General features: G+C 36.4%; 2 pseudogenes; one reads left to right on the top strand and one right to left on the bottom strand.

The window, feature by feature from the left end:
- Positions 1-25,086: 25,086 nt before the first annotated feature.
- Positions 25,087-25,599, bottom strand: LOC149171696 (2S seed storage-like protein pseudogene; annotated as a pseudogene).
- A 5,921-nt stretch (positions 25,600-31,520) lies between these two features.
- On the top strand, positions 31,521-32,695 carry LOC149171695 (uncharacterized; annotated as a pseudogene).
- The last annotated feature ends 39,394 nt before the right edge of the window (positions 32,696-72,089 follow it).

Here is a 72,089-nt window from a genome sequence, read left to right as displayed (position 1 = left end):
TGTGTCTTTAAATCTTTATGATTTTTCATTAAAAAATGGTATTGTGCTAAAACACTCATCCAACTACTACCCACAAGGAAATAGTCTAGTAGAATCCATGAATAAAAACCTCATCTGCATAATAGAAAATATTGTTTTCTCTGAGCAGTGCAACTGGCATATTGCTCTGATGAATGCACTATGGGCTGACTGCGTAACACCCAAATCCTCTCCGAATACCTCATCGTACTTCCTGGTCCATGGTAAAGAAGCCATCCTTCTACCTAATATCTAATTGCCTACACTTTAGCTATTTAAAGAATCCCAAGACAAGCCTTTCCAGCTAGTTTAGTGTAGGATGGATACCCTTCGCAAGCTTCCGGAAGAAAGGATGAAAGAAAAAGAAAAATTTACACTCCACCAAAACCGTATCAAGAGATGGTTCGATAAAAAGTCTATAGGGAAAGCTAACTTCAATGTTGGTGATCGGGTTCTGAAATGGGATAAGTCCCATGAAGACAAAGTCAAGCATATGAAGTTTCAGTCTCTATGGATTGGTCCGTACACAATCCATGATAAGCTTGGCCCACACACATACCGTCTGCAACCACTTCACAAGAGTATTGAAAACCTTCCCGTGAATGACCAAGATCTCAAGCACTACTTCCAGTAGGTTGGGCCGCACCCCATGCAATGTACATAGTCTGCTTGATGCTTGTTGTTTTCATTTTGTTTTCCTTGCTTACTATCTTTGTTTTCATTTGGTTGCTTCTATTACTATTTTTGTTTTCGTTTGTTTGAGTTGCATAATACCTTAATATTCTTATTTTAAAAAATAAGTGTTGCCATCTACTACGTTTTGGCTTTTGAATGAGTATGTGGTTTAGATAAGAATAGACTTGTGACACTACAGCACTTGGCCAGTCTTGTGTTCATCTTCTACGTGCTTGGTTATAAACTTTGCCCGATGAAGTCTTGACGGAAAGTAAAAGTCATCTGCAAGGGGCGTTTTGGTCCAACCATGAACATGTGTCCACACTAGGAAGCCTCATGCCTATACTCAGCCTTTTTCTATGTGTGTTCAATCTCATCCAACTAGTAGAAATGGAGAAAGGGAAAATCTAAACAAGCAAAATTATGTTAGAGGTCTTACATGCTTCTCTAAAGGAACAACCTCTTTTGCTCTCAATAAGTCGGGATCCCTCTTCCGCCCCAAAGAATAAATAAGTGCCTATTCACAGTCGTCTTAAAAAATAAAAAGATGAAAGAAGAGAAAGGCTTCCTGTGTAGAGAGGTGAAGCATGCAACTCCACTAGGGTACTCACCAGGCTTGCTGGCAATGGAGCAATGTGTGTGTTCCCGCGTGACTCCACTGAGGTATTGTCTAGGCTTGCTAGTAGTGGAGCAACACTAGAGATGAAAACTTATTTGAAAACTTGTACTCTAAAATTCTTCAACTTGCCATCTAAACTACCCTTCCCGATTTTGAAGCACTGTGATCAAGCTAAACTTTTGATTGTGTTTGACGGATTTGGAAAAAGGTGAACCATGTATGTCCGTGGGTTAAGTGGGGAAGTCGAAGAAACCCGCACAATGATTCAATACTCCCCAAAAGACCAAGGCATTATGCTGAAAATGAACAAGAACAGAGAAGTTAGAGTTCTACTAGCGTGTCAACAAGTGTTATAGTGGTTGCAGCACTCTCCAAAATTTTGGCCCACATCCAATTTTGGAGCCTCCTTTGAGAGTTTTACTTGATGAATGCACACACTCGGGTTGACTCCATGAGCTCATGTGAATCTTTGCACCCACCTTGCTTGATCATTCCATTGACAACTTTTGCATGTTGATGTCAATGTCATCCTTGTGACCATGCTTTGGTAATATACAAGGTCTTTGCTTCGCGTGTACCTGTTTTGTTCTCTATGTAAACATTCATCGCACTCACACGTGGAGTCACATACACTGTCATGCAAGCATCATCATGGTCATCCAACGGTCAACCACAAGTGTCGTGCGTGTCACACACACCATCAGTCAGTCATGTTAATCATGTGCGTCTGGATTATTTGAGTCGTTTAGTTGTCAAGTCATGTCATTGTGTGTTTGCAAGATCATGTATGCACCTTTTCACTCTTTCACACACTTAGTCATTTTGTTGATGTTCTGAAGACCAGAATCTCCTCTAACATCCAGACCTTCACCCCGCCATCGACTCAATCGACTGCTGCCCAGAATAGAGTAGAAGCACCAAGAAATCCATTTCAAGCTATGTTGCCCACAAACAGATCAATCAACCTTCCTGCTGCTCAACTGGAGAATTTTACCCGACAGTCACCCCAGGACTGATTCCCCTAAAAAATTCCATAGAGGCTATAGACCTTTTCTGCTCTGTTGACTGAGATAATTATGTAGACAGGTCAAACAGATACCTAGTGCTCATCCATGTCTCCCTCAGGAAATTGCACAGTTTTTCTAGCCACCCTCCAGTCAATCGACCGGTTCCTCACTCGGAAAACTACGTAATTTTTGTGAGCAAGTTCTCTTCTTCCCAGTAGAACGCTTAGCTTAGAAACTATGGAGAGGTGATGAGCAGGCTAGCCTCCTTGCATCATCATTGTTTTCCCTGCTAGTTACCTCTAGGAATTGCGCAGTTTTTGCTACCAAGCTCCAACAACGGACTGCCGATTCCCTCCAGGAATTGCGCAATTTTTGCTGCCAAGGTCCCAGTAGCCAGCTACCAGTTCCCTTCACGAATTGCATAGTTTTGGCTACCATGATCTTGCTGCCCGCTCCTTCCAAAAATTGCATAGATTTTGTCTTCCCAGCTTTCCCACAGCCCGAATTGCTCCTCTAAAAAACTATGCATTTTTTCCCTCTAGCTGAGCCAGAATCTACGGACATTAATTGTCGATAGAATTGTGCGACACCATGACCCAGTGATTTCTGCACATTTTTCACCAGCAATGCTTGGAGCCTCCATCCCAACTCACAACTCGCAACCTTCTCTCCTCTCCCGGTCACCTGGATCTGAAACGATCATGCATCATGGTAGACTAGGAGGTTTATGGATTTGATGTTGTCTTGTCATGAGTGACTTCAGATATAGATACACAAAAAAATATGTCGCAAAGAAGGATTGGATGAACAAAGGGAGTACATGTAGAAGGACATGTTTGCCAATGAACTAATAAACGATGCATGCAAAGAGATGTGCTCGCGAACAGATGATCATGCAAAGATATGTTTGCGGGCAGACGGACGGAAAAACATGCAAGGATGTGTGTTAGGTCCCTATACTACTAGCTTAAACCCTTATTGTTATTATTACAACCCCCTTATTAAAGTATTGTGCCCATGTAGTCCCCATATTAATATTATTATGCCCCATAAAAGCCCACTATTGTTATTATTGTGCCCTTACATTATTATTTTTATATCGTCACTGATTATATTATGACCCCTTAGACTCCTATATTGATCCAAATGGATCCTAGAAAGCCCTCTAAGTCTTCTAAAGATCAAAACCATCACAAAATAAGAACTCTTAGGAATAGCAGATAACACTATCGGGAGTGAAAAACGTGAAGAAATAGTGGAAAAACAGAGTATCAGCGGTTTAAACAACTTTGCATAGGAGCTGTTGGATTTGGACAATCAACGATCCAGATCCGATTGGCATATTGCAATCGGCGGAGGCTATCAGAGGTTACCAAAAAATTATTGCAATAACGATCAGCAAGATCAACGAGGACCATGGATCAAGCGTGTAGATCGACAGCCCATGTTGAATCACTATATCGCAATTGGTGATTACAGAAGAGCGCTTGCAAACAACACGGGGTCTATGCAACATGCGATTGCGATCAATTGCATCACAATATCGCATTGGAGCATTTCAATAGAGTGGGGCTGATATAAATATGATTCGCGATAGCCGGACCCGATGGAATTATAGATGATATTATATATATTTTGAGATCCAGAAAACAATGTTTTCCTGTGTATTTCGCATTTCCACTAAAATGAATGAAATACAAAGGAAATGCACCGATGTGATGAAACTGGACCCGAAAGGGTTTATTAATGTTGTTGTATATTATTTTAAGTCTGATATGAGCCATTTTTTGCGGGATTTTCATGTTTTAATGTATTTTTTTAATACAAAGGGAAATCATGAAAAGAACAGGATTTCAAGTGGGCCGTATGTGGTAAGTGGTTTTCGTCAGGCTCTGCTCGAGCGCATACACTGGATACCACGTGGCTAGGCTTCGGAGAGGGAAAACCACCCTTTTCGGGCGGTTAACCCCCGTACGCATGGGCCGCCCGAAATGGATCTCAACCGTTGGATCTAGATCTCTCAAATCAATGATGGAGATGTGATAAGGGATATAAAGGCATACCTGATAGGAGTTATAAGGCAGAATTTATCGTATTTCAAATCTGATAAATGATAGGTTGGCGGATTTTCATAGTTTTACGTGTATTTCTCTTTGCAAACAAAGAATGACCATTTTTGGGATTTCAAAGGCAGCGATGGTCCATTCCGTTACAGAACAAGTGATCACCATCCCTGAAGGCATTTAGCAATGATTGCTAATGCTTAGAGGGGGATTCGAGTGGACAGAGGCTAGGAGCCAGAGAGCTCAAGAAGGGGAAACAAACAGACAGCACCGATTGGCTTTAAAGCCACAGAAGACAGAAGACAGAGACAAGCAGTGTTGAGATAGAGAGTCAGTGAGGAGATCCTATGTACTTGAAAGACTTGGGGGATCCAAGTAAAGCCTAGTTGTTTTATATCTGTTGAGTGAGACTCAAATTGAGCCCCGTTCCATAAAAATATGTTTTCAAAGACATAGTAGAGAGGTCACCACTAAAGGCTGGACCTGGAGACGTAGCCCAGGAGTGTTGGGTGAACTCCATATTAAACTTGCTATGTTTATGTGTGTTGTCTATTATGTTTCTTTAACTACTTCATTGTCTATGTATTTCGCAATATTATCGATCCATTGCACAAATAAACATAGGAAAATCCATGTACATGAGTCTATAATACCTTAATAATTGTCTAAGATCTCATTATCAGATCAAGTGGTATCAGAGCTTTAGGTTTGCTAAGGTTAGACAAGCTTGTGCTAGATTGTTGAATGCTAACTAGGTCAAAGCTCAAATTAGGAGAAGGAGAACTGGTTGAGGCTAACCCATAAATTGGAAGAGTCTTTCCTAGAAGTAAAATGGCCAAAGAAATTCCCTTGGAATTAAACTCTCAGTTCATGGACAGTTTCATGACCATGAGAGCCATGGTAGAAGAGATGTATCATTAATTTAAGAAAGGTCGAGGTCAAAGTACTTTAACCTCCAAAGAAGACAAAGGAATAGAGGAACCTCTTCTAGATGGCCATTCAGAAGGAAAAGGGAAAAGAGAATAGCCTCCTCCATCAACACCTCCTTCTAGCCCTAAAAATAAAAAGAAGAAAACATCTTTGATTAAATTAGATGCAAAATTTGATTCGCCAATATATGATGGAGAATTAAATGCAGAAAAGCTAGATAACTCGATTAGATAGATTGATGTATATTGCAAGTTGAAGAACATCAATTCAAAAAGAAGAAAGATTTAGTTGGCCAGCCTTCACCTTGGAGGAACTGCCCTAGTGTGGTGGGAATGCATGACAGAAGCTGATTTGAAGAAGCATGGTAAAATTCTTTCTACCTGGAGTGAATTTGTTTTTGCCATTAAAAAAAAATTCTATCCACTAGCTTATATGTAGGCAAGAAATGATGAGTTGGCAAACTCTTCGCCAATTAAAGGGGCAAAGTGTACAAAGCTATACCGAGGAATTTAGAAAAAGAGATTTAATTCTAGGAAATTCTCTAGAATCACCTGAAACTTTGCTGAAGTATATAGGTCGTCTGCATAGCTATTTGGGGCACACGATTCTCATGTTTAACCGTACAAGAATAGATAAGGTATCAGTTCAGGCTACACATCTAGAGGCTAGAGGCAAGAATGTGAACCAATAGATTGGGGGATCATCAAAACCCACTACAAGCAAGAACATGGAAAAGAAGAAGCAAAAATAGAAGGAGAGGAAGACAAACCTTCATGCACTCACTACAATAAGGATGGACATGATGATGAACATTGTTGGTCTTTGCATTCAGAGCTGAAACCCAAGAAGTTTTGTGGTAAGAAGAAGAAGACTGCTGCTGTTATTCAGAGAGATTTGGGGTTAGACTCAGGTGATGAAACAATAGTCACAACCACAGGTATAAATTGTAAAAATTCTGAAGCATATACTAGTAATTCTACACAATCTATTGATAATGAAGAAAATGAGAGGAAAAGACATGAGCTTTTTCATATTAGAGTTATTTCCAAGCATCAAAAGGTTGATACTTTATTTGATAGTGGATTACAAGTAAGCTTCATTTCTGAAGCAATTGTAAAGAAGTTGGGACTACTAACCACACCTCACAAGAATCCATATCCATTAAGTTGGGTATGTGATAAAGCAAAGCTACAAGTGACTAGATAATGTAAACTTAGGTATGCTTTTGGGTCAACATTTCTAGATGAGGTTGAGTTAGACATAGTTCCCCTGGATATATGTGGTATTGTTTTAGGAAGTCCTTACTTGTATGATAGAAAAGCCATTTTCTATAGAACTGAAAATAAGTATCAACTCACAAAAGATGGAATAGGATATATTGTAAGAGCTCATCAGCTCAAAAATAACTACACTCTCATAAACTCAGGGCAGATGAAAAGAATTGTGAATTCATGCAAGCAATTTTTACTAATGGTTGTAAAGGAAGAGACCCCTGATAAAACCAATGCATTTGAAGGCTGTGATGCTAAACATAAAGTTGATTTAGAAAAATTTGTTTCAGAATATGATATCCTATTTCAAGAAGCTAAAGGTCTACCACCCAAAAGGGAAATAGTACATGATATTCATTTTCAGCAAGATGCTCCATTGCCTAACATCGGAATGTACAGGTTATCTGCTTTAGAGAATGCAAAGATCAAGAAGCAGGTACAGGAGCTGCTCGATAAAGGGTTCATCAGACCAAGCACATCACCATGTGGATCTCCAATTGTGTTGTTGAGAAAGAACGATGGTTCGTGGAGGATGTGCATTGATTATAGAGCACTGAATAAAATAACGATCAAGAATCATTATCCTCTTCCTTGCATAGATGATCTATGAGATCAGTTGAAAGAAGCTGTTTACTTTTCCAAGTTGGACTTGCATAGTGGCTACCATCAGGTCAGAGTTGCAAAACAAGATGCATGGAAGACTGCTTCCAAAACAAAGCAAGGGCTGTATGAATGGCTAGTTATGCCTTTTGGCTTAGCTAATGCTCCTGCCACTTTCATGAGAGTTATGAATGATGTACTCCGACCATTTATTGATGATTTTGCAATTGTATATTTAGATGACATTCTTGTTTTCAGTAAAACATGGTAAGAACATTTGAAGCATGTAAAGCAGACTCTAGATGTTTTGAAAAGAGAAAATCTATATGTTAAATTATCAAAATGTGAATTCGGAAAAACATCTTTAAATTATTTGGGTCATATTGTAGGGGGTAGTGTATTGAAGATAGATCCCTCCAAGGTTGAAGTCATTATGAACTAGCCTAAACCCAAATCTGGAGCTTCCTAGGAGCAGCACAATATTTGAGAAAGTTTATTGCTAACCTTTCCTTGATTGCAGCTCCCTTACATGCTTTGATAGGATTGAACAAGGTGTTTCAGTGGGGAGGAAAATAACAGAAATCCTTCGACAACTTGAAAGAAAAAATTAGTACAACACCAGTACTAGCATTGCCAAATCTTCAAAGACAATTTGAGATTGAAACAGATGCCAGTGACTATGCCATGGGAGCAGTGTTGATGCAACACGGTAAACCCATATGTTATCATTCTGAGACATTTAATTCTACAGTAGTTAATTATCGCACATATGAGAAAGAATTGTATGCATTAGTATAGAGTGTGAAAAAGTGGAAACATTACCTATTGGGCAAGTAAACAATTATACATACAGATCATCAACCACGTCAATATTTTCACTCACAAGCTAAATTGCAGCAATCAAGACACTATAGGTGGATGGGTTTTCTACAGCAGTTTCATCTTGTCATCAGATATAAGAAGGGCATACACAATAAAGTTGCAGATATGTTATCAAGACCAGTCATAGATGCATCTACTATACTTAAGCATAACTCAGTATTGCATGAAAGCTACATTGAACAATATGCTAAAGATGTAGATTTTAAAGATGTATATGCAACTTTAAGTCATGGAAAAAAAGTAGAAGAATTGAATTATCATGTTAAGGACCAACTCTTGTATCATTTGGGAAAGTTATGAATTCCTCAAACTGAAAGAGTTAACATAATCCGAGAATCACATACTTCTCTAATATCAGGTCATTGTGGTGTAAGTAAAACAGTTGCACAACTGCAAAGGTTCTGTTGTTGGCCAAGAATGCATGAAACAGTTTCTAGATATATTAAAGGGTGTACCATCTATGCCAAAAGAAAGCCTAGCAATAGAAAAATAGGCTTGTACACTCCACTTCCAGTTCCTTCCCATCCTTGGGAAAGTGTGTCCATGGACTTTTTTGGGGGATTGCCAAAATCTAGAAAAGGTCATGATTATTTATATGTTATTGTGGGCAGGTTCAGCAAAATGTGTATTTTAATACCTTGTAACAAGCATATTACAGCTGAACAAACAACAAAGTTGTTCTTTCAGCATGTATGGGTTCATTTTGGGTTACCCACTTCTATTGTATCTGATTGAGATTCTCGATTTGTTGGGAAATTTTGGTCAAGTATATGGGATTTGATGGGCACTAGACTAAAAAAGAGCACAACCTTTCATCCAAAAACAAATGGCCAAATAGAGGTGGTCAACAAGACAATGATCTAGTTGCTCAAAGGCTATTACAGCAAGCATCCCAAGCTTTGGGATGAACATTTGTGTTATGTGAAACATTCTTACAACCATGCCAAGCACTCTTCTACACAAAGATCTCCTTTTGAGACTTGTTTTGGTTTTACACCAAGGTCTCCCTTGGATTTTGTCTTTAGTAAAGACATAGCAGTTGATGGATACAGTGATGTGGACAAAGCAACCAAGTTCATTGAACAGATCCAAGGAATTCACCAAGCACTGCAGGAACAGCTGGAAAATAGCCAGGCCAAGTACAAGGCAAGGCATGATAAGCATCAAGTTGAGCATAACTTCCAAGTTGGTGATCAAGTCTGGCGATACATCAGCAAAGACAGAATGCAAGGTGAAGGAAAGAAGCTGAAGCCAATAAGGTATGGGCCTTTCAAGATACTTGAGAAAATTGGTGAGAATGCTTTTTGCCTTGATTTTCTAGCTTACATGCACATCTATTAAGTAGTTAATGCAGAGAACTTGAGACTGTTTGAACCTTCATTGATTGAAGATCCCGAAGAGCAAAGTCAGTTTCCTTCTATTGATGATCTGTTGCATGAATATCTCAATGAGTTGTAGGAAGATATAGTTCTGGATAGGAAGGTGAGAACTATGCACAGAGGGGCTATTGATTACCTAAGAATCAGACTCAAGGGTTCAAAACCAAGCAGTGCAAGATGGAAAGAGATTAGACAAGTGAGGAAGTTGTATCCTCACTTGATTGATGCTTAAAAACTAACTTTTGGTGGTCCAAAAGCTTTTTTAGTGGGAAGGCATGATCCAAATGGATCCTAGAAAGCCCTCTAAGTCTTCCAAAGATCAAAACTATCACAAAAGAAGAATTCTTAGGAATAGTGGATAACTCTATCGGGAGTGAAAAACATGAAGAAATAGTGGAAAAATAGAGTATCGACGGTTTAAACAACTTTGCACAGGAGCCGTCGGATTTGGCCAATCAACGATCCAGATCTGATCGGCATATCGCAATTGGCGGAGGCTATCAGAGGCTACCACAGATTTTTTGTGATAGAAGTTAGTGCGGTCAACGAGGACCATCGATCAAGCGTGCAGATCGACGGTCCAGGTTGAATCGTGATATCGCAATCGACGATTATAGAAGAGCCTTGCAAATGGCCGGAGGTCTATGTGATATGTGATTGCGATCAATTACATCGCAATATCGCGTCGGAGCATTTCAACGGAGCAGGGCCGATATAAATATGATTCGCGATAGCCAGACCCGATGGAATTATAGATGATATTATATATATTTTGAGTTCCAGAAAACAACATTTTCCTATGTATTTCGCATTTCCACTAAAATGAATGAAATACAAAGGAAATGCGCCGATGTGATGAAATCGGACCCGAAATGGTTTATTAATGTTGTCGTATATTATTTCAAGTCTGATATGAGCCATTTTGCAGGATTTTCATGTTTTAATGTATTTTTTTAATACAAAGGGAAATCACGAAAAGAGCGGGATTTCGGGCGGGCCATAGGTAGTAACTGGTTTTGGCCGGGCTCCGTCTAAGCCCATACATTGGCTGCCATGTGGCTAGGCTCTAGAGAGGGAAAACCACCCTTTTCAAGTAGTTAACCCCCGTACGCATGGGCCGCCCAAAATGGATCTTAGCCGTTGGATCTAGATCTCTCGTATCAATGGTGGAGATGCGCTAAGAGATATAAAGGTAGACCCGATAGTAGTTAAAAATCAGAATTTATCACATCTCAAATATGATAAATGACAAATTGGCGGATTTTCATAGTTTTAGGTGTATTTCTCTGTGTAAACACAAAACGACCATTTTTGGGACTTCAAAGGCAGCAATGGACCATTCCGTTACAGAACAGGTGGCCACCATCCATGAAGGCATTTAGCAACGATTGCTAATGCTTAGAGGGGGATTCGAGCGGACAGAGGTAGGGAGCCAGAGAGCCCAAGAAGCAGAAACAAATAGAAAGCGTCGATTGGCTTTAAAGCCATAGAAGACAAAAGACAGAGACAAGCAGTGCTGAGACAGAGTGCAAACAGAGACAGAGAGTCAGTGAGGAGAGTCTGTGTACTCAGAAAGACTTAGGGGATCCAAGTAAAACCTTGTTGTTTTGTATCTATTGTGTGAGACTCAAATTGAGCTCCCTTCTGTAAAACTCTATTTTCAAAGACATAATAGAGAGGTCACCACTAAAGACTGGACTAGGAGACATCGCCCAGGAGTGTTGGGTGAACTCCATATTAAACTTGTTGTGTTTATGTGTGTTGTCTATTATGTTTCTTTAACTGTTTCATTGTCTATGTATTTCACAATCTTATCAATCCATTGAACAAAGTAACATAGGAAAATCCATGCACATGAGTCTGTAATACCTTAAAAATTGTTTAAGATCTCATTATTAGATCATATATATAGAAAGGAGGTCTTGTCATTTGTATCATCCAAGAATTGTTAATTTTTGTAATTTAAAGGATGTTGCCCTCTCAAAGAGGCTTATTTATAAGGTGTTTATCTATATTTTCTATCCTTTTGTGAGCTGGTTTCATAACATTTGGTATCAGAGCTTTGGATTCTAGGGTTTCGCTATTCCAAACAAGTCATCATGGCATTGTCTCTATAACATTTTGTTGTGACGTTTCAGAAGCTACCAAAAAACCCATTTGAGATGAAATCATGTTCAACCTTGCATCTAAATTTCAGATCTTGTTTCACTATATTGTTGGAGATACTGTATGAGGAAGTTATGGTTTTTGAAAGCTCTAGAATTTCATCTAAAAGAGGTCATTGTGCAATTTTATCTATAACGTTTTTTCTACAAAGTTTCAGAAGCTAAAAATAAAACCAATTTGAGAAGAAATTGGTGTGAACCTCGGGTCTGAATTTCAGATCTTGTCTCGCAATGTTTTAGGAGATATAATCTGAGGAAGTTAGGGTTATTTCAGAATCCCGAATTACATTATAGACGGTGACCTTGGGAAAATTGTCATAACTTTCTCTCTGAGCATCAAATTGACATTTCGTAAGATGTTACAGAAAGAGGACGAAATGTAGTTTTTTGTGTATGTTTTCTAGATCCTAAGGTTGAAACAGTGACACATGGAACTTCAGACATGTTTGCTCTACTGAACCAGTCTATAATTAGGTCATCCTGGGATCTTTGACATAACTCTTCCTTGCAGACTCCAATCTTGATTAGACTTGTGGGATTAGAAAGAGAACACAGAGGGCTACTATAGGACGCAATTTCAAAACTCGTGGATCTGAAATTACAGAGTGACAATCATTGCAAGATCGAGCTACTAAAATCGAGAAAAGGCGATATGAGGAAGTTTGATGGCAAGGATTTGGTAAATTGGATACTACAGTTGGAGCAATATTTTGACCTACTCGAAGTGAAACTATCACAATAGGTACGTATTGCATCTTCATATTTAGAACCAGATCAATTTTTATGGTATAAATGGATTCGTTCTTGTAAACCACTTATTACCTGGTCAATTTTCACAGAGGAAATGATAGCACATTATGAGGATACAAAAAGAAACACCTTCTTTAGCGAATTGATAAATCTCAAACAAAAGTGTTCAACAAAGCAATTGAGGACTTTCAAAAATTGAATATAAGGGAAAATGATATTCCAAAGAAGCAGAGGAATGATGTCTCCATAAGGACTTTAAAGGATAACATTCAATATGAGGTTCGTCTTTGGGAACCTGATTCATTGGAGAATGCATTCAGGTTGGAAAGAAAAGTGGAAAGCAAAATTATGGAAACAAGGAAGTCTACCCCTCACAGTTCTATAAATATGGAAGTGTTGTTTCTCCTAGCCTTCCACAACCTACAAGGTTGACACCACAACAATTGGAAGAAAAAGGAGCAAAAGGGCTTTGTTACAATTGTGATAATAAATACATTAAAGGTCATAAGTGTGCTGAGAAGAAATTATTTTACATTGATTGTAAAAAGGAGGAATAAAAGGATCAAGAAACGTCAAGAGAAGAGGATATACACCAGGAACCAACTCCAGAGAAAGAATAAATGAATCCGACCATATCTTGTAAAGCATTAGAAAGAATTACCACTACTCAAAATCTCAAGATAGAAGGACATATCATGAAGAAAAAGGTTCAAGAAGTGAAAGATCACATCGAGAAAGAAGAAATGAATCTAACCATATATTGTAATGCATTCGTTAGAATTACCACTCCTTAAACTATCAAGATAGAAGGACATATAAAGAAGAAAATATTTCAAGAATTGAAAGATCACATCGAGCATCAAGAAATGAATCTGACCATATCTTGTAATGCATTGGAAGAAATTACCACTCATCAAACTCTCAGGATAGAAGGACATATCAAGAAGAAAAATGTTCAAGAAGTGAAACATCACATCGAGCATCAAGGAATGAATCCGGCCATATCTTGTAATGCATTGGAAGAAATTACCACTCCTCAAACTCTCAAGATAGAAGGCCATATCAAGAAGAAAATGATTCAAGCAGTGAAATATCACATTGAGCATCAACAACAAGTTCTCCAACTTTTAAAAGATAATGCCACTTTGGTGTAGAATCGAATGAAACAAGAGGCAGATCGACATCACAGTGAAAGAAGTTTTGATGTATGCAATTGGGTATTTTATGGCTACATTTCAAGCAGACTATTTATGAGAAATGTTGGCAATACTACATGGACTTAACAAATGGTGACCTTACCTAATGGGAAGACACTTCAAGGTAAAAATGGATCATGATAGCCTTAAATACTTTGTAGAACAAAGATTATCTTTAAAAGAACATAAAAAATGGGTCACAAATATGTTGGGTTATGACTTTGAAATCATCTACAAAAAAGGGAAGAAAAATGTTGTTGTAGATGCACTCTCAAGAAAGGATGAGGATGTGGAAGCATTGTTTTGTGCTATTTCTATTATCCAACTAGATTGGATAAATGAAGCAAGGGATGAATGTAAGAAGGATGAAGACATGTGTCCACTCATTCAAAAGTTGTAGAAGATCCCAGTTCAAACAATATTGCCAGAACTTGACGAGGAAGGAAAATTTATATTAGAACCTGGAGCAGTCAGGGAAACAAGAATCCGATAGCTATGAAATCGATAAATTTCAGAGTATCTCGTCAAGTGGAAGAACTTACCCACTGAAGATTCCACATGGGAGGACAAGAATTTTATACAGAAGCATCAAGAACTACTCATGCATTGAGGACAACACTTTTTGAAGCAGAGGGGAATGTGAGGTCCCTATACTAGTAGTGTAAACCATTATTGTTATTATTACAATCCCCTTATTAAATTTTTGTTCCCATGTAGTCCTCATATTGTTATTATTGTGCCCCATAGAAGCCCACTATTTTTATTATTGGACCCTTACATTATTATTGTTATGTTAGCTCTGATTATATTATGACCCCTTAGACTCCTATACATAGAAAGGAGGGCTTGTCATTTGTATCATCCAAGAATTGTTCATTTGTGTAATGTAAAGGAGGTTCCCCCCCTCGAAGAGACTTATTTCTAAGGCATTTATCTATCTTTTCTATCTTTTTGTGAGCTAGTTTCATAACATTGTGTTCACAGATGGACAGAGGGACGAGCATGCAATTTTCGTGAACGGGTGAACCTGTCAAGTATGCCAACATGTACGCAAGGAGAAACATGCAAATGCAACATCAAGCGAACCCAATGACCATCAAAGACTCCACGTACTTTTCCATGTGGAGGTGAAGTTGTGAGACACCATGAGGACATCCATCACCCAGCAACACTGCATCTCAAGATGCACACCAACAGTAGCCCGAATGTACCAACACTGTCATGTCAGGTCTTATCATGAGTCATGTCATCCACATCTCTATTGCGGGCCATATTGTCAATCAATGTAATGTAACGTGGAAGTTCAAGAGACCCACTTTTCATATGAAGATTCATGTAAAGTCAAAAGGTCATGGAAGTAAAACAATCATGAGGGAAGTCGAACAACCACAACGGTTAGTTTCACTCTTGGCTATAAATACCCCCTCATTTGTACATGCAAAGGACTTTTTCACCTCAACACCTCCCACATAGCCATGAGATTCTGTAATCTTCTCTTTGAGGAGTAAGTAGTGGGTCCAATGCCCCACCCACGGAGTTAGTGATGTATGTTCTAATGATGTATTGTGGAACTTTCTCTTAATGCAGAATCCTGCTAACAGGCCAACACGTTTTCACACATGTATTGTAACTGTTGTAAGATTGATCTTAAATACCTTTAATGCATGTTTCTTTAACCTGCGTTTAACACTCAAACTCACTCAATTGTTGTAATACATATATATATTAATGAAAATGTGTTGTATGAGTTGTTAACACTATTGTGCTCGTGTTGGTTACCTCCCCATACATCAGACATACCTTTCACATAAATTTTCTATAACAATCATCACATTCACGTGAACTCCTCCACTGTGTGTTCTAGTGTTATCTTTCCTTGTGTGTTGTGACTTCTGCATTCGTGTGGACTGCTCTTTCGGAAGCTGTGCACGTCTTGTTGTGTTGTGTGCTCCTAATAGAGTTGGGAATTCCTCCCATCCGACTTGGGACTCACTCCCACCCTATCCCTCTATAGTGAAAGAATCATGGACACAAGTAACACTAGCAATCACTAGGCACGCGAACCTCACTACTCAAAGACAAAGTAGACCACTCTCCTGTGCTAACAAGCAAGAGCTATGGAAAATATTTAACATAATGGAAACTGGGCCATCACAACGGATGAGAATCCGACACTAGACGGTGTCAGGTCTAGTTGAGACTTCATATCAGGGTGATCCCTTGAATGTTGGCAGGTCCAGTATCATCAACACGCAGTTTTGGCAGTAATTCTGCCAACCTCTCGGTGAAAATTGTGTAATCTTCACAGTCAGTCACACAGGTATGTTACATGTTAGTCCTCTAGTTTGTTTTGGTTTTCACCTAACATATTGTTTGCCATGAGTGTTGTTATGTCTCCAGGTATCACGGGATTTTGTCGGCCTCTCAACAAGATAGATATAATGGCTTTTAGGAGAGCAGAGTCAAAGACACCATTGAGAGTGCAATTAGGGATGTAGTCAATCAATTGTCTATGATATTTCCTATCTATGAAGACATAAATTTGTTCATAGACAAGGATATCAAGATGAAGTGGCAGCATCTTCATAGGGAGTAGCACCATCAGTAGCAGCAGAAGGTAGCACCCCTGTGTGCAACAAATGCAAGAGGAAGGTTGTTGACAGCGCAAAGGTAGAGCAAAGCTGTAAGTTCAAGCAAATCCACTTGTGATGAGAGAAACTTTAGAGATTGAGGTTGTGAGGTGACAACACAACAAGAGGATCGTGCGAAGGAAGAGAGAGAAATAGAGAAGGAGTTGCAGGGGCTGAAGTGACAACCCAAGGAATAATAGGAGTTGCACAGATGAGATACGAAGTTGCAGCAGGAATAGGTACAGGAGGAGGTGCAACATCCACAGACTGATGAAACTACACCCATACAAGTTATAGACCTAGCCCAGTAGCTGACATGGAGTAGACAGGGTGAGAAATGTCATCGATCACATGCAAGAGTGTTCAGGAGCATGGGTGTCGTTATGTGCATGCATGCGATCCCACCCATTGGCACACTCACCAAGGCAAAGAAAATAAGCAAGTCTTACTGGAGTTGAACATGTATTTCAACAAGTTGACAAGCATGGTCACCAACACATACTTGGAGATCAGAATAGACACTATGCATCAGTGTGTTGTTGGTCCAACTGCACTGAAGATGATGATGCGCATGTTATCCGATGAGTTGGATAGAGGAGCCATATCGGTGTACTCGGATGCAACCTAGGCAAGATTTTGCTTTTAGTAGGATGTCACCATTGAGTGAGCGGACAACATGAACCATCACGGACACCATCGACCATTGCAGGGATGTCAAAAGGTTGGCCTTCCCACAACTGCCTGAGTCTTAGTGATGTCTTGCATGGCTTGATTAAGCCTATTTTGTCTGACATGTGTACATGTGCAGATTGTATGTAACATATTGTAAAGTGGAAGTTTGTCGATAGTTGAATGTAACAATCATAGAGTAGTTGAGAGTCATGAGGGTAGGTGAACAATCACAAAGGGGAATGTCAAGGGTCACCCCACCCTTTGCTATTTATAGTACCTCATAACTCATTGTAGAGGCTTTTGGTCAGCCAAGCTTCCGATAGGAGTATCTTAGAGAAATATTGGAGAGTATTGTAACGAGCCTTGGCTTCTCCACAGTGCAAAGTTAGTATATCTCTTTGGAGGAGGAGGCAACAGTGACTTTAACATTCCAATTTCGGGACTAGTGGTTGGTCTTGGTTGTACTGTATGATTGTAACTTTCACTTCTTAATATAAAAGAGTCAGCACGTTTCATGCATATGTTGTTATAACTTGGTTACTATAATGATATATGTATATGTTTCCTTACGCATGTATGTATAGACTCTTTTTGTATATGTATGTATGAATCTTACTGAAATGTGTTGTTAGTTTAACCATCACTTTGGATTGTTGGTTCACCTTCCTTCGAGCTTGTGATGCATATTTCCTCTTATGTTCCCTTCCAAGTTGTGTGTTTACACAGGTTTCCAAAGGGTGCACTCATTCCACCTTCCGTGTGTTAGAGCCATTAATGAACCTTCCTTGGCTTGCTGCACATGTCACAACCTTGCTACAAACAAGGACTTCTCACTTACCTCTGTGCACAACTGCGGCGAAGGTGATAATGTGCGACCCATTGCTGGGACTCCTACACCAAATGGTCTAAGGTCTAGTTGGGACTTCTTATCGAGGAGATTCCCTAACATGTTGGTGGGTCCAACACTGTCAAAAATTTGGCATTATAGGGAGGGACAAATGACAAGCGGAGTCGTCACAATATATTTTGAATCTTCACACATCAATCATTGATACTATCGAACTCATCCCTCCGTGATTTTTTTCGCATGTCGAACCTCTCGACATCATGAGGGAGTTTCGTGATCTCTTGTTTGATTTCATGTATGATGGTGAAGTTGAAGTAGCCCATCCTGGGTACTTAGAATAATTCTACGCATTCCTTGCAGACAAGTTCTATGTAGAAGAGGCCAGCATGCTTCTTACATACACACTTCGTGAATCCCCACTATGGTGGTCCTGAAGTCTGCCACCTGCCAGCATGCACTCACTTGAGTAGTTCTATGATCTCATCGAATTTAATTTCCATCATTTTGATCCAGAACCTCTTGATAAAAACTTGTTGAAACAATGGAAGACCCCACAAGAATCACCTATGGATTTTTGGGATGGCTTCCGTGTATTGCAGTTTCAAGCTTCGAAAAGTCAAATGAAATTCTAGTATCTCATGGACAGATTTGAATATTGTCTTACCAAATCTGTCAATCCTAAAAATAAGTTCAAGCTCAAGCCCCGCTCAGCATACCTCGGTGATGGAGCTACATAATCACAGACAGACATGGTCATTGTCACAAGTGAGTGTCTGTTGTCACCTCATCAAACAACTCCACCACTGCAGAATGATGTGGGAGAACATGCACACACATTCGTTTAATTGCCACATCCTCCCAACATCACTTCTCTCAATTTTCATGCAAACTTAGTTTTGAAGCACATGGGTTGTCATATGCATGTCTTACCTCAACCTCCATCTTCATGTTCTGTTGATCCTCTAGATTGCACTGTCTTTTGTTCTTCCATTCCAAATCTACACCTGTTGTGAATGAGGATCAAGCTATCGAAGGAGTTGGTGTTGCACAACCAACCTGCGTTGGCATTCATGAAGAGTATGGTTGGGAGCTCGAACATCAACCTTCGGCGAATGATGGTTCCCTTCTTTCTGCACCTCTTCCATCTTTCCTTGACATCTTTGGTGATTCTTCCATCCCTGATTTAGAATGTGTATCTCCGTCTACGGATGGACGAATTGTTGATCATTCACAGAACATACTAGATGTCAGTCCATCATCCAACAATGGAGAGGAGAAACCATTCCTTGAAAATCCACTTGATTCTTCATCTGCTTTTTTCGGAAACTGAGAGGGTGAACATTCCTTCTTCTCATCTACCCATCTGTGTGATTCATCAAATCATGAGAATGTCGAAAAACATCCTAAATTTTGTGATCTTGTTTGTCATGATCTCTCTACTTCTTTGATCACCATGTTGATTCAATCATTGTTAATCTGTCTAAGACAATGGTCTATGATGGTTTATCTATCGACAAAGTTGAAACCCCACAGACTGTCAAGGCACTTCAGCCTGAGCTGATGGTTATGTTAGGCCTTCGCTGTCCTGAGGTTGGTTTCACTTCCGATCAGGAAATTGTTCAAACACCCAAGGCTGCTCATCACTCATCTGTATGCACTGAAGATCAATCTAACACTCAGATTTCGCTTCCTCCACTCGAACTACATGATCCCATCGCTCATTCATTGGAGGAATCTTACACAACAAGCACACTTGCGCAACGTAAGTGGCATACCTTTCTCATGTTTTCTTTCATGTCACAGTCACGAGAATGTGTACACTTAACATATGTATGAAGTGTTGGACAACATCATGGTAAGTCCATGGTTTGCATGTCATGCACTTGCACTCACTTATTTTCTATGGACGCATTTAAACTCGGACTGTGTTTTTCTTCATTATTATATCTTTTTGTTTTTTTGGTTCGCAAAACTGTGTTGCTCATGAACCATTCCTTCACCAACATGGGTCGACTAATGTGTTAGTGGCTGCATTGTAAGAGTATCACTTTAATTAAGTAAACCCATGCACCGTTAGCTTAGGAGTAGGAATAGTTTTTGATCTAAAGATGATCTGAGGTTGTCATTGATGTCAACCCAAGCATCACCAAGGGATACCTTGACCTTGCAAGTGAGTTTTGACTTGAAAAATTACTCTATTTTGAGTCAAGGATCCTCTATATGGATTCTTCTTGTCGAGATGTTTCCGCTGATATACGACACACTAAGTAATTCTTCACAGTTTGAGAGATATTCATGTTTGACGTTAGTAACCCCAGTTAGTGGGCTAAAACCCTATGGGGTCGTGGCATGGAACTCATAATTGGTTTTGGTCATTGAATAGTCAATAATTAATAATTTCTTAAGCTCCTAAAATCCCTCCAACATTCTCTATAGAAGCCCCTCTCAACTCTATAAAAACAAATATCATATATCCTCTAAATGAAGTGATCATGAAATTTTGACTATAACTTCATTTCTGTGGAGTCTTAGATTCTAAAATGCAAACCCATTTGATTCACAATCCCGATGAACGTCGTGACCAAATTGAAGATATTGGTTCAATATAGTTTTGGAGATATGATTTGTGGAATTCAGGGTTTTTGCAGGCTCCCGAATTTCATCTCAAAGAAGTGACCTTGGGAGAATCGTCATAACTCTCCCTCTGAGAAGAGGATTGGAATTCTATAAAAAGTGATGGGTAGTGCACAAACTGTAGCTTTCTGTGTATCAATTTTAGAGAATGAGGAAACAGTGACATTGTGGCGCGTCGTACAAGTTCGCTCTACTGAAGTAGTCCATAATTAGGTCATTGTGAGAGATTGGGCATAACTTTGACTTGAAGAGTCCAAATCATGTTAGACCTGTGGCACTTGAAATAAGACTCGGAGGGATTCTACATGGCCAAAGATCACATGTTGGGGATCTGAAATCGAATAGATACATTATATTAAATATCGTGCTCCTAGAAGTAAAGAAAAACTAGATCAAGTGTTGTCAAGGAGTACAAAGGACCAGACTTTCTAGGACAGCAAAGAGCAAGGTCTAGCAAAATGATGCAGCAGAGGTAATCTACAGGTAAGTATCTTATGTATATGCATGTTCATGTCTTAATTGCATTAGGTTCTTTGTATTCTAATTTGTTTTTTTTGTTTAGTACTGACATATGCTCTATAGGATGAGGCAAGTTTTTCTATTATCATATCATGGGTATTTCCTTGAAGACTTTTTGTAGGTACTGTATATTCATCAAGAGAAGACTCAATGCATAATCTAATGTTAAATGCATGGAGTTAGGAAATTTTGTGACGACATTTACCAATGTGTAACTTTCTAATTTACTTTCCATATTCCTTCAATGACCATTAGAGAAACCATCATCATTACATAGAGTAATCTTTAGTAAATGAATAGTTAGTTACAAAACCATTAACTGGCACTATTGTAGCATATTAACTTAAACTTCCTGGGATAGCCTTGCATTAGTTCCATGATTCTCTTAACTCGGTTGTTTAATCACATACTTAATAATATAGCATCACATCATTCGATCTTAATCACACAATCACAAAGCATATATAATGCTTATTATATCTAACAATTTCTAAACTAAGAGATTGGTTGTTGAGAGAATATCTCAACAATCCAACAACTCAACAAACCAATTCTAACTATTTTTCTAAAATAAAAGTTATTTCTAAGTGATAATAGACACTAATTTTCCCTCTTAGTTTTATGATAACAACTTCGTCCACTTTTTAAAAATAGATGCTGAGCTGAAATTATGATTATAAGAAAATTCATAACATTATTAATAATTTTGATAAAAGAAATAAGTGAATAAGTTTATCATATTAGCATAATTTCTAACAATAGACACTGGTCTTCTCCTCTTAATTTTATCCTAACAACCTTATCCACTTGTTAAGGATAGATGTTGAGCGGAAATCATGATGAGAAGAAAGTTCCATAGAATTAACAATAACCATGATAAAAAATGAAAGGTGTAGAACCTCAACAAGGTTCATTGTTCATTGATAGGATTTACGGATGATAAATTTTTGGATGCATGACGGGTTTGAAACTAAAGATAAAGAAGTCATTTCCAATTTCAGCTGTGGAAGACAAGATCACGGGAAGTCTTGTCATTCTCCCACCAAACCTAACGTCCACCATGTTTAACCACGATCAAGTTAGATGGCCCTATCCAACGGTCACTCGTTAAGATTACGTGAAAAATATAAACTAATATTACTCAGAATTATAATTCATTGAAAAATTGTCGATGGATATGTTGGCAACGAAAGATGTAAAAACGTAGAAGTCCATTCCGTCATGTACAGAAGCCTTTGGATGGGAGAAAAGATATGATGTTTCAAAATAATATGACAAAATGCTGATTTTGGCAACATGGGGAAGTTATAAGAACAATTGCTGCATGTATCCGGTAGTCCCTGCCGGGGTCTGCCACAACAACACAATACAAACGCTCTCTGCAACATGTCTAAACTTTCTGTTTCGCTAAAAACCTACCTTCGTCGAACAAACTTGCTACCTTCCCTGAAAGATCTTGCTGTGTGCATGGCGTTGAAAGATCTTGATGTCTGCATCACACAATCGCATAATTCACTTAATTGAATTTCAAAGGAAATACAATTTTCATATTAATTTAATGCGTTCATAGAAGGCTATCACAAAGGCATCTTATTCGAGAACAGAGAAAACAATCGCATAATTCACTTGAATGTGTAATAAAACAACGCCCAGTGTGTTGGACAAGTTTAATTATTAAATACAAATTATATAATTTAATATTTCAAAATGAACATGGGCGTACTCTTCAAATGAAATAGAAAGAGTGATGAACTTTTATTTTTATATAAGTGTAATTATGGAGAATTAGATATATATTTTTTAATTTTGGAAATTTTATATAATATTTGTGATATATAATTTTTTTGTTATTTTTTAATAAGTAGTTTTTATTTATGTAGACTGAATATTTTAAATCTTTATATTACAAATCTTAATAAATGTAGTTTAATAATCTAGTTATTCCATATATTGTTGTATCAATTTAATATGTTATAGAAGTTGAATGTTTGGGGTATTGATCGTTTCATAAACTTAATCTTTTAAACACTCATGTTTCAGATCTAAACCAACTTTGCTCATTCACATAACAGTCACGCTTTCTAGGATAAAAAAACTTCAGTGTATAATTTGTTCTCTGGAGAATTTGGGAACTATTGATTCTGTCCTTGGAAGAGAGTGGAGAGAAACTACAGCTCTTTCCTGCGAGGTCTTTATTCAAAAATTCCGGAGACTGTGATGCAGAGAAGTTAAAAGAATTAGATATTATGTGTATGCTATAGGCCTAAATGAAGACAGCAAAAGAAATCAATGCTGCCCTATGAATTTTGGAATAAGTTACAAAATTAAAAAATCAATTCTGCGTTATGAATATCAAATTCTTGTATTTTAGAATAAACAACGAATTCATTAACTTTTATTTCATAATGAACAACGAAACTTTTAACTATATCATGTATTTCAGAAAGTTTAGTGTCAATGAAAAATTAAATATTGAAATACAGATTCAAATAAAAATCTGAGATCTTGAAATACCAATACCAAAAATTGAAAAATTGTATAGTTTAATTATGCATACAGACTTGAAATACCAATACCATAAAATAATTTGAAATGTAAAAATTGTATGGTTACATTACAAAATTTGAATAGTTACATTACACCCAAATTTCAAGAAAAAATAAATATTGAATACAGATTAAAAACTGAAAATTGAAAATTTGAGAACTTGAAATAGGAAATTGAGAACTTCAAATACAGACTTGAAGAACCAATTAGAACTTCAAATACAGACTTGAAGAACCAATTAGATATAATTGAAAAGAAAAAATTGAAAAATGAAAAAATAAATATTGAATACAGATTAAAAACTGAAAATTGAAAATTTGAGAACTTGAAATAGGAAATTGAGAACTTCAAATACAGACTTGAAGAACCAATTAGATATAATTGAAAAGAAAAAATTGAAAAAAGATTTCAAAATCGAAATATTTGCGGAGGATGTTTTTAATATTTTTCAAAAGAAGAAAATTAAAGGGAGGATCATTGATATTGATGACTCAATGAAGAAAAGTGAGAAAGTTGACAATCCAGGAGAAAAATAAATAAGCATGGAGAATAATTCAATCATCATGTTAGCCTTTATGAAATTAATACATTGTAACATCATCAGTAGGCAGAAGGAAAAGAAGACCACGAATATTTTACAAATTTGCATTAGAGAGAAAAGGAAGGGAACATTTATATTACAAAAAGATTATCTAAATTTATTTATAACTATCGTAAAGAAAATTGAAAAGAAAAAATATTTATAACGATCAGTCAAAGATTTTGACTGGCAATAAGGATTTGAAATTCCAGGTCTCGTCTATTCCTTTCCTATATGCTCACTAATCTCGATAGGTTATGTTCACGCGGTACATTTTTTTTTTGATGTATAGCCAGAAGCAAACACTGCCCAAAAACCCAGCATCCACCTTTTGATGCTGTTCCGAGGTCTTAACGAGAGTCATTCGTAACTCGTGTTACATAGGCATTTCGTTATGTTTGTATTTTCTGATTGTAATTAAGATATTTTAACAGGTTTCAATTTTTCTAATGAAAAGATTTACACTTTACTTGGCAGTGAATAATCAAGAAAGAGAGATACGCGAAGTTGGATACTAGATATTCTATTAGTCTAATTCCGCTTTTTTGCTTCAAAGCATATATTGTATTATTGTATTTGAGTTCATTAAGCGTGTAGTAAAAAAAAAGAGAGAACCTGCTTTGATGGTGACCATGAAAGGAAACAAAATGAATTTGGAATTTGGTCGCTTATTAGTCCTTTATTAAGTAAAGGGAACACATCCGGCTACCATATAAATGGTGGGCATTAAATGAAATGAGACGACTCTTCCAAACAAAAAAACTACAATTTCATAGCGGCTTAAGTTACTCCCTTGTTTATTTAGTTACGTAGACACAGTATCTATATTTTCTGGTCGTTGCGCACTTAAAAGCTGCTGCCCGTTGCAAAATAGCCTGTCCACACACCATTAGCACATGGATTAGATTCATCAGTCAGTATGGATTAGCCTGTTTTAAGAAGAAATATAAATAATTTACAGCACCGAAGGTGGCAGACTAGATGTTGGATCAACATCAATAACAAATGACATCGTGAATAAATGAAAGAATGTGTTAGTCCACAGAATAATGACAGCAACATCCTACATACAGCTACAGGAATTAATTACTAGAGTTTAATATTAAATAGCGTTCATCAATCGATAGAAAGACTTACGAGAACGGCGATGAACGTCGCAGCGGCGGGGAGGCTGGCGGACGTTGCAAGTTTCTGGAAGGTATGCGGCTCTCTCCTCCGCCTCCTCCTCTTCTCTTCCACGCGATTCGCGGCGGCGATGGCGCTGATTATGTGCAGCCTTAGAATCCATGAAAAGGTCCTCCATGGTTGAATCATACGATTGATATTGATCGAGAACTTGCTGTATGGCTCGGCATCGGCATTGTGGAGACATTCTTTCCAATTCCTCGCAACATCTCTCCAATGGCTGCTCTCTCTGTCTTTGCAAATAGTCGCGACATTGAGACAGTCGCCCCAGATCGCAGGACCGTTGTTGTTGCAAGCCCTCTCCATACATCATGCCTTCACGTGCATCAACAGTTGGGGCGCCCCATTGAAGGAGGAAGAGAAGGGTTACGCCTAAGCTCACCCATTTAAGAGCCAGTCTCGTAGTGATCGGAGGGGAGAAGACGCCCATTACTTTTCTTTCTTCTTTACCTTGAAGGATAGACAGTTATATGGAGCGGCGGCGACAAGGTGGGAAGACGAAGTTGATCCTAATACTGTATTTATGGAGGCGTGGATCCTAATAGAAGTGCAGAATAAAACAACACGAAGAAGAGATCGAGAGTCGAGACGGACACATGTAGCGCATGCCTCATCTCACACTCCACGTCCCAACTGAAGCCATAGAAAGATGGAACGCCTGCCTCCGTTTTCAATCACCGCATATTTCACCTGTATCCAAAGTTTGAAAACCCTCATGTGCATTTATTGAATGGTTGCAAACATTCTGGATTGGAAAAAAACTTTTAACCAAAGTTTGAAAAACCTCATGCTTGGAAACTTTGGATAAAGCTATTATACCGGATATCATTTTAACATTGGGGCACGTGAAGCGTGCAATAAGACCTCCAATTCACAACTTTGGTTATAAATTTCTTACACCGATATTTGCAGAGATAAACTTTGGTTAAACTTTGATAGTGCACAAATTTTTTTGGTCAAAGGACCGGTTAATGTATGGTCAACGATAGATCAATGGCTATTTGTCCCAAGCAGGGACTAATAATGATTTTGAAAACTTCTCCACCACTCTCTTGCGTGGCATATTATTTTCATGCTCAAGCAAATAGTTATGTCATGATTTAGTAACAGTGAGATTTCGCCAGATTATTTTGTTTATTTTAAAATATATATAATATAAATAAATAAAATACAATAAAAAATGTTATATTTTGTATTATATTATTGTCATGCTGAATTCATAGTTATGCCATGATTTAGTAATAGCCAGATTATTTTATTTATATAAAAACAAAATAAAAGTAAAATGTAATACTTTCTATATTAATAATACATCAAGTATGATTTAGTCAGAATTAGATTTAGCGACAGTTGGATTTGATTATTGAGTTTATCTCTATTATATTTTTTTATTGTTTCATTTATTTAAATAATAATTAAGATTTATAATTGAAACAAAGGATAAATTATTGTTTCAAGGTAATATTATTATAAGATTTTTTATAATTAAAAAAATATAAAATTAATATGGTTAATTATGATTCAATATTTTCAAAATAATTTTATGATTTAGATACTTAACATCTATCATAATGAGAACATGTTAATGATTGATTACAATATATCAGATTTGATATTTTTATTGTGGTTGTGATGAAGTTAATAGGTCTATCATTCCTATTGAAGTTTTTTTAACTGTCTAATGTCTAATAGTTTATCATTATGTTGTAAACATTTTGATTGGGGATTCGCTTTCTCTAATATTTTAGCATATGATTTGGTCTATTTTATTGGTGCATTTTTGTTTTAGATAAATATAGAATATGAAATTTAAAGTATTTAATCTAACATCTAATTAGTTTCAATTTTGTAATATATATATGTTTCAAGGAAAATTAATTAATATTTTAACAAAAATTTGTTTGGATGGTTTACCATCTTATAAGTTTTGTTATCCAATAAAAAATAACATATTATTGATTTGAATGAAGAATTGGATATATTGAGATATAATAAGGAATTTATAGAAAAATTTCAAGAAGGAATAATGCTCATAACATCCATAGGGATCAAATCCTTGAGGTGTAAACTTTTATTTAGAATGAAAAACTTAAAGGAGTGCACCGTGAGGGATTTGATCTCTCTCCATACATAATAGATCTAAAATTAATATGGATATGTGCATGACAAATAGAGAATTAAGAGGGATCCTCTTATAGTGATCTAATTTTAATATGGATATATGTTTTAAAACTAGTTTTTTTTAACCTACAAAATGTAGTCTAGTCATTTTAAAAATAAAAAATTAAAATTGACAAATATTTTAGGGGAAGAAACATGAAAAATTAACCCTAAAATTTTTAGCACTATAATAATGTGCATAAAAATGAACTCTAACATATGAAAATTTATAGGAATATTTGTTTAATATTATAATTATACATCAATATAAAACTTATAAAAAAATAAGCCTTCGTAATAATAAGTTTAATTAGAACATACTCTGTAATAATTAAATTTATAATTCACATAATTGATCAATATTAATATTTAATAAATTAAAAATAATAAAATAATCAATTTATTAATACAATCCCAATTGGTGCACTAACTATATTGACACAATTTAGTTTAACTTTCATAATAAAATAATGTCAAAAATCAAAATACTTATTATAAATTTGCAAAATATACTAATAAATAAACATTAAATTCAAGTTTTTATTTATTTAGGATTCAATACCAATAGCCGACATCAAATTTCAAATCATACATATAATTCTCAAATCTATATAGGCACCACACAACTTTCCATTATGATGATTTTTACCCAACTCTTTTGATAATAAGATTTTTTATGATTTTATTTTCAATTTTATAATTGTTAATTTGCTTATTTTTATGTTTTTTTTCTCAATTTCGTAATTGTTAATTTTAGATTTGTTTTTCATGATGAGACCAGAGATCCATATTTTTTTGGGTGAATTATATTTGTATTATTATTAAATTTCGAAATACATCAACAAAAGCATCACAATTCATCTCATATTTGCAATATTTGATCTTAATATGTGTCGAGTGAAACCAAATATGTCGACTATTATCTGAATTTCAAGTTAAAAAAAATAAAAAACATTTTCTGCTATAAGCTACAAAAGGTACCATGTACTAGACTGCAAAAAGAAGATTTTTTTGCTAAAAACCATATTTGATATCAAGATTCTAAAGAGGTTACTGGAGCTAGAACCTGTGCACTTCCACTTGTAGGAGAAAGACGCTTGGGTTCACACCAAAGTTGACCTTCCTGGTGGGCTAGTCAGACATCCAAATTCATCAAACAACAATGTTGATATCGACACACCTATTCAATTTCATCCAAAAAAGAGATGATATAATTGTGGTCCTCATGCTTCTCTTTCAGGACCCTTCCCATAAGAGTTTTAATATGCCAATGGAAGGTAATGGAGTTCAGGTATTAGTTCCATCTTCCCTAAAATGACCAGAGTCAGGAAATCGATTGGATACCTTCTCTAGGATTTCAAAGTCTGCATAATCTTCATGGTAATTGGTAGTCAGGGCCTTTAATTAACAGATTTCTCGCGTTTTTTTGTTGGTGGATAACAGAATGAAAGATAGTTACAACTTCCTGTGCTTAGTCTTATCATGCGGCCTTCGGCTGGGGACCTCTTCCACCATCTCCCTGGCGATTGTGCATATGTTGACAAGGCATATTGCACCGAAAGAAGTTGAACGAGCCAGGATAACTATCCCACAACAAGCCAAGAATGAAAATATTAGGATTGAGATGGTCGAAAAGAAAGCAAATCCAAGAGTTTTTGGGGATTCTAGGTAGCTTGGGCTAGCATAAAAGGAAGGCATAGTAAATCAAAGAGGCAAGTGAAAACCTTTTGGTAGAGTCACACACAAACCAAGGGACACCATGACGTTAGCAGTAGTGCACAGCCTTAGAATTTAAGGCAGAGCCACCAAACCAACGCCAGAGAGACACAAAATTGAAGAAGGTAAGAACATAGCCAAAGGCATGAGACTATACCTTGATAAATTCAACCAACCCTACATGAGTTGACAGAGTTGCTTGCATAGAAGATAGAAATATGCCACCTCCAACCTCAACGTCTAGCTCCAATGAAATTGTTAAAGCCCCAAAATATATAGCCTCTTTGCACCCAAAACCAGTCTCTAGTCCAACATCTAACATTCAATGCGGACAACAAGTTAATCCAGATGCAGATGCCGAATTGTGTTACACGCAAACACAGGTTACTATGGCGCCATTGCGAGAGCCAAATTACTTCAACTCAAGAAAAAGTTGTGAATTATGTCATCGCTCTACATTATTCTCGCCACACACAAACCCATCACTACTTGACAACCAAGAAAATAGTCCCACCTACATTGAGGGAAGAATATAAGCACACCATAGGAAATGGATAATAGATTCTTTCTTCATAGAGTGAATAAACAAAAGAAAGCTTGACATGATAATAAATGAGGTAAGAGAAACTTGCATATGTAATGCATGGTATAGATTGGCCATGCCACCCTTCTCCTCTTTAATGTTATTGAAAGCAGCATGGTGACAAGGTCCCCAATTTCCATGGTCACTTCACCCAACACCCATGATTAAGTTGAGAAAAAAGATCCATATTATTAATTAGTAAAATATTTTATTAAGAAAAATAGAAAAGGATTTAGAATGAGTTAACCACATTTAATAATATGGAACTTCATACAATAGGATTTCGACTTCCCCTACCAATTCGATGTACTGGATTTTTCATCAAAATTTGAAAAATGCCATGTGAAAAATAGGTCCATCCCGATGCAATAAAGTTATAGAGTGAGTCAAAAACTTTGCCATCCCCTTTACATGATTAAGAGTTGACCCATTCGATGTACTGGATTTTTCATCGAGATTTGAAAAATGCCATGTGAAAAATGGAGTTGTCTATAATGCGACTTTTTGAAGATTTTGGTGACAAATTCGGCGGAAGAAATTGAGATCAAATCTTGATTTCTTGCAGTTAAAATGGTTTTTTAACTGCATATTTGGATTCAGCACCCTGGAAAACCCCTGGGAGGCTTTCATTGTGCAGAAACTAGCTATCAAACTTGCGATTCCAATAAATTCCTGCCGGATTTCAACCGGAAAAATCAGCCGGAAAAACTATCAAAAAGTCGCGTTATAGACTACTACGTGAAAAATAGGTCCATCGCGATGCAATAAAGTTATAGAGTGAGTCAAAAACTTTGCCATCCCCTTTACATGATTAAGCGTTGACCCATTCGATGTACTGGATTTTTCATCAAGATTTGAAAAATGCCATGTGAAAAATAGGTCCATCGCGATGCAATAAAGTTATAGAGTGAGTCAAAAACTTTTCCATCCCCTTTACATGATCAAGAGTTGACCCAATAAAGGTTCTTCAACATAATTATTTTAAAAATGATGAAATATAATTAATATACAGCACATTGACTGTCAAATAAATAGATGGTTTGATTAATTTTGATGTTAAACGTGCGCATTATCGAAGTGAACGCGATGAGTCTGATGACAATTTCCGTTGGGTAGAATTTTAGTAAAATTTAAAAATTAAAAATTATAACAAAATATCTCAAATTTAAAATTTAGAAAACTCCAAATATGAAAAGCTAAATTTAAGAATTGGAGTATTTTCTTAAGCGTGATTTTTTTTTTGGCGTTTTCCTTACATTTTTGGCTGGAATCTAATACCTAATCTTTATTTATATTATTTAAATTGTTTTTTAATGGATTTGTGAATTGTTCAATGGTCAAATTTATAATCTACGGGATCCATAATAATAAGAAAATAAAGGAGTTGTCTATAATGCGACTTTTTGGAGATTCCGGTGACGGAATCCGGCGGAAGAAATTGAGGTTAAATTTTGATATCTTGCAGTTAAAATGGTTTTTTAATTGTATATTTGGATTCAGCACCCTCGAAAACCCTGCGACGCTTTCATTGTGCAGAAACTAGCTATCAAACTTGCGATTCCAATAAATTCCTGCCGGATTTCGACCGGAAAAACCCGCTGGAAAGGCTTTCAAAAAGTCGCGTTATAGACAACTGCGAAAATAAACCCCAAAACTTTCTAAAAATTCACACTTAAATATTAGTAAGTTAAGAATTTAGACAGTGTGTTGTCAGATAACTTGTGTGTTACGGCAATGCGATTTTGATTGGAAGGTGGTTTTACGTAAACCGCTACTGATGTTTCACTGACGTCCATATATTAAATATGGTTAAACACAAAGGAACAAATCCGTAATGAATCATCCACGGCCAGATACTTCTACATATATGGTGCTATTCTAATTTTGTCAATGACGAAGAGGCGGTGCGCAGTTTATAAATCTAATAAAACGAATCCCAAGCCTAGACTTTCTTTGCTATGTGGTTCTGTTTTAATAGCATCGTTTATTTTCTGTAGCATTTTGTGAAGATGGCCACCGCCTCACAAGTTTCTCAGCTTAAGCGAGGGCGAGATGAATATTGGAATGGCGGGATGCCTTTGCCGGACACGAAGCAAATGAATAGCGGAGTAACGGGGGCACGAGACAGTGATCTTATGGCCTTGCTCAACCAGATCGATAATTTGTGTGCTAACGATAGTTATACGGAGGGGACAGATGCTTCGAATGAGCTCGAGATTTGCGAGATCGGGATGAACGGGGTTATAAAGTCCCTAGAAGATGAATTTGGGTTAATGTCGCAAACAGAAAATAAAATGTCAACTAACGAGAAGGGCGGTGCTGATTGGCTGGGTCCATTCAAGCAAGGCACATTTACTGAAGGCGGATCAAATTTTCAAGAGAGCTCAGCATGTGATATAGCAGACTGGACGTATTACAACGATGTTGGCACGGAGCTCAGTTACTTTGGAGAAGATATTTTTGCAGACGATCTTGGGTTCATCATCGACGACTCCATCTACGGAGATTCAACGTCCAATATTATATATTCTGATACAGTCCACGGCTACGCTGAGACCACTGAGGATTTCTATGGGTTTCTGTGGGAGGATGATATTTGGCAGTTGAATGAACATCCAGTCATGCGAAATGATTTTGAATCATTACAGCAACAAGAAGTTCGATTAGTAGTCAGTGAACCTGAGTTTCCTGATGTTTGGAACGATATTAGAGCAGTCAAAGTCTGAACGACGATGAGAAAGGACTGTAATGTGTTGAGAAAAAACTGTGGAATCGAGATTTGTAATAGAATACTGATGTCTCTTAAGAGCAGTTTAATGATGCCATTAAAGCATATCTTGTAGACTGATATTTAATTTGTTACCAAGAGCCGCACTGGCCTATCATAGCGAAATTCTGTTTTAGGTACATCATTATCTGTGAAATGACTGTTGTTACAAAAGAATGAGTTTCCCTTAAAATATTAGAATGAGTTTACCTTTATCGAGTACGTGTGACTCACGGTTCTCTGAAATCAAATAGCCATCAATAGCGGTATTTGTCTCAAGATCGTCTAGCAATTTCATTAAAGTGTAATGTAGAGGAAGTCGTTTATGGAGGTCAAAGAATTGTCTGGACTGTAAAAAGTGGTCAGAATTCAAATAATATTTGAATTGTATATTTTATTGTGGAAATAGATTCATCATCAAAAACATTTCAAACATCTAAAATTATGAATTTTAAAAAATTTTAGTTAAGTTTACAAAATCCCTACAAATTTTTCTAGAATTTCCATAACTTTCCTAGAAAAACATAATTTTTAAACTATGGCAATGTGGAATATTGTTTGTGTTTTTTCTAATATTCAAATATTCAGTGCTTTGTTAGACCGAGATGGGTCACTAGGTAAATAAAAGAGGTCTCCACCTAATCGAGTGGTCTCGGGCAATCGAGAGGTCCAATCAATGGCTTTTGAGTGTGCTTAAAAGGTCGCCATCAAATCGAGGTAGTGGTGTCTATCAACATTGGCAATCCATGTGTCAGCAAGAAAAAAGTTTAGTCAGCATTATCCATCATTATGAGTGGGGTGTATCAGCATGAGTAGAGTGTATGCATTATTTGTAACTACAATGAGGACAGTTGAACAGTAATGCTTACAATATATTTTACCTTTTGACCTTTAACAATTTTTTAGTTTACTCATACAACCTTACTGATACACCTTCATCACAACAACCTCATCCATTTCTTTAAACGACGGATACTCACCTATAGTCATAGTTAAAAATATAGTTCCGTAGTATCAACCATAATCATGATAAAAATTAATGGTCCACAACGTCAACAAGGATAAATTATTGGATTTAGAAACGCACGGATAATATATAAAGTTTTTCTATAAAGCAAACATGTTTCAAACTAAAAGTAAAGGAGTCATTTCTGATTTCAACCGTTCAGGACATGCTAACCCATGTGCACTTGTGGAATTTTGAGAGAAGGTACGGTTACCTAGAAATCAAAGGTCATGAACGTGTTCTGTTTTGGTGAGATTGGACAGTCCAAATTTATGCCTAAGCGATCATATCTTATATGCATGGGCTAAGATATATAGCAGAGACACGTAGGTCATGACCGAAGTGCAATGTAGTCACGGCAACTTCAATGTTTTGTCTCTCCCTTCAACTTCACTGGTCATCTTATGTAACCAATACCGCGTTGAATAACCCAACAGATACTCAACATAAGCGTGTACCCATCCATTCGTCACTCATTAAGATTGTCAAAGTATATAAAAAATATCAATCAATGGTCATCGATTAATATAGTACTAATGCTTACATTTGATAGGACGGTGGCCAAAGTTCAGGGATAGTCAATTCCTCCCACACGTTTGATGGAGGAGTTTGTTTCATGTTATAGTTTTTCTGTGGTTTGTGTTGGAAAGGCAAAGGAGACAAAACACAATTCACACATAAAATATGAGTTGTTGCTCTTCTACTGAGCACACAAAACATACTGATTACAAGGAACTTGGTGAAAGGTATTTAAACCTTGTTCAACTAGCTAAGTGCCTAAAATATCTTGACATGCAACTACATGCAATCTCACACTCAAAGTAGTCTATCACTTAACTCACTTGACTCAACACGCAACCACTCAATCATGCAAACACTGAGTTAATTGACTCTCTATTTCTATTTAACTCCTCATGCAGGAGTAATTATCTTATTTTAACACTCCCCCTTAATTACGACTGCGAAACTAAAACATGACTCATGACAACTCAAACATGCTTGCTGGTTTATGTCTCAGCTAGGCTTACAACACCCAAGTTTCTTCTATGAAACTCAAACACATCTTGTGCTAATGACTTAGTAAGTATATCAACCAATTGATCACTAGATTTACAAGGCTTCAAGTGAACTTCTCCATTGCTCACAAGTTCTCTAATAAAGTGATATCTAGTCTCAATATGCTTGCTCTTCTGATGAAACACACTATTCTTGCATAGTGCAATTGCTGAGGTGTTGTCACAATATATTGTTGTTGATTCTTCTTGTCTCTGCTTGAGTCCATCAAGTACTCTTCATAACCACACTACTTGACATGCTGCTGATGTTGCTGCTACATATTCTACTTCTATTGATGAAAGTGTCACAATGGGATGCTTCTTAGATGCCCATGAATTCACACCTGAACCAAGGCGGAACACAAAACCAGAAGCACTCTTCCTATCATCCAAATTGCCTACAAAATCACTATCTGTGTATCCAATCAATTCTTTCTTTTTTGTGCTTGCATACATTATGCCACAATCTCTAGTTCCTGCTATGTATCTCAGAATTCATTTTCCTACACTCCAATGTGTGTATTTTGGAGTCTCCATAAATCTGGAAATCAAACTCACTCCTTGCATGATATCCGGTCTTGTAACTATGAGATACATGTGGCTACCAACCAATCTTTTGAATAAAGATGGATTGACATCTGATCCTTCATCATCCCTGCTTAACTTTGTACATGTTGCAACTGGTGTAGGGATAGGTTTGTAATTTTCCATCTTGAATCTTTTCAACAAATCTCTGGAATATTTATTTTGACAAATAAAAATTCCTTTTTCAGATTGCTCAACTTCTATGTGAAGAAAATATTTCATGAGACCAAGATTTGTCATCTCAAAGTCTTTCATCATGGCTTCGTTAAATTCATCTATGTCAAAATCACCTGTAAAAATCATGTCATCAACATATAAGCGAACAATCAAAATCTGTCCATGCTCATTTACCTTTGTGTACAAGGTTGGCTCAATGTTGCTTCTGCAGAATCCATTCTTGATCATGTAACCATCAATTCTGCTATACCAAGCTCTAGGCGCTTGCTTCAGTCCATAGAGCGCTTTCTTCAACTTTTAAACTGTCTTCATTACTCTCAACTTCATATCCTGGAGGTTGTTGCACATAGATTTCTTCTTCTAGAATTCCATTCAAGAAGGTTGATGTCACATCCGTATGATATACTTTCCACTTGTTCTGAGCTGTTGTGGCTAGAATTGCTCTTACAGTATTGGCTAACAGAGCAAACATTTCTCCAAAGTCTATTCCTGGTTGCTGTGAGAATCCTTTTGCTACAAGTCTTGCTTTAAATCTATCGATTTCACCTTTCTCATTCAACTTTGTCTTGTACACCCACTTCACACCAATGAGATTTTTTTCCTTTGGTAAATTAACCAAATCTCATGTGTCATTCTTTTCAATAGCTTCAATTTCTTCATCCATGGCTTGCACACAATTTTTATCTTTGATTGCTTCTTCAAACAAAAAAGGTTGGAACGACAACAATGTGATATTTGAACTAACATCCAAATCATCATAAATATCTTTCAAACTTCTCATCTTTCTCTTAGCATTGCTTGCTTCATCACCTGAATGATTGATGGGAGAATCTTGATCTGTTGATCTGCTTGAGGATCCATGCTTCTCTGAAAATCTTGGAGTCCTCGTTGGTGTGTCTTTGTTTGGTGTCTTCACCTGTGATTCTTGTTGCTCCTTTTCTGCTACATCATCTTCTTCCATCAGTTGCACTTGTGCATCAAATGTTTTGTCTATAGTTCCATTCCATGACTCTTGTTACTTGAACACAACATCTTTGCTAATTATGGTCCTCTTTGTGATAGGGTTATACAATTGTAAGCTTTTGATTGCTCACTATAACCAATGAATATGCATTTTTCACTTTTATCATCCAATTTTCCTTTTCGCTCCTTAGGCACATGTGCATAAGCTACGCATCCAAATACTCTGAGATGAGATACGCTACAATACATACCTGGCCATGCTTTTTCTAGTACTCTGTTCATCACACCCTTTGTAGGAGATCTATTGATCACATAAATAACACATGCAACTACTTCTGCCCAATACTCATTAGACAAGTTTCTGCCTTTCAACATGCTTCTTACCATGTTCATAATTGTCCTGTTCTTTCTCTCTGCTACACAATTCTGCTGCGGTGTGTATCTGATTGTAAATTGTCTTCTGATCCCATGTTGTTTGCAGTAATCATGGAATGCCAATGAGTCATAATCTCCACCATGATCTGACCTCAATACCTTGATCTGTCGATCACTTTGGTTCTCTACTAAGGCTTTGAATTCTTTGAACTTTGTAAAAGTTTTAGACTTCTGCTTCAAAGAGTAAACCCAAGTCTTTCTGCTGTAGTCATCAATGAAAGTGAGGAAGTAGCAACTTCCACAAATCGACTGTGTCCTCATAGGTCCACACAAGTTTGTATGCACTATCTCAAGAGGTTGCTTTGCTCTGTATGCAACTCCCTTTGGAAAAATTTCACGGTGTTGTTTTTCCAAGATGCAACACTTAAAATTACTAGCGCACTCTTTAATGGGAGGTAATCCTTTGACCATCTATTTCTGCTGCAACAATCTTAAACCAAAAAAGTACAAGTGTCCAAATCGAAAGTGCCATAACCAATAACCATCAGAACATGCAACTATAAAAGAACTTACCTGACCACTGTAATTCAAAATTAAAAGAAAGAGTCTATTCCTAGTCATCTACACCTTTGCTATCAGTTAACTACTTGGGGGCTTGTCATACATAACAATTTCTTGACCTTGAAAGATAACTTTGTATCCTTTCTATGTCAATTGACCAACACTTAACAAATTATGTAAAAATGTCAGACATTTTCTCTGAGTGATAGCTTACCAAATTGAAGTAGTACGCATCTTTTAAAGAAAAATTATATCATATAATACACGGATCCATCATGAAAAATTGTGAGTTTGGAAGAATGACATTGTCGATTATCAGCAATGTACGATTACCTCTTTTTCGTAGATGATGTTATTTATATTTTAAATGTACATAGCTCCAATATACATGTATCGATCACGATATTTGATGTTTTGTTCTATCATTATGAATTGGATTCTTAACAAACTTGATGGCATTTATGCTATCACCAAAAAAAAGTTAATTTAGTATAGGTTTCTCTCTCATGTTTGTGTAGCTGTCAAGGTGATTGTAACATATTTTGCCTCTATGAATAAAAGGTCAATTATACTTTGACTCTTTGAACTCATTATGACATGTAGATTTTTAGTAATCGAAATTATTTCTTTAATTAAATTAATTAGGGTCAATAATATTAAGAATTTTAGAAGTCTAGTTATATTAGTATAGATCTATTTTAACCACTAATCTACTGAGAGTTAAGAGGGATCAAATCTCATTATGTGTAAACTTTTTTTTAATATGTAAAACTTGAAGAAAGATTTACACATCAAGAGAGTTAATCCCTTCTCACGTTTGATAAATCCATGATTTCAATGGATCTTATATTGGTTTTCTATCTCCCTCTATGTATAAACTATGTGTAATTTTTCTTTGTTAAATTGTATTTTTGAATAATTTATTATTATTAATTTTATACCAAAAATTAAATGAATTACACATTTTTCACTTGATTAAAAGGTAACTTAATTATTGTATCTTTAATTACTCTTTCCTTTTGAGTATTGAAATATTTCACTAAGGTTAACATTCTCAGCACACAAACATTTTCTTTTCTTTATATATATATATATATATATATATAATATGGATCATCAAACAATTTCTTTAAGTTTTATATTGAAATAAGAGAAATATAAGTTTTTTTAAAATTTTAATTACTTTATCTTGATGTAACCAAGTATGATGGAGATGTGATTCATATTCATGGCATTTATGTTGTTTATGGTCATGCTCTACAACTAGGCTTTTGATCCTGCCTCTATTTGACAACTTTTGATTCAGTGACATGATGCTCCCATGGGACGAGGAGGGGTGGGGGAGAGGCATGGGGCAAAGGCCTTTCGTTTAAAATAGTGGCAGCCAATCGGCCTTAGCAGCAAAAACCACATAAAGCCTTCAATCAATCAAAACAACAAACAACCAATGCCTTTACCTTTGTAGGGAAAAGTCAACGACAATCGACAAGAACTTCCACTAATCCAAAAGTTAATCTCTAGTCGATGTCCAACCCTTGTCGTTACCAAGCTTAGGATATGCCTTTGCTAGAGGTACCTCCTTAAAAACTAGAGGCCACAATAAAAAGAATTGAGGAACAAGCCTTAATCTACAAATTTATTCGCCCATGGAAATCAAAACAGTTTCTCCTTAGCTTGTTATGAAAAAAATGGGTGATTAAAAGGGGATGCAAATTTGAAGCGGGGCTCTAGGATTTTTTTAACATTGAATTTTTCCATTTCAGATTCGGATCAAATCTTGCAAGGTGGCTCGTATTTCATGAATTTAGCAGACCTCTTTATGAAGTCATGGGTGTCGAGATTTGATTCAAAAAATTAAGATTTGACGTTTCTCCCTATGTGGATCAGATTATACTCTGTTCCTAAAGCGTATTGGGGCCCTAAAATTATTTCCCATATAGGTAACAAGATGGGAAAATTCATCATGCTATCAGTGATCACAAAATTAGGAAGATATACATCATATGAAAGGATGTGTGTATATATGGTTCTCACAAAACCCTTACCAGCAAGCATCCATTTGAGTTATGAAGATGTGATATGGGAACAATCAATTGATTATGAACAAATCCCCTTTCGATGTCGTGATTTCCATGCCTATGACCACCTTTTCATAGATTGCCCAAAGAATCCATCACAAGTCATGCGAGGTAATCCTGATACTAATCAATATGCCCCAAAGGAAGGTTTTACAACGGTGGCAGGTAGAAGATGAGCAACCCAAAGCGGGGAGGAACCATAGCTCCAAAGGAAATCATGGGAAAATATATTTGTTGTCTTAAAACAAGCAAATGAGGAACAAACCCTAGATCATGAAGAAATAATGGAGGAATTGCCATAGAAACAACCAACTGAAGGAGATTCAAGAAAAAGTTACAAGGATGATGTTGAACACCCCAGGAAATAGAACATGCAAGTAAAGGCTCTCAGGAAGAGCTTCCATCCCCGATTGATGAAGAGGATTTGTCAGATATAGAGATGCAAGACATGGATCTACAAAAAATAACAGACGAATGACAGAGCAAGGATCCAACATCCATCCTGAAGGACTAGATCCAACTCATCGCAAGAGCCTACCTTCACTATCAGGATATGCTTCTTCATACGGAAAGTAGATCAATAAGTCCTCTCATTCTAATTGCAACAAATCAAACACAATGCATGCTCGTATTACCCCCTCTCTATGATAGAGCTGAAGATAAAGGGAAGAAAAACAAACATTTAACTTCTTTAGGAGTTAGGAGACATTCTGGTTAATTCGAGTAGAGTGACACCCATGAAATCCATATTTCATTCCATCCCCAAATCCCAAATATGATGATTATCACATACAATGTAAGAGCTTTGAACGATAAATCAAAACATCATATCCTAAAGGAATTGATTTCTAAGGAAAAGAATGATATGATATTGCTTCAAGAAATTAAGTGGTCACAAATGCATTTAGCCAAACTGATCAAAACATCCTGGAAGAACTATGATTCCATAACACAATGTGCCATGGGCACTTTAGGGGGTTCAGAAATTTTGTGGAATCCTTCGAATGTCACCCTAATGGACTCCTTCTCTTTTCCTCGTATTCTCATTACACAATTTCAACTTATAGGCTTCACTCATTCAACCTTAGTTTCAAATGTCTATGGCCCTTCAACTCCCTAGGGTAAAGGGTTATTTCTAGCTCATCTTTCCGGTAGCCCAACTTAGGCACTCCAACCTTTTGATAATAGGGGGAGATTTCAATATGATTCAGTTTTTACAGGAACAAAAGGTAGGAGTCCATAGGTTAGGAGAGGAAGCTTCTCTTTTTAACTTTGTAATTGAAAGTTGCAAGCTATTAGACATTGAGACTTCTAATGTGATTTACATGTGGAAGAACAAGAGAGGAGGCCCTCATCAAGTATCCTCTAGGCTGGATCGATACCTAATTTATAAATCTCCTCTGTTCTCAGGACTTATCATATAAGCTTCAATAATGCTAAGTCATGGCTTAGATCACTGGCCCATTGAGCTAAAACTTGGATGGAATTCATCGCCTCACAATAAACCATTCCGATTTGAGGCCTTTTTGCTACGAAAACCTATTTTTTCTTCCAGTATGGAGGCATGGTAGAAGGAATCGACTTGTATTCAGGGAAGCACAATATATATATTTAATGAGAGATAAATATTCATGAAACATAAGTTGAAGGTTTGGAATAAGGGAGACTTTGGTAATATAGTAAAAGATAAGCTCAATCTCAAATTAGAGATGAAGTAGGTGCAACAATCAATAATAACTAAAGAGAGGTCAAAGAACCTAATGGAATAGGAAAGAGTGTTGCATCGCTAATTAGAAGAAAGAATGGCCTAAGAATAAATTCTTTATAAGAAAAAGTGCCTTATCAAATGGCTTAAGGAAGGAGAACACAAATCAAAATTCTTTCACAAATCCATGATCAATTACTGACATCAAAACCATATCAATAAAATTAGTACACAACATAACCAACATGTGTAGGATCATGCAGACATGGCATAAGTCCTAAATCAACACTTCCAATCTCTTCTTTCAGAACCTGTCTCGGATAGGAGGGCGAGTATTTAAAAAATAATTCATCATATTCCAAAATTAGTTACAAAAGAGCAAAATGTTATGCTCCTAAAAGAAATCACCTTCCATGAAGTTGAGGAAGTAGTCATGAATCTACCTGGAGGCAAGGCTCCAAAACCAGACAGATTCACAACAAAATTCTTTCAAGCCTACTGGACTATTTTGGGAAATGAGGTTTGGCAAGTGGTGGAAGACTCAAGAAGACCAACCTCCTTAATGTTAGGATATTCTGACACATAGGAAATAGTTAAGTATAAATTGGTCTAGTGTAGAGTTAGGTAAAGTCTGTTTCTTTACTATGTACATTTGTAACTTACAATTCAATGGTCATGATATGTTCTAGACATGAAGTGATCAGGCTGTTCATTCTCTCCTCGGTATTACTGACGCTTGATCCGTGGCTTAACACCCGATTGCTCCATGATCTCTTTTTAAAGAACATGGAGGGTCATTTGTAGGGTGACCGTTCATGAGAGAAGTTTATGTAAACTTTCTTTCTTTTATTAATAAATTTCCTGAAGTGGCCATGTTGGCTCCGGTCATGGACGGTTTCTCTCTTTGACAGTTTTAACCACGTCAAGAATACTGGTGTTTTGATATGTGGTCTATTTGTGAGCGGTGTCCTCTGGTATTCTATCTGAGGAACTTACCCTGTAGATTCCTACATCGTATCAGAGATATTTTAGGGCCGCATCCGTAGGTGATCCAAATCCGAAGCTGGTATAACTGCATCTAATTGTTGTTTCCTAGATCTAGTGTTTCTAACTGGTTTTAGGTCAACATGTCTTTTCTATTGTGTTAGCAGCATCTGTTCTAGTGAGGAACCCCTTTCATTTCGCGTGAAAAGGTTTCTGGTAGCCTTAGCTACATCATTTTTAAGATGTGGAGGTATAAATTTTTTTTCATAGTTTTAGTTATTCATCTCTCTTTTTATTTCGGTTTATTTAGCTCTCTATTTTTTATTACTAGATCTATACCTTTCATTTCTACATATGCTCTTTTCCCTATGACTCTGTGTGATCTGGAAAAATCAGAAATATAAAGAAAGGATTTTTCTCATGCATATGCTGTTTCCTGCCACGCTTTAGTGTGATATCGAAAAATCAGAAACATTGAGGAAAGTATTTAGTTTCTGGTGAAAGTTAATTCAAGCCATAAGGTTTGGTTTTTTTCTGCATGTTTGTGTTGGGTTGTGTGGTTTTTTGTTTTGTAGGCAAAAAAAGATTTTTCAAGTAAGCACGCACCCCAAAGCTTCAGTGACTAAAAAAAAAAACCAAACCCCCTTCCTCTTTTCCAAAAATTATTAATCTTTTAAACTAGCTCACTTGGTCCAAAGTTGCTTTATGAGAATAGAGGTCTTGGGTTCAAGTCTTTCTTTTTGTTGAGTTATTTTTTCAAAAAACACATGTAACTTATGTCTTAAAGTTACTTTATGTAAAGTGTTCTCACCCAATATAAAAAGTGAGTCACCTATAATTCTAAAGTCTCTTTATCTTTTATTTAAGTTACAATTTAGTGAGTAGCTCATAAAGTACCATTGTAAAAGTGACTTTCACTTATTTATAGAAGTGGGTCACATAAAATATTGTTTTAAAGTGAGCTAATTAGATTAAGTTTGGAAGGGGGGGGGGAGGATTTAAATATAACATTATCATTCACTTCTGCACATTCATGCACTTCGTCGGCATCTTCAACAACTTTTCTTCAAAAAGCCATAACTTCCTCATCTAGAAGCCGTCTGCAGAGCCATTTTTTTTAATTAGCTTAATTTTTCGAGTTCTTTCCATTGTAACACTTAGTTTAAGCATCTATAGCTTCAGTTTCCATTAAAATGAAAATTTCATGCCAAGTTATTCTTGACAACATCAACTACTTCCAATGGTGGTCCTACATTGTGGATTTACTTAGAAGTAAAGGTCTTTACATAATAGCCTTAGGCTAAGAAACTAAACCTAAAGATGAAGATAAGATAGCCAAATGGGAAAATATGCAAGATCAACCATGTGGGTTGATAGGGATTTCTATTTCTCCATACCCTAGATTCCATACCACAGAACTTGATATCCCTAATGAAGCAATGAAACAACTTACTAAAGTTTTTGAAACTAAAAATGAAATTAGAGCTCATCAACTTGAAAATGAGTTTCTTACGTTGGACCCCAATAATTTTTCTTCCATTGAAGATTTTTTGTCCAAGTTCAAGACCCTTAGACTTCTCTTGGAAGGTGTTAAGGATAAGAAAGAATATGGTAGCCTTATCTATTCCATTCTTACTAAGTTGGGACCAGCCTAGTCTATATTTGTTTCCACCTTCCATTCTACTAGAGAAGCCTTTATTTCTTAAGGACAAGACTACAATTCCCCCTCTTTTAATGCCTTTTGTGATTCTTTAATAAGATAACAAGAAAAAATCTTACATCTTGGTCTTCTTAATCTTGGAAACTCTTCTAATAAAGCCTTAGCCACCCAACAAAAACCAAATTAAAAGAATCCTAAGAAGCAGTATCCTAAAAGGAATGGTCCTAAACCAAACAAGGGTCTTAAGCAATTTCAATCTCAAAATGAAAAATCATTTCAACAAAATGATAAGGAAAATAAAAACAAAGGGAAGAACACTGATAGACATTGTCACTTTTGTAATCGAGATAACCACTTAGAATCCAAATTCTTTAAGAAGATGGAAGCCTTGGAAGCAGTAATGAAGAAGCATAAAATCCATTTGTAGCACTCTACAACTTCAACTTCATCTTCAGGAATAGCACTTTATGCATGTGGTTGTCAAGCATCTCGGTCTGGTTATGCACTAAATGTGTCTTCTTCTTCTCATTCTCATGAGTGGTTAATTGATTCTGGAGCTTCTTATCACATGGCCAAAAACAAAGCCATGTTTTCTTCTTTAAATGATTGTAACACCAAAAATATATATGTTGTTGATGATAGATCTCTTAGTGTTGTAGGGATTGGAACTGTTCATCTAGACAATGGTCAATTTAATGATGTATTATGTTTTCCAACCTTATCTTGCAACCTTCTATGTGTATATCAGTTAACTCATTCAGGTGAAGGTAAAAACATTGAATTTTAACCTCACAATGTTGTAATTAAGGACCTAAGAGATCCTAAACAGATTTTAGCTACTAGCATTGCTGATGATTCTACAAGGTTGTATAAGTTTAACAACTTTGGGTCATCAACTCTTCCCTCGGTATTTGTTGCTCATAATGATGAAGGGAGAAAACTTTGGCATGAGCGATTTGGTCACTTAAACTATCGCTTCCTTCAAAATCTATGTAAAGAAAATATGGTGACAGGTCTTCCTATGGTATCTTGCAGAGATGGTGTTTATTCCGGATGTGTATTCGAAAAACGTCATTGGAATAGTTTTGAAAGACATGCCTCTTGGCATGCCTCAGCCCCTTTACAACTTGTGCATAGTGATTTATGTGGTCCACTTCCAGTGGTTTCATTCTCTAGCTACAAGTATTTCTTAACTTTCATTGATGATTTCTCCAGGTGCACTTGGGTATACTTCTTAAATCTCAAGAGTGAAGTATTTAACATGTTCTTGGCCTTTAAGGCCTTTGTTGAAAAACAATTTGGACATCAAATTCTTAAGCTAAGATCTGATAATGGCGAAGAATATGTTAACAACAAATTCATCAACTTTTGCACTGAGATTGGAATTCAAAAGCAACAAACTGTTCCATATACTTCACAACAAAATGGTGTAGCTGAAAGGAAGAATCACAACTTAAAGGAAATGGTTAATTGTATGCTTCAATCTAAAGGACTTAGTCTTAACTTTTGGGCGGAAGCAATTAACTATGCAAATTACATAGTAAATCTCACTCCTACTAAGGTTTTAAAGAATATCACTCTAGAAGAAGCATGGAGCTCAATTAAATCAAATGTAAGTCACTTTCATGTTTTTGGAAGTGGAGCATGGGCCCATATTCTAGATGAGAAACGTAAATCTTTAGAATCTAAGAGTGAAAAATGTATTTTTGTTGGATATTTTGAAGATATCAATGGATATAGACTTATTCCACTTAATTCCAAAAATGTTATCATTAGAAGAGATGTAAAGTTTACTGAAAAAATATCGGCCTACGAGCCTTGTTCGGAGGATGTGCCACCTCTCTCTATCCCATCTACTTCTAAAAATATTTCTTCTTCAGATGATGACAACGATAATGACAATCCTCCCCCACCTTCTCAGGATCCTCCTTCAGCTCCTCATCTTCCAAAATGGGTCTGTGCTACTTAGGATATGGCAGGTGCTCTTGCAAGTGATTCTACAGATGAACGACATACACGTTCTCAGTTTGATAGAGCCTCTTCTTTATTTGCTCAATCTTCAGTGAATTATGATCCTAACACCTTTGTAGAATCTTCAGGCCATCCAGATTGGGACACAGTTATGAATGAAGAATATCATTCATTATTGGCAATTGATACATGGGATCTTGTTCCTCTTCCAAAGGGACGAAAACTTGTTAGATGCAAATGGGTTTACAGAACCAAGTATGGATGAGATGGAAAATTTTATAAACATAAAGCTCGTCTTGTTGCTAAGGGTTTTTCACAAGTTGAAGGCATTGACTATACTGAAACCTTCTCCCCTTTTGCCAAAATGAACTATATCTTCCTTGTTCTTTCCCTTGCTACCTCTTTTAAATGGGAGGTCCATTAGATCGATGTTTAATCTGCCTTGTTGCATGGGGACTTGCATGAATAAATCTATATGGAACAACCTAATGGCTTTATACAAACAGGCTCTAGCCTTGTATGTCAGCTTAAGAAATCCCTTTATGGTCTGAAGCAAGCCCCTCGGGCTTGGTATGCCAAAATGGATAGCTTTCTTTTAGATACTGGCTTTTCTAGGTGTCATTCTGATAATACTATCTACATCAAGAAAGAGGGTAAGTCTCTTATCATTCTTTTTCTTTATGTTGATGATCTTATCCTGAATGGTAGTGGTCCCAACCTTATAAACCATGTGAAGTCCAACCTTAAAAATAAGTTTGAAATGATAGACTTAGGACACTTGCATTATTTTCTTGGTCTTCAAGTATTGCAATCCATGGAAGGTACTTCACTTTCCTAGTCCAAGTATGCCTGTGATCTTCTATGCCACTTTCACATGGAAGACTTTAAGCCAACCCCTTCTCCCTTTCAGTATGGATCCAAACTTTGAGTCACTTGTACATCCCCCAAAGTTGACGCTACCTTATACTGTCAGCTTGTAGGAAAACTTTTGTATCTGACCCATACCCGTCCTGACCTTTCCTTTGTTGTTGGCCTTATTGCTCGGTTTATGTAAAACCCACATGAACGTCATTGGAAAGCAGCTAAAAGAATACTTCATTATGTTCGAGGTACAGTTCAGCTTGGGATTCATTATAGTGTAGAAGTATCTCATCTATTGGTTGGTTTCACTCATTCCAATTGTGTTGGTGACCCTAATGATCGAAAGTCTACTATAGGTTATGTCTTCACTCTTGGTTCAGGACCTATTACATAGGCTTGCAAGAAACAAAGTGCCATCTCTCTTTCTTCAGCAGAAGTAGAGTATTGTGGCGCCATAGAAGCTAGTAAGGAAGCCCCATGGTTTCGTCAGATCCTGTCAGAGTTTGGTTTTCAGCAGTAGCATCTAACTACACTTTGGTGTGATAATCAAAGTGCCATTCAACTATGAAAAGATCCGGTCCAACATTAGTGTAGAAAACACATCGAACTATACATGCACTTTGTCAGAAAGCTCAATAATGACCATGTTCTTGAAGTGCAATATTGTTCAACCGATGATCAAGTTGTAGACATCTTTATAAAGGCTCTCACAGAGGCGAAGTTTACTGAACTTCGATTTATGGTTAGAGTTCAAGAACTTGTCACTAATGGGGGATAGGCTCTACTGCCTCCTTTCGTCCCCTATTGTGTCATATTTGTACATCCTTCAATCCTATCCCAAGTTGTTCTTAAGGGGGGATGTTAGGATATTTCGACACATAGGAAACAATTATGTATAACTTGGTCTAGTGTAGAGTTAGTTAGAGTTTGTTTCTTTACTATGTACATTTGTAACTTACAATCTGACGGTCACGATATGTTCTAAACTTGAATTGATCTGATTGTTCATTCTCTCGTCAGTATTACTGACACTTGGTTTGTGGCTTAAGACCCGATTGGTCCATCATCTCTATTTAAAGAGCATGGAGGGTCACTTGTAGGGTGAACGTTCATGAGAGAAGATTATGTAAATTTTCTTTCTTTTATTAATAAATTTCCTGAAGTGGCCCCGTTAGCTCAGGTTGTGGACTGTTTCCCTCTTTGAGGGTTTTAACCACATCAAAAGTAAACATAGTTACCGATCAAATGGGGAAGTGAACTGGTACCTGTTTTTTTGAGGTAGCAAAAAACCACCTGATTTTGAAAACTGGTGATGCCAGAGAACACTTTTTTTTTTGAGCATATTTTTGCCACCTTAAATTTTCTTATGTATCAAGTATGAACACTTTTTTTTTCGATGTTAGTGATTTTCATGTTGATTTTGAAAAGTGTTGATGCAACATCAACACATTTTTTTAAATGCCTTATTTTTGACACTTCAATTTTTTTAATGTATCAAGTGAACATTTTTTTTTGTTAGTTATTTTCATCTTGATTTTGAAAAGTGCTGATGAGCATCAACTCTTTTTGTTTAGAGGGCTTAATTTTTACACTTTAAATTTTCTAATAAATTAAGTGTGGATATATTTTTTTAAATGTTGGTGATTTTCATGTTAGTAATAAAAAATAACAAAAATAAAAATAAAAACATGACAAAAAAAATCAAATACAAAAAAATAGATATAAAAAAGAGAAAAAACAAAAAACCTATAAAAATGTAAAAAAAAACATAAAACTTAAAAATAAAACATAAAGCATCACAAAAATAAAAATAATAAAAACATGTTAGTAATAAAACATAGAAATAAAAATATGAAAAACATGACAAAAACAAATCAAATACAAAAAAATATATAAAAAACGAAAACAAAAAACAAAAAACCTATAAAACGTAAAAAAAAAAAAAAAATACCAAAATTAACTTGTAAAAATAAAAAAACTGAATAAAAAATTAATGTAAAAAACAAAAAATAAATAAAAAATATAAAAAATATAAAAAATTATTAGATATATATATATATATATATATATATATATATATATATATATATATATATATATATATATAGATATATATAATTTAAAGAAAAACAAAGTGATCCTCACAAAAAAAAAATCTAGAAAAGTATTTTTCTACTTAAAAAATAAAAATAAAAAATAAAAAATAAAAACCTCATTGCAAAAAAAAAGAGTTAAAATAATTACCAAATAAAACTAAAATAAAAAAAAATTAATTAAAAAAATTATTTAAATTAAATAACTTAAATAAACAAAATAAAAAAAAATAAAAATTTAAGAGTTATTTTTTGTAAAATTAAAATTATAAAAATAAAAAAAATAACATTAAAAAAATTAAAAATTAAAAAAAAAAAACCAATTTAAATAAAATAAAATAAAATAAAGAATTCAAAAAAATTCCAAAAAACAATTAAAATAAAATAAAAAATAAAACCAATAATCTTTTTATAATTTAAATTTTAAAATATAATTTAAAAAAAAGATTTAAATTTTTCTAATTTTTTATTTTTTTAACTTTAATATTAATTTTTATTTTTTTAAATTGTTTAGAATTTTTTTTATTTTTTTAAATGATGATTTTATTTTTAATTTTTTTTAAACTTAAAAAATGGTATTTTTTAAATTTTTATTTATATTTTCATATAATATATATATTTTTTATTTTTTATGATTATTATTTGTTTTAATTTTTTAATTTTATTTATTTATTTTGTTTATTTATTTATTTAAATTTTTCATTTTTATAAGCCTTTTTTTTTTTTTTTTGGTTTTTAATTTATTTTCCTCTTCGTTATAATGAATTGAGTTTGCTCCATAATGTGTTAATTTCATAGTTGGTCTTTAAGTTTTCATTACAATGGGTTGAGCTCACCTACACTACATGTCAATTTGATAGTTGATTTTTAATTTTTTTTTCCGCAATGTATCGAGTTGTCGTAGGCTAAGATTTCAAAATTGCTATAAATTTAACATTTAAAAAAATTACTCTTGGTATAATAACTCTTTCATTCAGGGGTTCATTTTTAAAGGTTTTTTAGTAATAAATTTTTTCCATAATGTCATGCTTAAAATATTTTGGAAATTTAAGATCATTTTGTAGTCATAATCTTTGTTTTTAATTTCATTGTTGAAAAATTGTCAAGATTTTTAATGTTTTTCTAAGTCGTGATATTTTATCTTTAATGTTATGGCTGAAAAAAATTATAAATATTTTTTCTTAACACCATGCTTGAAAATTGTTGGAATTTTAAGGTTTTTCAAAGAAGTGATATTTTAAATTTAATGTCATGCTTAAAAATCATTGGAAATTTAAGGGTTTTCAAAGACGTGATATTTTATCGTTAATGTCATGCTTGAAAATCATTGGAAATTTAAATCTTTTCAGAGTCACGATATTTTGTTTTTAACGTCATTACTAAAAAGTGTTGAAAATGTACCCTAAAAAAAAAGTTATTTCGGCACCAATGCTTTTCGATTTCAAGGTGTTTTTGCACCAAACAAAATGGCTTTTATTGGTTTTTACTGTTATTTTTAAAAAATATTAAAAATTTACTCTGAAAAAAAAAAAAATCATTCCGGCATCAACACTTTTCGATTTCAAGGTGTTTTTTCATGTTTTTTTTGGGATTTTTTGGGCTTGAGTATCCGTTTTGAGGTAATAGTTCCCTTTTGATCGGTAACTATGTTAATACTGGTGTATTGATCTGTGATTTGTTTGTGAGCGGTGTCCTCTGGTGTTCTATCTAAGGAACTACCCTGTAAATTCCTACACTTCCAGCCTTTGATGCCACTTTCATCTCCTTAATGCCTAAATAAGTCGAGGTCTCTTCTCCATCTGACTACCATTAGAAAAAATTTCACCTTAAAACCGGCCTCCTAAGGAAAAATAATAAAATAATATTTATGAATTTTTGAGGGAAAATAAGAAAACTACTTTTTTTAAAATTGTATTTTTAGCTTATCTCCTTGTAAGTTTATTCAAATTTGAAGTGTAGGCACTTGTTGGATGTAGAATCATAGTCGACATCCAACAAGCACGCATTATGCATACTTTTAAGAAGACCTATATTGGTTAAGAAAAATGAAGATACATTGAAAAAATGGCTTCAACACATTTTTTAATGTATCTTCAATATTTATCAATGTCGTTCTTCTTGATTGTATGCATAATGGGTACTCGTCGGATGTGGAATTTAATTTTGCATCCAACGAGTGCCTACATTTGAAATTTGAGTAAACCTATAAGGAGATAAACCAAAAATACAGTTAAAAAAGGTAGTTTTTCTACTTCTTCCTCCAAAATAGTTACATGTACCTCTTTTTAAATTTAACAGATTTTTATTGGTTTACATATTATGACATGGAAATTACAAGAAAATTTCATGGGCACTTTTAGGTTTCTATTTCCTCTAATGCGCCCAATAGCCCTAAGAAAAATCATATATAAAATCATCTCCAAAACCATGGAAAATAGGCTTAAGCCTCTTCTCCCTAGTATGATTTCCTTAGAGAAGAAGGGATATGTGGAAGACATACAAATCCTAGATAGCATCATTCTGGTTCAAGAGCATCTTCACTCTCTTTGTGCGTCATGATAGGCAAGGATGATTCTAAAATTAGATATGTTTAAAGCATTCCACAAGCTCAGCTGGAAGTTCATTTATCATATTCTGAAGGCCTGTGGATTTCATGAGAAATGGATATCTTGAGTCATGGATCTCCTCTCTAAAGCCTTCTTTTCTATTCTTCTCAATGGTTCTCCCACTTCTACCTCCACTCCTTTGAGAGGTAGCCAACAAGGATACCCTCTTTCACCTTACATTTTCCTATTTGTAGCTGAGGTCCTCAGTCATCAAATCAAGCATGCTCTCCAACAATAGTGTTTGTAGGGCCTCCCCGTCGGCTCTCCCCAACATAGATCCAATCACTAGAAACTTGTGGACGATACACTTGTTTTGGGCTCCCCCACCATTCGGGAAGAATGTGCATTTAAAGACATTATGGAGACCTTTAGTGTTGCCTCTGGAATTGAAATCAATATGGTTAAATCTCAGGTATTTTTATTCAATAGTCCTTAAACCATCCAAATTCATGTCTCTTTCATTTTTGGCTTTAAGAAGAGTTCCCATTCATCTAAATACCTTGGCACCCCACTCAATACCAACTTGCTCCTATCTAAAGTCTGGGGGAAAATCCTAATGAAAATAGGATCCAAGTTGTCCAACTAAACCTTCAGGGCTCTGAATTTTTCTATGTACTTCACCTTGCTAAAATCAGTCCTGTAATCAATGTCAACCTATTCTGTTATCAGACTCGGGCACCCCCAAAACCATCCTCACTAAATTGTACAATATTCAAATATCTTTCTTATGGGGAGGAGACAATATGGAAGAAAAGTGTTCCCTAGTAGCCTGGGATAAGTTATGTCACCCAAAAACAACAGGGTGGTTAGGACTAAGGGATCCAAAAATTTTGAGTAAAGCCCTCACTGAAAAAACCTGGTGGCATTGGTTAAAAAACCCTTCTCCCCTATGGAGAAAAATGTGGACTAATAGATACACTCCAGGAATCACACTGTCTTAAATAATACATATGCCTGAAGGACCTAGGGGGTCACATATCTAGAATGAATCCTAGAACAATAAGCCTCTTATTTAAGATCACTATTTCTAGGAAGTGCATAATGGCTAGACAACGCTCTTCTTGGTGGATTCATGGACTCAATGACACAAACTCTCCAACATTCCAAACTCTTTTTCATTCTAACATAATCTTCAAAGAAAAGGCTTAACAGCAAAGGCTCATTATTGGGATCCATGTGCAATTAATGTGCCTTGGCACTCATGGAAGTCCTAATCGTTACACAGTGGAACCAAATTTGTAGTTGAATATCATCTACTCCAAAAATCATTAGAAACTAGAAACATAGAAGTGCAGACAAACTCAAATGTATTACGATGGGGGTATGGTCCTCTAGTATCTTCAATCTTAAGGAATATTTCAAAATTTTATCTCCACCCTTACTAGATGGATCTAACCCTATGTGGAAAAATCTTTTTAAGCCAAAACATTAGTCAAAGATAACACAATTTTTGTTGTTTCTTTTAAAAGGGGGAACTCTCACCTGGGACAAACTTTAAAGACAGGGATGCATAGGCCCCTCAATCCACTTCTTGTGTAGGGGCTCAAGAATAGGACATGCATCACCTCTTTGTTTTCTCTAATTCTCCTCAGCGATCTAGGACCAAGTTGTGATCACATTGAGGGACTCCAATATTCTTCCTTCATTAATCCTAAACTCTCTTGAGCATTGAATGAATATGAACTTTAGCAGCTCAATTCTCAATAAGGATTGGGAACTATTCTCGTGATTTCTAGCTTGGAACTTATGGAAAGAAAGAAACACGTGAATATTTAAAAAGAAATTATTCCCTGACGTAGGTATGGAAAATTATTGTCTTTCAACTCCATGAAACAATAGCGTCAACTTATTGGAGAACTTGGGATGGGACCGTCCTCTGACAGAGAAAGTCATACTTACCTCCCTTGGTATCAACCCTTCAACCTTGATCCCTCATGCTCTCTTGATTACTCCTATGGTTAGAAACCCCTCATCCTAGTCCCCTCCCTTGTAAGGCTTTATAAAGCTCAACTTTGATGGTGCTTCTAGGGGAAATCCTAGGCTAGCCAACTATGGAGGATTTAACATCCCCTGATAACCTTGTAGGAAAATGCATGGAGTTAGGAAATTTTGTGACAACATTTACTAATGTGTAACCTTCTAAATTACCTTCGATATTCCTTCAATGACCATTAGAGAAACCATCATCATTACATAAAGTAGTAGAAGAATAGTTAGTTACAAAACCATTAACTGCAACTATTGTAGCATATTAACTTAAACTTCCTAGTGTAACCTTGCATCAATTTCATGATTCTTTTAACTCGGTTAGTTGATCACATACTTGATAATATAACATCACATCATGCAAGGAATAAACCTCATAAAAATGGAACAACAGAAAAACACATCATAAGACATCGATATAACTTGGAAATCCTGTAGGGTGAAGACTAACAAACATTTAATTTTGTTATTAAACTCTTGTGAGGGTGTTCACCCCTCACTCAATGGCTTGTAAGGGAGTCCATCCCTGAACCATTGTCATAAAATATTACATGGAAATAATTCTTAAAAACAATATGTCTAGAAAGATTTTATTACAATCATAATGATATCATTTACCCATAAATCCTCAAACTAGTTGTTCCCATCACTCGATCATTTTGTAGCTAACATTCCTCAATATTCTTAGACAATTAGTTGTTTACCTACCACATTTTAAACATAATCTAGCCTTTGCATAAGTCACCGTTCTTCCCTACCATTATTGTTTTCAGTAAAATTTGATATCATGATTAGATAATCACCCAATAATCAACCTGTATTAGTGTTGCTTCAACATCTATTCAGGTTCATACATGAAATGTAAATAAAACATTATGACATTCTTACTTTAACAATTACTACACATGCATTAATCATAAGCATATAACTATTATATCATGTCTATTAATAAATACCACATTAACTAACATTCCGCTCGCACAACCACACCTTCCTTTCCAAGAGGAAAACCAATACAATTTTGCTTATTCTTATAAAGGAACCTAGCATACTTGCCATAACTTTTCATGCAAATACATAAACTTTCAAAATTTAAGTAGATACATAATATTTTCTCTACATAAAGCTAGCACAATCCTATATACAAATGTATAATCTTTCCAAAAGAAATCTAACATAATCTTGCATGCAACTACATAATCTTTCGAACGGAAAGATAGCATGAAGATATTATTCTTGTGCATGCAACTACCTGTTCTTTCCAAGAGCATCTTTTCCAAGCATAGTTAATCGCAATACCTATTGTACATGAAAAGTCATGCTCTATTCCAAATAAAGCTAACATCATAATTACTATTTCTTGTTTGCAGATATATGTATTTATTGCATGCAATTACATATTTCTTTCCAAAACTTCTAACACAGTAATTATATTCTCCTCTATGTGAATATATATATATATATATATATATATATATCTCCTAAAAATCTATCATAACAACTTTTTTTTTTTAAGTGTGGTTCACGGGCACCGAAGTGGCCGCTACGTCCACATAGTGAAGCGGGGCAGCTCCACCTAAAGGGAACTGCCGGTCGGCCATATTAGGCCTAACCCCGAGGGCGTCGAGGAGATTTGACCCCGTGACCTCCCAAACCGGGAGAGTACTAGCAACGGTAACTCGACCATTTGAGCTATCCCTCGGGGCTATCTATCATAACAACTTATTCTTTCATACAAGATCAATATAAATAAGTGAGCACAAAACAACACATTCTTTTCCAAGAACACTAACACATTAGCTATCTTTATATGTACATAAACAACTATTCTTTTCAAGAGAACTAACATCGTGGCTATTATTTTGTGCACCTCTACAGATATTATTTTCCAAAATAAATCATAATAATTTTTCTTTTCATGCATGCAAGAACACATATTTCTTTCTCAAGAAAACTACCTCAAAATATTATTCTACCCATTCATAACAAAAAAATACAAATTTTGCTGTAGTCTTTTTAAGACGACAACATGGGTCACATGGATTCATGGATTATTTTTAAGAAATTCTCTAGTTAACTTTTATTTGTTCATAACCCATGAAATCCACTCAAGAATTACCCTCATTAACTCATCTTCATTTTTCAAGAGCTGAGACAAATATTTTCAAGTTTATTCTCATTAAATTGTGTTGATTTTTCAATAACACGTGCAAATATTTTCCAAGATTAGTCTCATTAAATTATCTTCATTTTTCAATAATTCATGTAATTTTTTCAATAAATCGAAATTCTAGATGTGTGGAAGCTATTTTGCATCCAAACATATACTTCTTTGCATAGTAGTTGCTTTACTTACATACAAAACATATACCTTTTTGCTCAATAGATATTTTATTGCATGTAAACATTTACGTCTTTTCAAAAAGAAACTTAGTAGAATATATATTAATCTCATGCATATAAAAATTTATTTCCTTAGAGAAATCTAATATAATAGATATTGATCTCATGCATATGCAAATTCTTTTAAGAAATTGATTAACATACAACTTATATTTCAGGACAAAGATACTCCTAACCCAGTATTCTATGTCAAATCGATAATTTCTGCCACACTACTATAGTCAACAATCGCTAGGTAAGAGATGAAATAATCCTATGTTGAGTTCCCAAGAGGACCGAATTTAATTCAACAAATTTTGTACATATAAATATTTAGAAACACTCATTCCTCTCTCTTGGTCTAATTCTACATGTATTTGGCCATTTGTTCTCATTTCACATATACTTATAGTAAGTAGAATTAAGAAATAGAATAAATTTTCAAAATCCTAAAATCACTCCATAACTCACCCATAAATCACTCCATAAATAAGGTTTTTCCTAAATCCTAAAATCACTCCATAAATCATATATAAATCAATCCATAAATCATACTTTTTCTAAATTATAAAATCACTCAATATTCAAGGTAGATTTTCTTTTTCCTTATGGAAAAAATATTACCTATCAATATATTTTCTAAACATTAGTTCTAAAACATTAAGATATACCAACTTAAAACATACAATTTATTTACATAGAAGAATAAAAATTCTTCACAAAAATCAAAACACCATTTTAATTTTTCTTTTTCAGAACGAAGATTTAATGGCTTGGAAGCTCTAATTCTCTTACATCACCAGTCCTTCGTGAAACCTTTCAATAATTGAGTTCCTCTCTTCACCCTTCCGTTCTCATAGTCATTTCAATTTCATTAATATTAACATTAGTTCTACAATGAATTCTTCAAGAAACTCTTTATTGACTTGTGTCCATGTATTTCATTATATATATGTATATATTAAATCAAATTAGTAATATTTTGTAATATGTAATACATGGTTTTTAAGAGACTTTTACAGTGTCTTATGCCAAGGATATTACATACTCCCCCTTTTCAAAGAGAACACTATCCTCGGTGTTCTCTCATTGGAAATTTAACTTTTACTCATGATGTAACAATCTAAACAACCCAAAAGAGAATTTGTCCCATTGAAAATGAAGGATTTTATTTCAAAGAAATGCTCATAAGAAAAACAATAATGTTTTGACAAAAGACATAATCATCTACAACTGCAAATATGCAAGATCTACTTTCAACTACTTAGCCATTATTCCAATTCATAGAAACAAAATAAAATATCTACACTAACTTTTCAGCTATGGTAAACACTCTAAGAGTGGTTTGAAAACCCAACAACAAGCATTTAGGGTGGTTCTCAGTGTTGATAAATCTATAGGGCATTGGTTAGGATGATTTCTCTTTCTATGATAACTGCTTGTGATATATTTTTATTTTGTATTACTTATTAGCTTCTTCTATTATTATTATGTTAGTTCTTATAATAAAAAAACTACCAAAACAAGAAGAAAAATAGTACACAAGAACATGGGATATAGGCTACAAGCTAGGGCCAGAACCTCTTCACTTGAGAGGAAAACTCACAAATCTCTTCTCTTCTTATATATTCTTCAATTGATGAATTCTAATACCTCTAGACCAATACCAACAACCTTCCAAGACTAGGTACAAACTTCTTGATGACGTGCTTTCCTTTTCTAAGTCAAACCTAGTCAAATATCTTCAAGGAGCATAACTTCAACCCCCAGCAATATAATTTTAGCCTGTACTACAGGTCTAAAATTTTCAGCCCTCACACTCCCAGCAATAGTTGCCTCCACATGTGTGAGCTTATTTTGGCCTTCCAAGACTTCTTCAAACATTTTCTTGACTTTATTTCTCTTATAGGGCATGAGGATGATTTAATGAGCCTTCCTTCGACCTTCTTTCTACACTTCTTCCAAGTTCGATCCTGCAGCAGTAGAACCCTAGCTTCCTTCATTTGCATGTTTAAGGAGAGGGAGAGAAAATAGACCAAAGATTTGATCTTCGTTCTCCTCCTTCCTTCGCTAGCCTCTTTCTTCTTCTTCTTTGCTCACTTGATGAGAGAATGAATTATGTCTCTAGGAGGTCGAGTTCTCTCCTATATATAGGCTTCCAGGGTGGAAAAAGTTCCTTATATTAATATTACTTCTTTGATAGCATGATGACTTAGTCTTTGAGGGTTTCTTGACACTTTAAAATACAAAAATAATTATTTTTATAAGTTACAATCTGGCCGATGGGGTGTTCAACTTATGACAGTGACTCTTTTGAATTCTTGACCTAGGACAAACCTTAGAAGCACTCAATGGGTGTTTGATCTCTAAAATAAAAGACCTTGAGCATGAAACTGATGCTAAAAAATAACAATAATAATTTTTCTTTCATTTTACAAAATACAAGAATCAAAAGTACATGTCATATTTATGAAGACCAAGCCTAGTACACATTTTTCAACACTCCCTCTTAACTAGAGAGGTATTCATAAATGGTATATGGACATTCTCAATATGAAGAGATCTCATAAGAAGAGTCAGATTGCTAACCCATCTGTTTGGCATCATAACAACCAACATTGTAACATATGAAGGACTTAACTAACATCTATATCTCTTGACATAATCAAAGAACAATGCTATCGAGATCAATGATTTATAGACACCATCATAACTATCTCTCAATGTACATCCCACCCAGGTATTCAGAGAGTATGTCCTTCTAGGACTATTCTTAACTTTTATATCTAGTCCTCAAAGAATATCGGTCCTCCACTACTTTTATCTTGGATTTCCTACCTCATCCTCAAAGATTATTGGATTCCAAATGCTTACCCAATCCTCCATTCTTTCTTCCCAAGTGATGACAATAATGATGTCCTTATCTCTCCCTCTTAACTACAGAGGATATATCAACCAGACTAGACGTGTCTCTCAAATACACAAGATTCTTATTAGGAAGATATTTTGTCAGTATGTCAACTACCTCCTCATCAGAGGAGATATATCGTAGTTGCAACAGACCATCCTGTACTAGATTTTGAATGTAGTGATACTTGTTGTTTATATGTTTTGTATTTCCATGAAACATTGGGTCTTTGAACAACCTTATGCAACTGGTGTTATCACAATGTACCACTGTATGTTCCATTGGTCCTTCAAACAAGTCGGACAACAACTTAATTAGATAAGTTCTCTTCTCACCTCATAGGCTACAATATATTCAGCTTCAACACTACTAAAAGAAACTAATTCTTGCTTTATACTCATCCATGAGATCATGGAGGATCCAAAACTAAAGAATCCTCCTGTAGTGATTTTCCCATCCTACTCACTTCCTCCCCAATTGAAATATGAATATCTAATAAAGTGGACATCATTCCTCCTATCATATTTTAGGTAGTAGTGAATTGTTCCTTGCAGACATCTCAAAATGTTTTTGGCTTCTATCCAATGATCATGATTTGGATCAACTTGGAACTAACTGGGAATATTCACTGCAAAACATATGTCTAGTCAAGTATTCACCAAGTAGATTAGTGAGCCAATCAATTGTATCTACATGGTTGGATCTGTTGGGCTCGATTCAAAACTCCTTAGCCTATTCAAGTTTGTGATGATGGGGATTGTCATAGGTTTACAGTCCATCATGTCAAACCTTTTCAACATCTTGACCACATACTTTACTTGACCTGGATAAATCTCATCAAGGCCCTGCCAAACTTCCAATCCCAAATAGTAGTGCATCAACCCAAGACCCTTCATATAGAATTTTGTTGCTAGCTACTTCTTGGATTCTAGATTCTACACCTCTCAAGAGAATATTATCCACATATAGAAGAATTATTACTCGCTCATCCTTCACAAACTTTATATAGATATTTGGATCAACATAACTCTTTGTCAAGCCCAATCTTTGTAGGTATTCATCCATCCTTGCATACCATGCCCTTCGTGCTTACTTAAGGCCATATAATTCCTTCTTCAATCTAGTAACATAAGCCTCTCTATATTTGACTTCAAATGGAAAGGGTTTCTCTATATAGACTTCTTCATTAATTATTTCATTTAAGAATGCAGTCTTGACATCCATTTGATGGATATTCCATCCCATCAATGCTATTGAAGAGATTAGTAAGTGAATAGTTGTATACCTTACTATTGGAGCAAAAGTCTCTTCATAATCGATGCCTTCTTATTTGTATAAGCACCTAGCCACAAATATTTCCTTATACTTGTCAATACCTCCATCTGCCACATGTTTTATCTTGTACAACCATTTGGATGTCACCACAAATTTGTATTCAAGCCTAGGTATGATATCCCAAACCCCATTCTTCATTATCGATTGATATTCTTCATTCATGGTGTCCTTCCATTCTTGATGATTGAAAAATTATTCACAGGTTGATCCAAGTGTATGTTGGTGGCCACCCACTTATCCCACTTGGACCCCCACAACTGTCTCTTTCAGTTTTTCAGTTTCCTTAATTGTAGCACAATTTACTATTTTTAGCAGTTTTTCGGGTCCTAAACTTCCAGAGTCGTTTTGAGGCCCTAAACGACGTTTCTTGGGAAATTTGGGAGCAACATGGGTCCATGGACCAATGTTTTTCTTGGAAAAGTTGTAGTCCTCAGATAGATATTTCTAACGAGTTATTTCATGAGTCAAATGAAGCTCGTATGCCAAATTTATGACCTCGAGAAGTTGATGTACTAATTTACCCAAAACAAGGCCCAGAGTTTGGTGTTTCATCTCCTAGGGTTAGGTTTTTGGATGTTTAGGATTTTCCATTATTTCTCAACAATAAATAGGCCTTCGATTCTCATTGTAACACAATTCAGAGGCATGTGGCCGCCACATATCTTCTCAGAGATAAGCTACCATTGCCCTAGCTAGTTTATTTCCATTTTTGTTTGTAAGCATATTTCAACATTTTACATTAATGAAATGAAGTATTATTTCCACTGCATCTCTGTATTTGTGGTTATATTTGTAATTTGTTGTGTCCCTGTTTAAATCTGGATTAGTGGTATTAGAGCGGTCTGCTTTTTCTCTGTTTTTCTTTGCATGTCCCCAACGAGGTTTGGATATAAGGAGTTAGGGCTTGAACTGGTCGAACCTTTGCAAGACCAGCCTCTTAAATCTTGACGGCCTCCCATGGCGGATGAAAAGAAGGATGAGGGGGTAGGAGATCTTATCAAAATCTTGCTCGAAGAAGCCCTTGAGCAACAAAGGAACGCAATGATGGACAACTTTGCCCAGATCCTTCAGCGGCTACGCAGAGGTGATGCATCGGCTTCCAACAGCTACTCTAGAAATGCCACACCCTTTAAGGTACAAATTAATTATGAAATCCCCATATTTGAGGATTAGATAGACACATATGCCATAGATAAATGGTTAAATCTACTATAAGGATATTTTTTTGTTCATGATTTTTCCTGTCGGGAAAATATTATTGTCGCTCTTCTCAAAGTAGCTCCCCACATCAAGGATTGGTGGGAAACCTACCGCGAGCAAAAGGACGAAAGTATGGGCTCACTATTTTCAACCGCACCCACTTGGAATTCATTCTCGGATGCCATCAAGGATCAGTACTACCCCATCAAAAGCTATGAGGACAAATACATAAAGTGGATGACGCTGCAGTAGGAAAGGGACTAAGATGTGCCGGAGTTTAAAAACATTTTTCATACCCTTCGCACACAGTTGGGTATCAAGGACTCTGAGCTGTGTTTGGTACTTAAGTACTGTAGCTGCCTACATAGGTACATCCAGGACGAGATGGAGTTCCTGAACATCTCCTCACTCGACACAACGTATCGATACACTACCAAGATCGAGCAAAAGTTTAAACAGAAGAAGAGAGACTTTGGATTTGCGAATCCGAAGACCAAAGGACAAAGGCAAGTCGAGGTGACCCAAGACAACCTGTCGAAGCTGCAAGAACAAAAAAACACCACGAAGTCAAAAAAGGACACAGGAAAGTGGTGTGAGTTCCACAAGAGCCCCACTCACAACACAAGTGAGTGTCGGACCAAGCAGTTGCTGGTGGACAAGTTGAAGGCTTCAGAATCAGATGCATGTTCCGACCCTGAGTCAGAACCTGACAAGGGGAATGGCAAAGAGAACCAGATCATTGATGCAGAGCCTAGTGCCATTATTGCCACCACCAAGATCTAGAAGAATGAGCCTGAAGATCTAGAGGAGGGGGAGTGTTTTTTCCACTCATAAATGTGGGTGAAGGGTTCGCCGCTACAATTCATTGTTGACAGTGGGAGCCAAAAGAACCTCATTTCCGTAGAGTTTGTGAAGCGATTGGGCCTACTACCTACACCACACTCGTAGCCGTACAGTATTGGGTGGTTTCACCAAGGACAAGATCTCTGAGTCCACCAGTAGTGCCACCTTCCCTACAGCATCAAGCCCTTAACATATGAAGTATTGTGTGATGTTGCACCTCTGGATATTTGTGATGTATTACTAGGCCAACCATACTTGTGGAGGTGACATGATGTGTATGAGTCAAGGACTCGCACTATTATTATTGCTTTGTGTAATTTATTATATAGGATACCGAAGGTAGCCCCACCTACTGCCACCTCTTTGATCACTGCTAAGAAATGCAGCAAGCTCATCTCCGAGACTAGGAAATTAATTTTTTGTCTGATTCACTCCCAAAGTAAGGGGAAGATCATCACCACATCCATGACCCCCGTGAAGGGTTTCTCCACGCAGCAGCAGCAGCAGATGGATACGATCATCTTCTCCTCACCCACAGGGGTACCATTGTGCTATCAGGTTAAGCATTTGGCCGATCTGACTTCCATAGCACCTCTACCCAACAGGCCGATATATCCCTGTTCCATTCTAGAAATGCCATGATCAACATCAGGTACCACACAATTTTCCTCTGGGCGACAAAGTCTAGTTGCATCTACAGAGAGAGTGCCTTACAAGAGCCCATTAGAAGCTTAGACCACTTTGACATGGTCCTTACACCATTACCAATGTTGTGGTAAACAATGATTTGGAGCACAACATTCTCCCATTCCTTCGCTTGCACCGAGTTTTCAATGTGGACCACCCTCAACCATGCTTCCCACTATTACTGGACACCTCAAAGATTGCAGAACAACTCACTAAGGACCAAGTCAGCAGATGGAGGAACTCAACGCAATGGGGACCATTGCTTCCTGGGGGGGAGGAATGATCCAGGTGGATGGTGGTGGCCACCCACCTATCCTACTTGGACCCCCACAACTGTCTCTTTCAGTTTTTTAGTTTCCTTAATTGTAGCACAATTTACTATTTTTAGTAGGTTTTCGGATCCTAAACTTCCGGAGTCGTTTTGAGGCTCTAAACGACATTTTATGAGGCCCATGTTTCTCTTCCCAGAGTTGTATTCCTCAGATAGATATTTCTAACGAGGTATTGTGTGTGTCAAATGAAGATTGTATGCCAAAGTTACGACCCCAGGAAGTTGATGTACTAATTTACCCAAAACAGGGCTCACAGTTTGGCGTTTCATCTCCTATGGTTAGGTTTTGGGATTTTTAGGGTTTTCCATTGTTTCTCAACAATAAGTAGGCCTTCAAGCTTCATTGTAACATAGTTCAGAGGCATGTAACTACCACATCTCTTCTGAGAGATAAGCTACCATCACCCTAGATGGTTTATTTCCATTTATGTTTGTAAGCATATTTCAGTATTTTACATTAATGAAATGAAGTATTATTTCCACTGCAGCTCTGTATTTGCTGTTATATCTATAATTTGTTGCATTCCTATTTAAATCTGGATCAAAGGTGGATGGCTCTACTTCTATTACTTTTGTCATGTATGTTACATACCCAGAATATATTTTGGGCTTCCTTCTTTCTTTGAATATGCCTTTAGTTGCTTCATGTCCCTCTACATATAATACAATAGATTTCAACTAGTTAGGTATCTTTCTAGTCTCAAGGATGACCACAATTTGCAGAGGTTCACTAGGACCTTCATTTTCATGATCTGATTCTTCTCCCTCCCTAGTACCTCTCTCTTCAAATACAAGAAGTTCGTCAACATCACAGTCCATAGGGAGATCCTTTGATTTCTTAAATGTAATACTTTCATCAAATATCACATCTCGATAAAATTTTATTCGATTTCCTTGTTTTATGCAGATCATATAGGTCTTAGAAGATTTACTGCAGCCAACAAATTTTCTCTTCATGCCTGAAAGATCTAACTTCTTTCTCTTGTCCTTTAGTATATAAATATAGACATGACAACCAAAAATTCGGAGATGTTCTATGCTTGGTTTCTTCTAAGTGAATGCTTCTTCGAGGGTCATGTTACCTAATGACCTGTGGGGGATTTGATTTTGTATGTATATGGTTGTCTTAGTAGCTTCACCTCATAGACATTTCGGAAAATATTGATCATGTAGCATGGCTTTTACACTTTCTTCAATGCATCAATTCTTTCGTTTGACAATCCATTTTTCTTGGCATTATATGGAACTATCATCTCCTTCTTAATCCTAAACTCCTTAAAAATGGCTATAATGTTCTTGGATGTGTATTCTCCTCCATTATCAGACCTCAAAATCTTGATTCTCCTTTTTGTAAGGTTTCCTACTTCAACGTTCAATTCTTGAAATTTGATAAATACTTCATCCTTGGATTTCATTAAATAAACCTAAGTTTTTCTTGAATGGTCATCTATGAAGGTGACATAATATAGATGACCTCCAAGAGACTTTGAAGTCATAGGACCACAAACATCAGAATGAATGAGATCCAAAATTTCTTTTGACCTTGAAGCACTTCTTCCAAATGGTCTCTTGGTGTTTTTACCCAATGCCAATCCCTTGCATACTCCTTCATGATCTTATTTTATTTTGGGGATTCCAATCACCATTGAATTTACGGTAGGTAATATTTTGTAATGAAGATGACCAAATATTCTATGTCAAAGTTCACATGGGCTAACTTCAATGTGAACTAAGGCTTAAGCCAGGCGAGTTAATAATCTGTAAAGTCTTCCTTCACAGATCCCAATCATCCTTGCTTCTTCTATGCTTGATTTTTTATCCCATACTACAACCTTTCCATCTATGAAAGTAATTCTATCACCCTTATCTTCTAGACATGAAACATAAAGCAATTTCTTGTGCAAAATTGGAACAAAGAAGATAGTCTTGAGATGAATATTTCCTCCATTCTTTATCTCTAACTAGGTAGACCCAATTCCTCTCATAGGGTAGATTTTATAGTCACCAAGCTCAATAGAGTAAAAGGACTTTCCTCTTGATAGTGTTTTAGTTTCTTGTGTTGACCAGTCATATATATTGATTATCCATTGTCGATTACCAAAATATTATCATCTTGAAATGTCCTTGTGAGTTCTAACATTAGTCCTTCATCCTTTGTAGATGTCTTGGTCACTTCCTTATTAAGAGAAAATAAGAGATCCCATACTTTTTTATGCCTTTATTGAGATGACCTACAATATTCGTACACATCTTTAGGAACTTCTTCACTATATTAGAGATCTTCATTATACCCTTTGTCAACCTTAGCTCTGATACCATGTTGAAAAATATATAGCGAAGTGGTTAGGATGGTTTCTCTTTCTATGATAACTATTTGTGACATATTTTTACTTTTTCTTACTTATTATCATCTTCTCTTATTATTATGCTTGTTCTTATCATCAAACAAATACCAAAACGAGAATAAAAATAGTACACAAGAACACATGAGATAGGTTGCAAGTGAGGGCCAAGACCTCTCCACTTGAGAGAAAAACCCACAAATCTCTTTTGTTTTTATATATTCTTCAATTGACTAATTCCAGGACATCTAGACCAAGAACAATACCCTTCCATGAACAAGTCTAGCCTTCTTGATGATGTAATTTTCTTCTGTAAGTAAAAATTAGTCAAAACTCTTCCAGCATCACAACTTTGACCCATAACAACAAAATTTTGGCCTCTACTGTAGGTATGAAATTTTTGGCCCTCCCAAAAGTAGTTGCTTTGACATATGTGATCTTATTTCGGCCTTTCAAGACTTCTTCAGACTTTCTCTTGACTATTTTTCTCTTCTAGAGCTTAAGGATGACCTAGTGAGCCTTCCTTTAACCTTATTTCTACACTTCTTCCAAGTTTGATCCTGTAGCAATAAAACCCTAACTCAGCAGTAGAAACCCTTGCTTCCTTCCTTCGCACGTGTGAGGAGAGAGCGAAAAATAGCCCAAACACTTGATCTTTGTTCCCCTTCTGCCTTCACTAGCCTGTTTCTTCTTCTTCTTCCCTCAATTGATGAGAAAATGAATTGTGTCTCTAGGAGGTTGAGTTCCCTCGTATATATAGTCTTCCAAGGTGGCCGAGGTTCCTTAAATTAAGCCGACTTCTTTGCTGGCAGGATGACTTGGTCTTGGAGGGTTTCTTGACACTTTAAAATACAAAAATAATTCTTTTTACAAGTTAAAATGTGCGGATGGAGTCTTCAACTTATGACAATCACTCTTTTGACTTCTTGACCTAGGACAAACCGTAAAAGCACTCAATGGGTGCTTGACCTATAAAATAAAATACCTTGAGCACAAAAACCATGCTAAAAAATAACAATAATAATTTTTTCCTTCATTTTACAAAATACAAGAATCAGAAGTACATTTCATATTTATGAAGACCAAGCGTAGTTACATATTTTTCAACATTCACAACCTTCATGACAAGCACTGATCCGGTGGATCAAAATAATGCTCAAAATTGAAAGTGTGAAACAGAGGTTAAAACATATATGATTAGATAGACCTCGACGGTATGAATCCAACATAGCTTGTTTCACTCAAATCTGATATCGGATGCTCCCAGAAACATGTTTTGATCATTTTGGGAAATAGTTAAAAAAATTGGAATTTGAGTTGCATGGATGCCCAATCAGCGATCCACACTATTGGCGCGACCATGAAATGGCATGCTAATTGGACCTGTCGGCCAATGGTAGGTCGACATGTGGCACAACATTGTGATTAGTTGATGACAAAAAAAAAATTATTGGCTAGTGGTTTGGTGAAGTGGCGAATGAGGGAGTGCCACGTGGCCTGCTCAGGGTGGCCAAAATTTGGGTAAGGGCTAAACAACACCCCCAGGGATCAAAATTTTTAACTCATTCAAACTAACTGACGTCTACACCAAAGTGCCATCACATTACCACTTGAAATTATATGTATGTCGTATATATTACCTATGGTTTAAGTGCATTGGGGGGTGGTGGGCTAAGCCCTAGCCCATGGCCACCCCCACACCATAGGAAAGTGGGTGGGGGGCTGAGGGGTGGGGCTTATAATAGCCCCATGGTTGTGACACTCTTGCAGTAGTACACATGCCCATAGTCAATGACTTTTTCTGTAACCGAGCATGAAGGAATCAGGGGTCGGCCCATGGGGGCCAACCCCAGGCCATATGTGCTTCAATGTGACCATGCGAACTAGTTTTGAGGATTTTGGAGGAGGATACGGCCCAAGGGGGCCAAACCAAATAACATGCGTGTGCAACGTGACCAAGGGCACATGCCAGCCAAGGGCCAGACAAAAACCCCAAAAATTTGGCTCCCAACGTGATCACATGGCTGCCATGCGGCTATATTTTTCAGTTGTTGATGGTACTAGACCCACCAACATGTCACAGGATCTCCTTGGTAAGAAGTCCCAGCTAGACCTCATATCGTTTGGAGTAGGAGTTCCAGCAGTGGGTAGTACAGTATCACCTTGACTGCGATTACACACTGAGGTAAGTAAGATGTCCTTGTTGGAAGAAAGGGTGTGACCTTGGAGCAAGTCAAAGGAGATGCATGAAAGGCTCTTACACATGGAAGGGGAGAAGAGTGTGCCCCTTAGAAGCCTGTGATAACACACAGAATGAGAGGGAGCACACGAGCTGAAAGACATCACAAAATGGAAAGTAGAATAGCCGAGAATCCAAAGCGATGAGTTAAACCAGCAACACACTTCTATAAGATTCATACAAACATATACAAAATAGTCCATACATACATGCGTAAGTTACAACTACATACATTGTTAGAGTAACCAGAATAGTCGAACTAAAATAACAATACATGCATGAAATGTGTTGATTCTTTAATAATAAAAGAGTGAAAGATCCAATCATACGTACAAACATGACAACCACTAGCACCAATAGTGGAACGTTACAGTCACCGCCGCCTACTCCTCCAAAGAGATGTACTCACTCTGCACTGTGGAGAAGCCAAGGCTCATTATAATACACTCCAAGCTTTCTCTAAGTTAGACCTATCAGAAGCTTGGATCCCAAAAGTCTGCACAGTGAGTTATGACTATTGAGCTACCCTCATGACTCTTCAACTTACATATGACTATTTACATTCTACTATTGACACTTTTTCTTTCACTTTATAACATGTTTACAATACAATATGCACATGTACCCATGTGAGACAAAAATGAGCTTGAGTAAGCCATACAAGACATCATTGAGACTCTGACAGTTGTGGGAAGACTAACTCGTTGACATTGTCTTGGTGATCAATGGTGGCGAATTGATGTCAAGCTTGGTAGTCTACTATGGTGTGCACGTACTCCTCGGTGACATCCTTCTAAAAGCGAACTCTTGCCTTCATTGCATCTGGGTACACTGATTTTCCACCTTTGTCTAAATTGTCATTTAGCATGCGCATCATGGTCTTGAGTGCAGCCGGACCAATGACATACTGGTGCATAATTTCTGCGCTCATCTGCAAATCTATGCTGGTGGCTATGCACATCAACTACTCAAAGTACATGTCTAGTTCCAGCCCAACTTGGTTCTTTCATTCACATCAGTGAGTGTGTTAATGGATGGGATCACATGCATGTGCACAATGACATCCATGCACCTAAACACTCGCAAATGTGAAACTTATAAGCTGGTGATGAGCTGTGTGAGTTCCTCATACTTCTGGATTTGACTCGGGATGCATGCCTTCAACTCCACTGCCTTTGGCTTCATCATCTTTGGCAAGAACAATGATACTCCCTTATACCTCATTGTCCATATCTGCATGTGATCGACAACAATGTGTATCTCTGTCAAGATGCGAGCTCTCCTAACATAACACTACTTCCAACCATTAATATGGACAATTGACATGTGCAGGGTGACGAACTTGAAGTACAACTTCCACATGATTGTCTTGAGAGATGATACTTCGTCAAGTATTGCTTTCTTCAACTCTAATCTGGCAGATCCTATAGCCTTCTCTTCTCTCTGCTTGGCCACTTGCAACTCCTTAGCCATGCACTTGTTCTCAACTATCAAGAGTCTCACCCTGGAGCTGATGGCTTTAGCATATGCCTTTGTAGCATTTGCCAGTGTAGATAGATGTCTGCACGCATTAGACATGATCACTAGTTCTTGAAATGTGCAGGAGATACATGGACATCCAGAGTGGGCACTCTCGCACCTAAACAACTCTGTGTTGTGACTCATCAAAGTATATGTTGTGCACACCTACTTCGAAATTGTCCTCGAATATTTCAGTGTCTCCTTGGTCACTTGGAACTTGCTCTACTCCCGTATCTAGTGAAGCCAGTGAGGTGAACTCTTGGTTTTTGCGCATGAGGTAAGTTGTAGAATTTCCCACTATAGATCACCTGATAATGCAATATACTAAAGCAAAATACTAGATCTACTTCTGCAATCAAACTTTGTGGAAGCTTAATCAATTTGAGCTAGATATATCAGAACACATATAAAAGAGAAGAACAAATCATACACATGAAACATAGAAGAATACTCTAGGTAAAGCCTCAGCTAAAAACCCAGATCTCTGTATTATCATACAAGTGGAAATATGTTCGGAATACACAAAGAATTAGCTCACAAACTATCTTGCTCTCAGTACAATCCCTTTGCTATTCATAGACAGTCAAAGGCTTCTCATATACCTTCTCCTCTACACTCCAGGCCTCTTATTTCCTTGTACAGTTTCTCTCGGGGTTCAATGTTGCCACCTGTGTGAATTTACCTCTCACACAACACATTAAACTCAAAAGTAACTACGTAGTCCTGAAGGAGATAATTCCTTCTGCATGGATGAGTTTCTTATATAGGAAAAATGCTCCAACTGATAGTACATTGTCCCTTCCTTTGATCTCAACTGAGTCTTTGACTGAACTGACATGCATGAGTTCTTTATGAGAGAATATTCAGTTATCTGAAATGTAGCAGTTACATGCATGCATGCATTAACTAACTAAACTCACAATTGGTTCAAAAAACTATTTGAACTAATCTAACTGGACTTAACTCAGTTAACTGAGCTAACTAATTACAACTCAAAGTACAACTCATCATGATCTCCTTTAATCAAGGGATAACTTCCTCAATCAATGGAGAAACTATTGCATGTCTTCACATAGACTTCATGTTTGATTTTCTCCAACTCATTAACTCAAGATGAATTAATTAATTATTTTACAAACAACTGCTAAGATCAAATTCGAATTTTACTTCTCAATTTTAGCTCAGGGACTAACTAAAATTGGAATCTATCCCGGAATACTATTTATAGCAACGCTATTTTTAGCATTTCCATTTTTCATTCCTTGTTGCTATATCCAACACTGGTACCTGAGATGCTATTTATAGCATTTCTATTTTTAGCATTTCTTGTTGTTATTTTCAACACTCCCTCTCTACAAGAAAGGCATTCAACTTGAACCTGATCCTGAACCTTTGGAATGTTCTGCATGCAACACTTCTCCCAAGTGTTATTGCTCCAACAAATCTAGAAACAAAGAAACTCCCGACTGACCTCCTTGCTGGGCTAGAAACATCCTCTAATGCTGAAGCTTCCTCTACCACTGACAAGTGCTCCCTTTGTGACATCTGAGCTACTGCAACACTCCATGCATCTCGCATCGTTGGAGACCTCTTTGTGCCATCCTGCACTGGTGCAACACTCTTGTGCCTCTCGCATTGTTGCAGCCTGCTAGCTCTGCATTGTCTTGGGATTCCTGCATTGTAGCTCTCTCTATTGCTCCATCCGCATCTATCTCTACCCATTCAGCCAGTCCTGCTACTCCTCATCAGGGCTCCCGTAGCAAGATATAATCAAATAGGTTGGGTACCTCAATGATCCTGCCCCTATTCTATCCTTCTTGGGACTATCGGTCCACATCGCCCCACCTCCTACTTGGAGGTATGGATGCATGTAATCCCTCTGCCCACTTGGCTCGAAACTTCCCCATACTAGAGGTCTCTGCAGGAGTGGATGCCTCCATTTTCTCTCCTTTCAGCTTCTCTAGTTGTGGCTGCTCCACAACCTCCCGAAGCCGCTTCACCAATTGTCACTCCTCCACAATTGTCTAAGACTTCTTTTGGCGCTGCATGTTGAGAGGTAATGTACTTTCCCTCTCAACCACCAAGTCTCCAACAGTTCCCTTGCTCCTCAAGGCTCTACATGCATCTTGAACCTCAAGAGCATACATGTTCTTGACTCATGAATCATTCTGCTTCACCTGTCTCATGGTGACGTCTAAGCAAAACCTTTACCTTACTGAAGACTACATCATAGCCTTTGTCTTCCAGCATAGTCATAGACACAAGAATCTTCTTCAGACCTGGTACATACTTTACATCAGTTAGGGTAATGTGAGCTCCATGCTCCCTTTGAAAAACAACTGTGCCTACTCCTAAGACACTATACTTTTCATCATTACCCATCCCTATGAGTTTCTGGATATCTTTCTCCTCCAAGGTACTGAACAAACTCTTATCGACGGTCATGTGGAATGAAGCTCCACTGTCAAGAAATGAACCACATGCCACCATGGATGAAATCATGCATGCGAAGAGGGTGAAATCCAACTTGAATTGTGAGCCCAATGCCTCACCTTCATATCCTTCCTTGGATCCCATCTTGGATTTCTTCAATGGACACTTTGTAGCAAAATGTTACACCTCATGACAACGAAAGCTTTGCTCTTTCAATTTTTTAAACTTCTTCCCACACCATAGGAAGAACTTGATTTGGGATGAGAATCATTCTCCTTCCCTTTCTTTGCCTTACTCGCTAAGGCACAATTTTCTTCATCCTCCCTAGATGAAGAACCGTCTCTACTGCTTCTTCTTATCTCTTCGTTCATCAGATCCGACCAAAGTCATTCCTAATCTGGCAGCTTCTCTCTTCCTTTTACCGTGTCTTGGTAGCTATGCTAGCTCTTAGGAAGACCGGGGAGTGCAAGACTCACCATGGCATCATCGGCTGTCGTGATCCCTACACTTCCAAGATCATCCATGTAGGTGGTGAGCTTGTTCAGATATGTAGAGATCGTGTCACCCTTTTCACACTTGATTTTTCGAAGCTTGTCTTTCAGTGCCAAATTTCTCTTATCGTTGTTGTTTTGATATAGATCTTTCAATGTTTTCCACATCAAAAATAGTGTCTCCTTCCCATGGGGACTCGATACTATGTGGTCTCGAACTCCCTCCAGAAGGATTCTCCTTGCTCTAGCCACACATTTCTTCCATTCCACCAATTCTATAGCATTAGCCACTGCCGGCTTTAGGACTTCTTGATCA

The sequence above is a fragment of the Pinus tabuliformis genome, chromosome 4_2 (genome assembly GCF_031772625.1).
Source record: "Pinus tabuliformis cultivar Carrire ecotype Pingquan chromosome 4_2, CPIR1, whole genome shotgun sequence".
Lineage (NCBI taxonomy): Eukaryota > Viridiplantae > Streptophyta > Pinopsida > Pinales > Pinaceae > Pinus > Pinus tabuliformis.
The sequence above is the reverse complement of the archived record's forward strand: the minus strand, read 5'-3'. Positions and strand labels throughout refer to the sequence as shown.